This window comes from Acanthopagrus latus, chromosome 15 (assembly GCF_904848185.1).
Source record: "Acanthopagrus latus isolate v.2019 chromosome 15, fAcaLat1.1, whole genome shotgun sequence".
NCBI lineage: Eukaryota > Metazoa > Chordata > Actinopteri > Spariformes > Sparidae > Acanthopagrus > Acanthopagrus latus.
The window spans coordinates 994,477-1,057,829 of record NC_051053.1 but is presented as its reverse complement, the minus strand read 5'-3'; the positions used below and the strand labels follow the sequence as shown (position 1 = coordinate 1,057,829).

The 63,353-nt window shown below is 42.0% G+C and overlaps 1 protein-coding gene across 1 annotated transcript; it reads left to right on the top strand.

The window, feature by feature from the left end:
- The first annotated feature begins 5,101 nt into the window (after window positions 1–5,101).
- Window positions 5,102–29,488, top strand: pitx3 (paired-like homeodomain 3). Its single transcript, XM_037124861.1, has 4 exons — window positions 5,102–5,341; window positions 13,125–13,242; window positions 17,173–17,378; window positions 27,226–29,488. Exons 2-4 carry the CDS (start codon window positions 13,134–13,136, stop codon window positions 27,793–27,795), a joined length of 885 nt encoding a protein of 294 aa, XP_036980756.1. The 5' UTR covers window positions 5,102–5,341; window positions 13,125–13,133; the 3' UTR covers window positions 27,796–29,488.
- Window positions 29,489–63,353: the final 33,865 nt, after the last annotated feature.

Sequence of the window (63,353 nt, the reverse complement as noted above, 5' to 3'; positions counted from 1 at the left end):
AAACACTCTGGAAACTATTCTGGAAACAGTTTGGAGGTGAAAAATGTTTGCGTGGATGGAAGCAGAGTCCTGCAAGGGGTCGGGTACCTGCAGATATCCGACGGATGACCCACATACTTTGGATGAAATGGGTGAAAAATAATGGACTGTATCAACACGGGTGCAGGTCGGATGTTGATATTGCCATTTTCAAGGTGTCACGTGCAAAAAAATTTGATGTCATTATTTGTGAAACATCTACAAAAATATGCCCGCATTTCTAAATGATAAGCATTTATATTTCATATGAGCTTATTCATGGCTGCTGGCGCCCTCCCAGAACTCCCACTCCCCGCCCACCCATGTTGGTTACTTTCACTTCACTTGCATTCCGAGATGACAACAGTCACAAAATGGAGCCTGAAGATGTCAAAAAAAGGCTAGTGAGTGGAGATTTTAAAATACAAAACTCGAGTCTGATGTGTGGAAGAAGTTTGTTATGTCAGATAATGAAAACAACATTGTTAAAGTAGGACAGAACTGAAGGTACCGCATAAAGACGGTAAGTGCACCATAACCAGGCTGTGTGTGAATTTTGTGTGCAACAATATTCGACCTTTTGAGGCAGTACACGGTAAAGGATTTTTTGCATTAGCGCAGGGGCTGTTAGATGTTGGTGCTTGGGCTGGCCGTGTGGATGCTAAGCAACTACTGTCTGATCCTACCACTCTCATGGAGTGAACACATATGCTGCGAAGGTTCATCAACAAACAATCCCAAACTTAAAACACAGCTGGTTAACAGTAATGGTGCAGTTACCTTGGACATTTGGACGGATGACTATTGGAAAAACTGGCTATTTCTGTGTCACTCTACACTACAACAAGAACTGGGAGCCACCAGTCACTGGTGACATACAGAGCAACCTCCAGACTCGCCTGAAAAAGACTCTCAAAACCTCTGTAGAGACACGTTGGAATTCACTGCATACGATGCTAGAGTCCATCAGCAGTCAATATGAAGACATCCGCACACTTCTGGAAGAGCGAGGGGAAGTTGACCGCCTGACAGACTTGGATAAAGAGGCCCTGTCTGACACTGTCACATTCCTGGAGTGATTTAAAGAAGCCACTAAAGCTTTGGAGGCATCAAAAACCTTGACCCTCCATCTGACCATTGTTTGGTATGAGCACCTCAGATGCCACTTGCAAGCCTCATCAACTGATTGCTCGACCATTACCTCACTGAAGGAGAAGTGCCTCAGTATTCTGCAAGATAAATTCGACATCCACCTTTTACACAGACTCGCAATGTTCCTGTACCCCAAACTGAAAAGTATGAAGCTACTCACTGGTAGTGGTGAAGTGGCAAACGTGCACAGTGAGATGCGGCACCTTGTGAAAAGTCAGTGTTAATGCAGACAGTCCATGTTCCATCACCAACACCATAGCCAACTAAAACATTATAGGCCTATACCCTAAATATACTTAGGGTCTGTAATGTTGTAAGGTTTGCCAACTTGGCTACCTTTGTAGCTTGTATTAGCCCAATGCTAACATTAGCTTCTTTGTGTGTTGTTTTTAGCCATGAGAATGAGTTGGCCCAGTTTCCACTGGATACGGTTCGCTGCGTTGCGGCTCTGATCCAGTTTTGCTCCGCTGTCCGGCAGTCCCCACCGGCTCAGTATGGTAGACAGCTGGCCTCACGACGTGTACTGGTGTCAACACTGAGTGTTTTATTTTGAAAAGTAAGCGGATGTTGTTTGCTATTTCAGCGCTTTATTTCCTGTCTGTTCTGTGCTGAATTCAGCTGAACTGCTGCGTCATGCTCCGGCATCTCCTTCTCCCTGCTGAGCCCCACTGCCAGATGCAAGTTCAAGTTTGTGGGGGCGTGGCTTTGGACGGAGCACTGACAGGATGTGGGGGGGGGGACTTAGAGGAGGTGCCACATTCAAATCTTGCTAGCTCGCTTGCTAACTCTCCAGGATTGTAGACCCTAGCTTTAATATATACAGTATAATGTTGTTCTCAAATGTTTGAATTTTATTTTATTTTATATGCATCACGGAACTCAAGGATAAGCGTGGAAATCCTGAGCAGTGCCCCCGGCCCCACCCGAGAGGCGAGTTTGAATGTCAGTGGACACACTGTCAGACGTCGAGGGTTCCAGTGAGGGGGCCCTGCAGTACCAGGACGAAGTTGCTGCTTACATTGATTACAAAACACCTATGGAGGACTCTTTTGATGTTTTGTCGTGGTGGGGAGAGCACAGTTACTCCTTTCCCATTATTGCTCAGACTGCAAGATTTATCCTCGCCATCCCTGCACCAAGTGCAGCAAGCGAGCGAGACTTCTGTGCTGGATATGTTATTCAGGTGCGGAGGAGCCAACTAAAACCATCAACAGTGGATGGTGTGCTTTTTTTTCCACAGCAATCTAAAACACCACGCCAAACACCAGATATTGTAATTCCCCGGCGTAAGGTAAGCCAAAATTGCCCTCATTTAATCGAAGACGACTAAACCGTGCTACGTCAGGCTCATAATCTGATTGTATAAAATTGAATAGCCTGTGTAGTCTGGTAATGCAGGCTATATTGTTTGTGCACTTTATTAGGAATTGAAAAGGCCTAAACTTTTGGTTCATTTTCATAAGACCGGGCCATGGGCTAAGGTGACTTGGACATTGTCTATTTTAGTCAACACTGTTGATGGTATGTTATTTTATTGTTTTTCATGGCGGTGATAGAAGACTAAATTGTTTGATAGTAGGCAACCATGGAGGCTATTTTGTGTTGATAGCTTATCATTTGCCTTACAGCCATGTCTGGATTATTGTCTGTGTTTGTTGACTGTATTAGTGAGTGAAAAACAATAAGATTTTCATCATGCTTTTCAACTTCAACCTAAGTTTAAGTTGTCTATGGCGTGGCAATCAATGAACATTTCTTAAATGTAGGCCATCTAATGAGTTTTCCTTCGGGTGCAGGTCGGGTGTCGGTATCAATTTATAGCAGGTCGGCTCGGATGCGGAATGTCATTTGTGTTACTGTCGGAAAACAGATCGGATACAAATTTAAGTCTGGCGGGTACGGGTGGATGCGGGTTTTAAAAATAAGACCCGTGCAGGACTCTGGATGGAGGGCTGAAACTGAGAGGGAAAAATTAATTTCACTCCATGGGATCTTCTCATTCATTGTCGATTGTGAATGCAATTCATTCTAGTAGCATAGCATTATATTTTGAAAGATGGGATGTTATGTTACCTGCTCCACATTTGCATAAAGTTATCTCTAGGTTACTTAATGCAAATCAGGGCCATTTGGGACGACGTGGCACCTCCTTAAACTCCTGAAAAAACATAAAAAATAACAACTGCTCTCAAGTCAAAATACAGACAGACTCAGCAACAACATGGTTCATTTCTTGTCTAAAATGTCTTTCAAAACAAAACATAATAATAGAGAAAGTTTCCAAGCCATTTTGGCCCAGTTTGAAATCCCAAAGCAGACGGACCAGTGTTTCTGAAATCACTGCTCCCTACTCACTATAAAGCACTTCTCTGTAGTGAGTTCATCAGTCAAATGAGAAAACACTGTGGGACATTGCTCTGGTCATTTATTTGTTCCTGGTGATGGTATAGTATGTATGTATATAGTATATAGTATATAGTATGTAATGCGGGGTTAGTGACCAGTTGACCGGTTGTACACTACTTTTCACATGGCATTGTGGGATACTTAAATAGGGTAAAATAAAGTACTATACATTCAGACAGCACCACAACTATTATAGTGAACTCACTATAAAGTCCACTTGGTAGTGGGTAGTAAGTGATGTAGGATACAGCCCATGAGTACCGATTGAGTGTTTGTGTAGTTGTCGGTGGTTGCAGCCTGTGTTGGTCAAGTGCACAAAGATGGGAAGTAGTGTGATCCCTCAAGTTCAAAAATGCTCTTGTGGACATGTGCCATTACTCTTAAATGGACGTTTCAACGGCTTACAGCGCCAACACATCATAGACATTTCCACTGCTTTCACTTTTAAAAATGTATTCTCTTTTACAGTTTTTAACTGATGGCTGATCTGCTTAGAGTCACTGACACTTGAATTTGAATTCTTATATTTATGAAGCCTCAGTAGTATTTCAACCTCTTTATTGTGTGCTTGTCAAAGTGAACATTGCTTCCAATGTATTTTAGTTTTCTTTAAAAATGGATTGCTGGATTTCAACTCTCCAGCAGCAGCTCCAGTCCTCTGTCTGTGAACACAGGATGCGTTCAGGCACATCACTGAGTGTAGGTCAGCCATGTTTAGGCAGCGTTTACAGCCCACACAGTCCACAGAGTCACTGTTGTTACATGTGAAAAATGGAAGAGGATCAATGTTAATTACTGCTCACCTGACAGGTACACTGCTCTCATCTCTTCCTTAACTGAGCTCATCTGCTCATTACATTTCAACTGACACCTCCAGCCCAGTAACAGACTAACTTGTACTGGGGTTAGTGCCTGAACTCCAGCTGATAGCACAACTTCATTCGGTGCTCACTCTGCAACTCAAACTTCCTCAGTGCCTCCATTTTTAATGCCATTTCATGTCATCATATCTAGAAACTGCAAATCAGCAGCAACACATATATGTTGAACATTTTCTAGTTCTCTCTGCCTCTCGTACCAATGAACATGTAAGTATCACCACTGGTAATAAAGACGTAACCATATGTTATACCTCAGTGTTTGTCAAAAAGTGTTATATGGAGCTTTGTGTCTGATTGCTCCTCAGGTACTTTCATTTTGCATGCATCAAAACAATTAAATTATGACCTACCATCTGAAAAAAACCATATAGAGCTGCTCTCTGGAGGCTGGAAGGAGAAAGAGATGAAGAGACTGCTTGTAGAGAGAGCCAATGGCAGAGGGAAGCCAGTGTGTGTTTGCACTGAGTAAATTGATGCGTAACGTACATGTGCGCAGAGAAAGAAAGAAAGAAAGAAAGAAAGAAAGAAAGAAAGAAAGAACGCGTGAGTGAGGGAGGGAGGAGGGGAGGGAGGGGGCCGTCCTTTCTATGCTGGACACACATTATTTAGCATGAAGTCACCCCTCTCCTCACCCCCACCCCCTCTATACTCGGTGTGGGGATCAAACCTCAGTCCTCCACAGCCTTCATGTCTGACAGCACAGAGAGGAAGAAGAGGGAGACGGGAACTGACGGACTGACTGACTGACGCCTTTTCTGACTTTTTGACGTACCGAGGAACTTTTTGTCCATGTCACCAGCAAACCTGAGGCCAGGACACCCATCAGCCTGCAGTAAAGCTCTTTGCCTATTCCACGGATTAATTTAATCACACCGGGATTCGATGTAAGTGCAAATGACCGCACTTCACCCCCTCTCTCTTCTCTCGTCTTTTCTTTCTCTTCCTCACACTTTTTGTCTTTGTGAATCTGGAATCCATCCAACGCCTTTTGATTTGTCCCTAAAAAGTTGACAACTCTCTGGCACGGAACAAGTTGCAGCGTCCCATGATACCAGCACAGCCTGATTCTTCATTTATTTAAAGGTTAAAGTACCAAGAATGGGCTTTAAGAGATGTGTGTGTGGCTTGAAACACGCAGAAAAAGGACCATGTGAACAGCAGGAGTTGCGTCTGCTGTGCGTCCACGGAGCAGATCAGGATGCTGATGAGAGGCAACAGCTCAGACAGCGAGACGTATTTAAAAGCACGGGTTACATCTTCCGTTCAGACTAAATGTTCACCGAGATTACGAAATGCAAAAAAAGATCGAAGTCTACAGCCTTGAATTCTCCGTGTGTTCGTGTCGGAGGCCTTCGGGAGGTTCAGGCGTGTTCGCTGTCCTCTGCGGCTCTGGGTTTGTTCTGACACAAGTCCCGCAGCTCGCACAGGCGGCCGCAGGAAACATTTGACCCGTCCGAATGATTTGGAAATGTGGACAAAGTGATTGGCGGCAGGGGGCTGACCGAGCCGCACACCCGACCTCCCGACGCGCGACGCGCACAGACACAAACCCCACAACGCCACGTCAAATATCAAACATGGATATAGAAATATTGTGACGATCATTTTAGTTATTATCGTTTTTATATAAACATTGTAGGTTGATCCTGGACGGCAGAAACACCAGTTTATGTTCCGCTTTGACTACTACAACTAATTATATCAGCCATGACAATACAAACAGTAATACTACCGACTGTACACACAACAACAACAACAACATATATAATAATAATACTAATGATAATTAAATGGAGGCTTTTTTCTGACTCGTATAATTAATAATATTGTAAAGGTGCTGAGGTTGCTGGCGGCCTGTCTGTCTGTCTGTCTGTCTGTCTGTCTGTCTGTCTGTCGGACAGCTGCTTGTTCAGAGGTTCGTTACTCCTGCAAAAATAAATGCAGCAAGAAAAATAGATGGCAGGTTAACTGAAGAGCCACAATGTAGCTTCTTTATCCGTAAGGGTTATTTTAATCTTCATTATTTTAAATAGAAGTATTTTAGAATAGCTAAAGGTCTATTCCGCAGTTGAGAGTGAACCTTTATTTTACTAATGAATTTAGGCTCGTCTCTGAAGCTCGCGCTGCGCGCTTGGCTCTCTGGTTCTCCATCACAGACTGGAGAGGTTTCCTCTGAGAGGCCTTCAGTTAGCCTCCTCTTTTGCATCAGATCTCAGGTCAGGACATATGAAAATAAGATTTGTTTAATCGAAGTTCACGTTTGGCCTCAGGGTACGATGTAAATATTTCTTCTAGCTCCGATCAGCCGACCATGTGGCACAGAGGCGAGAGTGAAGGCCCCGGCCTGCTGGAGGCCAGCGCTGCCCCGCACACACACACACACACACACACACACACACACACACACACACACACACACACACACACACACATTTCATTTTAAAATTAAACAAAAGTCTGTTATTTTTCCCTTTTAGCCAGGAAATTTACTGCAAGTCACCCAACAGGAGCAGATTATTGTTTATGAACGAAGTCGCGTAATTCCATGAAATCGTTGTTAAGCAGCAGACAGCGCGCTGATTTACGATCCGAGCGGAAGCCGCGTCTTTACTTTTCGATGTGTTCAACTCATCTAGTTCCCCTGACTGGAGAGAGACGCTCACCTGACCACACGGCCTCAGCAGAACAATGTGACGGCCTCGTTAAACGGACCATCATCATGAGTTCTGCCTGAGCTCGGAACAGACGATGAATATAAAATGATCATTTCCTTTATTTGGACACTGTGACTGGGCCTGGGTCAGCTCAGACACAGAACCGCAGGTTTACTGTATTAAAGGTTCGCTGTTGATCCGTGGTGGACTTGCTCTCCCCGGCTGTGTGCTGCTGCTCAGGACTGCTCGGCCTCACTCAATCATATGCAAATGGCTGTTATAGGAGGGCAGAAATTAACATCTACAAACATTGGACTGAAATTCCATCTGCCGCTTCTTCGAGGAGGCCCTTAATAAGTTCTCAGACAGCAAAGTGACACACATCTTAATCAACTCTTAATCCCGGGAATTAATTCTCGACGCGTTTATGAATAATTCCCGGGCTAATGCGTGCGGGCCGTGGAAATGTAAGCAGTCTGCGGCGCGCAGCGCCAGATGGACCCGGCAATCTCCCGAAAAATGAGAGGATTTTTCCTTCCATTATTGTATTTTCTATTATTATCAGCAGATATATATTTTAATGAGATCGGTGTCACCGGGCGGGTGCTCATGCAAAGCGCTCCATCTTATGCAAACAGAGACTCTCATCTTGCTGTTGATTTGCGTCCTTTTCTAAACAGGAGGCCCCCAGCGGTGAGAGTAAACACAGTCCCAGCGAGCAATGTTCAGGCTTTATGGAGGCGGCTGAACAGCATGTCAGGTGGAGGTAGTGGTAGAGTGCACCAGGAAATAGCCTTGACCCTCTGATATCCTCTGTGGTGGATGAAGAGCAGGGTTCAAGTGAGATCAGCTCATGTTCACTTTTCATTTTCATAAAGCGGCTGTAGGCTGTAGGGGTTAGCTCACACTCACATACATCAGCATCAACACAGGCTGTGTGATCAATCCAGCTGTCAGCTACTGAGCACTTCAGTCTGCTTGTTAGCTCAGTGATAGCTTGTTGGCCATATTGAGCTGACAGGGAGGGGGCAGAGGGGCTCTTGATTTTGGAAATATAATCATGTGGCACCCCTGATGTGCGTGTAGCTGGGAGGGGAGGGAGGGAGGGAGGAGAGGGGGAGGGGAGGCGTACTGACACCTTGTTCTGGACAAAATGACTGGCTTGAATCACCCACAAGCCCCTCGTTGCCAAGCCAGCCAGCCTCTCAGCACCACACTGACACCAGGCCGTCCGTCCATCCATCACTGCCTCTGCGGATATATCCCCCCGGACTGGTGCACGTTCATATTTCTGACCAAAATACTGGACCTTGCTGATAGTGGGCCGGGGCTCTGCACTCACAAAGGGACAGCTGTTGCTCTGTCAGGCAAGTACCCAGACCGAAGTGTTCCAGCAGCCACTGGGACCAGTTTGTGGAGTGTCTTTGATTTTAAAACCCAGATAAACGACCCAGCACACAGCAAGGTAACGCTGTTTGAATCCAAATTAGATGGACTCATTTTTAACTTTAAAGAGTTAAATATCACTTTTATGTCACTTGTGTGTTGAATTTGTCCCTTGTTGCCTTCTTTTCTTGTACATTAGTGCTGAGTTGTGCTACTTTCAACAATGGGAAATCTCAGTTGTGCCTCTTGGAAAAGGACATGAAACAGTTTTACCTTTGTTGAAAAAAGTCATAATAGTAAGTGATGGCTTGTGTTGTTTCTGGTGGTTATGAACAAAATGCTTCATCTCGAGGCTGCTGGAACATCAGATAATAAAAGAAATAGAAATAAAACAGAATAGATGTTTATTGTCATTGTCCCAAAAACAATGAAACACAGATAGCAGCTCTTAGTTTGACAAATAAATATCAAATACAAACAAGTATAAAAAATAGATAGAAATATGTAGCAAAAGTGAAATATATAGAACAAGATAAACAGACACAAGATTCAGGAATCAGGCAGGTAGGAATATGTTCAGTGAGTGTGTAAATGAGGTGTGTGAGGGGAAGTAGTGGGGGGTTATATGCACTTTAGTTCTAGGGTGGGGGTTAAAAAAAAAGAAAAAAAAAGAGAGAGACATGTAAAATCAAGCTTATTCAACCAGGCAGAATGTACTGCTAACAGGAAAGATGAAAACAGAAACATCGTTTGCTGTCATCCAACGAAACAAAAGACAAAAACAATATAGAATATGTGTGCCGTTAAGAACAAGGGAATTACTGATCTTTCTAACCCACGAGTCAAATCTAACCTCCAAATCCATATCAGAGGCTCATTAATCCAAAGCCACAACACACAGGGAGTGTGCTTACCGAGGGAATCTCTCTTCTGGGAGATTCAACCTCATCCTCCGTCTTGCATCTACTTTCCCAGGGACGCAGCGATGGCCTCTGGCCGACACCAGAATACCCATTTTCCTGTCTGCTAATCTTTTGTGAAATTCTCTGATCATTCTCATGGATGCTAAACAAAAAACAGATGCAAGTCCTTCTGTATAGTCTCTGGTGAATGTTACTTGTGTAAGCAGTGCCAAATATTAAACATGCATTAGGCAGCGCTGAGGCATTGTTTGTCTGTCAAAAAGAAGACGGCAGATGTGTCTGATGGAATAAAACGTTGACTCACCTATCAGATGTCATAGATATTCAGTGGTAATAAGGTGCTAAACCTTTAATCAGAACATGCAGGTTGGCTTTAGTGCAGCATTATGATGCTTTGTCAGAATGACTGACACCATTTTAAGCAAGGGTCAGTCAGAGTTTAAGGGAAAACTCTTGATAACTTACAATGGTGATGTGATATGTGACAGGCGCTGTGGTGAAAAGAACAGCCGCTATCCCATCAGTTTTAAAACCCAGTGTAGACAGTGTGAGACAGTACATTTAGAACCATCACAGCCAATTTGAACATTTTTTCTGGTCTTAATTTCCTGTAAACCGCAGATTTTCCACGTTTACTGATTCAAATTGATTATTTATAAGATTGCTCTGAGTCGAGTTTCATAATTGTCCTGTGTCTGTACTGATTATAGCTGTAGTGCAAGTCAGGTATTTTTATGAGATGTTTTTTTAGACAAGGCACAATCTATGTCAGACATTTTCAGTCTGACATTTTCTGTGCCAATTCAAATTCAAATTCAGAATTTGAATTGGCACAGAACTGAGTTTAGATATGCTGTATTCCTGCCGCACAGACGTTTGGTCTGAGCCTTGCACTTTAGACTGGCGGGTACATTGTGTTTTCATGCCGGGACATGCGTGCTGCACATCTAAACAGAGTGAGCAGTTAGAATAGCTCTCTGTTCCAGATTTCTTCAAATGTAAATGAAAACTGGAGGTGCTGGTCTGTGTAGCAGGGGTTTACAAGGAATATTTTCAACGAGCAGCAAAAGAAGAACAGATGTAAAAACCATTAAGTACATCAAGGTCATGCAGGCAGAACTGAGTCTGATTATTCTGGTGTTTTAATGACCTGAAGAAGAGTTTTTACACAAATACACACAGTGGGTTTCAGAGGGTGATTCTGAGACCATCTGGACTAAATATCCTGCATATGCATTTTGACCAAAAACTTACATGAGACTCAAACTGAACAACAAATACACAATCAAGTGAGCATGTATAACACCAGAATCGTCAATGAGCAAAATTACGCTTAGTCAATTTTCCTTTCTGTCCTGATGTTATACTGAGTTCCACTTGAGGATTCGGCCTTGTCAGCTCTAAGAATAGTGTGACTGAGAGAGTGTATTAAACTTATGCTGATGTTCAAAGAGTGCCCAGGGAAATAATGCCATTTCAACTTCAGACGTTTCAGAGTCTGGTTCAAGAGTTCAACCAAGGTGTACAATGTGTTGCTGTGACTTTTTGATGCCATGCCATGCTTTGAGTGTGAACCTCGGCTGCCCTGCAAGGCTTCACATTTAACCCAGCAGAAGTCACATGTGACTGGCACAGAAAGGACTGGCATGGTGGCATAAAGATGGCAAGGAAACACAGGAAAATCAAAATGTGCTGCTTCTAAGTACAAAGTTTGCCACCATGACGCTGACTGGCAACATCCAGACAGTCAGCAGGGATGGATAAACCCCGCTCAGACTCATGGTTTGATTTTCAGAGATGAGATTTATCACCTTTTTAAATCTTTGATGACATGGATTCATTGTAGTCTGTAGCAGCCTTAAAGCTGTCCTCAAGACCTGTAAAATATAATCTTGTACTCATCAATGTCCTGGGAAACTGAGGGTAAATAGAAAGGGGAGCTAACTGTAAGAGCATGCTGAGCTCAGGTGGACTGAGTCTTCACTTTACACCTGCTTTATCTCTTCTGTTCTTCTATGTAAATACCTGTTCCCACATTGGATATAGTGGTTTGACATGTGTAGGTCTTTGCTTTTATTGTCTCTTATTTCTAATACCACAGCTGAACACAACTCTTTATAATAACCAACATTAACCACCAACTGTTAACTAAACATCAGTTAATAGTTATAATGATTTATAAACGATTTATGAAGCAAGTGTTTATTGTAACGATGTTTTTTTAAATTTTTTTTTTTTACTGAATACATGTTTATTAGATACTGTGTAGTTCATCTTTAAATGTTATCTGGATGGCCATTATAAAGCTGTTTAATAAATGTTTTAGAAAACAGTGAAATCACTATTGAAACGTTTGTTACACCCTCTTGATAACAGTGCATGATCTGGACTGTGCATCGAGGGTAATGACTGAGGTTTACTTTTTAGGTGAACTGTTCCTTCAAATTCCCATGAGGACATTATGAGGACTTGACATTTCAGAGTAAAACTTTGGCCACATCCCTGACCATGGACATTGATTAGGATGTATTTTTCATCATGATGCTTTTCTTGATTTTAGCAGCATTGTAGTCAGCAACATTTTCAAGGTGTTAACTGCTGTCAGATAAATAAGTGACCAGCTATTTCTGGGCTCCACTGAGCAACAGTTCTACCTCACCACCTATAATTTGGCTTGGAAATGTCATTGTGTATTTTACAGAAATAGCTCCATCGCTCTCCCCTTGTACCCAGAAATAGAGTCAATTCAGGCCCGGTCTCATTGTAGCTGCTTATGACAGGCTCATAGAAAGGGATCGGGATTACAACCACAACCAGGGGTGAACGGAAAGATCGAAGAGAAAATAGAAACATATTGCATCAACAAATTAAACAAAGAACAATAAGCCCACATCAAATGGAGTCGATATTGACAGAAAGAAATTCATACTATCCCCAAAAAGATCTACAGAGTCTCTGGAGGAAAAGCACTCCGACACATTACCATGAAAGTAATTGTGCTTTTAATCCAACAAAAGAATAAGAAATGCTATGTACACATGTAATTAATACACTTAAAATCACTTTTTCTAAATAAAAACAACTTTGTGGTAAATGATGTTCTAATTGTAACTTCACTAGAAGATGTACTCTGCCATTTGTTTGTTTTGAAGGGTTAATTATGAACTGAAAATGAAACTATTTTAGTATTTAATTTTTATTTGAATACTCTGTACTCTGTATGTGCAGGTGGTTGCAGAGCGTGTTAATACCTGAGCAGTGTCTACAGTCTTAAATGAGTGTGTTCATATTTTACATATAGGATTCTGTCCATGCACATACTGGTCATAACATCAAGTGAAAAATATAAAAATATTGTTGAAACAACGTTATTTTGTTTTATAAACATAAACTCGGGTTAATGTACGAAAAGCAGACTGACTTTTTCCCTCATTAAATGTGAGGTATATTAAGCAGGTATATCCAAATTAATCAGCAAATGTCATGTAAAAATATATAGATACATATGGACATATACAGATATAGAATTATACAGGCTAAATATATATGGATACACGCACACATTAATGTAATGGTGACAGGAAAACGTTGAGGTGTCGTAACACAACGATATAATTATGATTGTGTGTGTGTGTGTGTGTGTGTGTGTGTGTGTGTGTGTGTGTGTGTGTGTGTGTGTGTGTGTGTGTGTGTGTCTCTTACAGAGCCTGGTTATGGATTTTAACCTGCTGACGGACAGTGAACCCCGCAGCCCGGCGCTGTCGCTCTCCGACTCCGGGACCCCGCAGCACGACCAGGGATGTAAAGGCCAGGACACCAGCGGTCAGTGAACACAACACCGTGTGAATATAATAATAATAATAATAATAATAATAATAATAATAATAATAATAATAATAATAATAATAACAATAATAATAATAATAATAATAATAATAATAATAATAATAATAATAGCAATAATAATAATAGCAATAATAATAATGATAATAACAGTTATTGTTATTATTATTGTCATTATTATCGTTATTATTATTATTATTATTATTATTATTATTGTTGTTATTGTTATTGTTATTATTATTATTAGTATTATTATTATTATTATTATTATTATTATTATTATTATTATTATTATTATTATTATTTAAATTTCCCACTTTGTTAATCATGCTGAAATGAGGAGGACGCGCTGTCTGTGTGTTCAGCTGTGACCGGCCCGCTGCTCCTTGTTATATCACATCGCTAACACTACATATCCATAGTGTCATGATCTGCTCTGACCGCGGCCAGTCTCCCGTCATATTCACATCACATGTCATATTCCAACACAGTTCAAAATGTTTCGTTTTATAGGAGCTATACAATAATTTATAAAAATAATTATTACTAGGACAATAAATAAATAAATACTCGCGAGAGGCGTGCGAAGGCTACTAATGTATTGTCTTTAATAAGTGATAGATGCACATTGTCTGCAGCGCCGCCGCGGTGCGCTCCCGCTCGGCTCCAGCCTGCAGTGGGTGGATCACACCGAGCCAACACAGAGAAGCGGGGCCGCGGTGCGATCACTCGCTCCGGCCGCTCATCTTCCGCTCGAGCACCTTCAAATCTGAGCCAATACATGAAGCGACAAACTGCGGACGGCTGACAGGGATCAGCTCAGTCACAGTTGATCATAAAGAACCGGAGCCGTCTGTCGGACTCCGTCTTTCTTTGTAAAGCTTGTCCTCCGGCTCAGGCGCGGCTGATGATTGGGAGTCATTTGACTGAGAATATGAAAATGAACAGCACGGGAGCCGGAGCCGTTTTTCCTGCGAGCGGACTCGGAGCGCGGCGACTTACTTTGATCGAGCACCAGGTGAAATCAAGACAGCTGCTCTTATTATGATCGATTCAATGTATCGGTTGCTTTATGAAAAACACATGGCTCACTACAGATGTTGGAACACAGATGATCAAGAGTTATCATTATGCTGACACCAGACTGATACCAGACAGACAGTCAGACAGGACCCTGCACCTGCTGTGAGATGTCTGGGAGTTTCTCAAACACTAACTCAAAGGCAGCTCACTTTTCTGGAGTTTCAGCCACATGGCATCTGGGGTAGATTTTGCTGGTTGTCTTGGAGGTCACACAAGGTGAATGATCAGGTGAATGCTGACCATTGACTGGCTGATTGTTACTGATCAGATCGAGGTCATTTTGTCCCTCAGAGATGGAACTTTATGTAAAAGGATTGAGCTGATACCTTTGGCCTTTTCTAACCATCTTTAACTTTTGCGTGTACATTGTTAAATCTTAACCCATCCCGTCTGTCTAGATCGAGTGGTGTGTGCTGATGTGTGTGTAACACATAATAATCTAAATGCTAAATTGTGTGATGTTAGAAAACCACTCCTAACAAACTGTCAAACACAAACTATTCTGGAGAGAAACGTAGTGTAAAAATGCTTTCATGCGTCTCCTGCTGTGGCTCGTCCTCATGACCACCCATGAAAACTAAAACTCATCCAGCGTCTGTGAAACCTTTCTCTGATGGCAGAGGCTGCTTCTATCAGGCCGGGTGTCACACTGACCATGTTCAGAAGGGTGGAAGTCAGCACAGGAAAAGGAAACTCTCAGTTACATGTCTTTATTTGTAAACCTAACCCAAGGAATACAGGGGGTAGGAGGGTTACTGTACTAGGAACATGTGGCAAATATTTGAAGTCATACAATTATTATTTCAGGGAAATTTAAATATAACTGACATTCAATCAAATGTATAGCGTCAAACATTTATCTTTAGTTGAATCTGTGTACTGTTCTACAAAAAATACATACATAACATGGGTTAAAGAAGAAAAATGATGCATTTCATCATTCTGCATTTAAAGACCTGCACATGATGGGCATTTATAAGCTAGATAGCTTCAATATTTTGAGTTTTACATTAGACTTAGAAATATTTAAATGACTCAGAATTTCACTTCCCAGATGTCAGTGCTGGCAGCGTAGGACATGTACAAATGTAACTGCATTTGTTCAGTTAAAGAGACCCACTTTTTGTGTGAGGGTGCTGCAGGGTGCACTGTGGGTCTCCTGACCTCTCCTGACCACACAATCCAGGCTGCTGTCATTATTGATGTGCTCTTTCACACCCAGAAGATTCCAGCAAATAGACACGTCCTGGAATCACTTTAAGAAAATGACGGTAAAACCAGCTCCCTGATGAGAGACACCATCCATGATGGGATTTATTTTGGTTGGCATCACAAACACATTTCTTCCAGTTTATTGTTATTGCTTTTATCCCCCTTTATATAACAAAGATAAAACACAAGCTTGAATCTGGACTAGTTTTTACAGAAGGATAAGAAGACTGCCACGCCTTACCACACCGAGCTGCCGCCCAGGTCACAGGCACAGACAAGTTAACATATCTCACACCCATTACTGAATAACATGAGTGTCTCTTCATTATATACTTTTATCTTACACTGGGGAATGAGACTGCTTTTAAAGCTCCCAAATGGACAATATATTGATGGCTTAAATGTCTCATTATTGCTCTTTGATTAAATGTAGAACCTGACAGCCTTTTAATACTGTGAATCTGACTGTCTCTGCTTTTCCAAATGCTGAAAAGTGATTTAGTTAAAAGCCTCTTGTAGTTGTTTTCCAGATGAAAGCCTTCTGAGAGGCTGACCTGGAACGACTCTGTCATGTCGGCACATTATCAGTCAGATTGCTCCTATTGTTGGTCAGCGCGTCACTCTGGAAAAGGGCTGCCCTTTCCTCTGTATTGTATTGTAGACTTTGGCCTTAAGTGACAGCTTACCCAGTGTCAGTTTACTGCCAGATAACAGCCTCGGCCTGGCCCTTATTGGTTTTGATGGTGGCCCTGCAGAGCCTCTTTTTAAACCCTGCTGATCATTTCGCACTGCTCCAAGAGCTAATCCCTTGCCAAACAGAGCCCAACTTGCCCCAGTCACAAAAGCCTGATCCACCGGATTAGCTGGCCAGCTAATTTCACTTCTTTCTGTGAGGTCCTCAAATTGTGGGAGTAGGATCTGGTGGAGAGGAGCCCTAGCAGACATAACATGGATGTGTGGTCCTTTAAACTCACTGCACTGGGGGCCAAAAGCAATCACTCAGTGCTCCTGGCTAATGCAGTGTTTAGAACCATTCTCTCCTGGTAACGTCACACCCATGATGCTTGTCAATTTCCAGCCTGTGGGATGGAGTGATTTCACTTGATGTTTGATTGACAATACATCCACACACAGACGGGGTAGTGATGATGTCAGAATAATTTAGCTGCTTCCTGTTTAACTTTAGAAATTCTCTGAACGAGTGGAGATGATTTTTTTTTTTGATGCTGTTTGATATTCGATGCACTCATTGTTTCCCTCATGTACTACTAGTAACACTTTATTTTATATATCCTGTATTACCCTTTTAATGCCTTAGAAATAAACTTATGTGTCTGTAATTTCTTACAGTGAAATCTGGTACCAGTTACAGGAACATTTCTATTAACACCAAGTCATTTCATTTGAATACATGTTTTAGTCTTCATCAGTGGACAGAGTTGTGAGATGGTCAGTTGTCACGCAAGCATGGAACATTTTGATAAAACTATTTCTTCATATCATAACTATCTTGTGGGTCCCGCTCATGTCATGTCCTGTTGACATGGTGCGTCATGTCATGCTGTTCACTCCCAGTGTTCTTTTGAAATCACCCACCATTCTGTGTGTCTGTAGACACCGAGAAATCCCACCAGAACCAGCTGGACGAGTCCAGTGCTGAGGACGGCTCTCTGAAGAAGAAGCAACGACGACAGAGGACTCACTTCACCAGCCAGCAGCTCCAGGAGCTGGAGGCCACCTTCCAGAGAAACCGCTACCCTGACATGAGCACCAGAGAGGAGATTGCAGTGTGGACCAACCTCACTGAGGCACGGGTCAGGGTGGGTATGCATAACTCTGCCATGATGACCCTGGAATCGAGAACCCTGGTCATGTTGTCACTACAGCAGCTTATTTTAGAGATGAGGTTCTCCCATCTGATTGAAATTAGCCAAGCATAGTTATTGGTTAGAATGAAAACCTGCAGAATAATGTAGCATTTTAACATGCAAACAATCTGAAAAAGATGGAAAGCCCTTCTGTTGTTTACCAGTTTATGAGCCCTGACACATCAGGCCAATGGTCAGCCATCAGCCAACATGGGGGTAGTTTTTGAGGTCTGTCCTGCACAATGGGCTGTAGTCAGTGCGTACTGACAGGTCTTTAGCCAACTGAACCCCTTGTGCCTGTCACTTGTAAATTTATGCCACGCAAATTACAGAACCTATACAGTCATTGATAGGGATGTCCCAATCAGATTTTTTTTACCCTGATCCTGATCCAAATCCTTTAATATTTAGTAAATGCTGATCCTGATCAGATGCGTGGCCTTAACTAATATTTTCCTGGATAATACAGCTGCATTAAGAACAAAAGTACCTGCATCCAAGATGTTCCTAATAGTTTTTTCTTCTTTCTTTTGTTGAAACAAAGTATATACTTTCATATGTCTCTTTCTTATTCTGCATATTTGCAACATTGGCCTCCACCTTCCTTGTGTTAGCAGGTGAGTGTGTGACGCTGCACTGTGACAGCAGACCCTAGAGTACAGCAGCTGAAGTGTGTGAGATGCAGCACAGACTTGGTGCCTCCACATCATCCACTGCTTTTTATATTCCTTATGTTATCACGTAAAATGACGTGGACATGTTGCTTGTCTATTTCACTGGTGTTCAGCATCTCCTCGATAGCCTGTTTTACATGCTCTGCTGTCTGAGACCCAGGAAACTAGTGCGCATACCGACACGGTGTAACTTGAAAGTGGAGTCAGTGTAATGTAATGCTGAAATAGCCGTGGATTCAAAAACTCTGGGTGATGCAGGAAACCCTGATCCTCTATCACGGAGATGAGCTGGTTATCCAGAGTGATTAATTCAGTTACCTTCTCTGTAATATTTTTGGCCATGTCGCTGTCTTGAGGTTATTTCCTTTTGAAAGTATCTGCAAGTTTTTGCTGCTGGTTAGGGTTAGGGTTAGGGTGCCTTTGCCTGTATTGCCTGAGTGAACTCATTGTTTAACTTTGAGAGTTTTTATATTTTACATGCCATATCAAATATGTAGTATCAAATGGAGCTCCTTTGTTACCCCTCCACACAGCAGTTGTATTGCAGATGTTACGTGTTGCAGTTGGACTGCTTTTGCTTTCTAAATCAACCAATTTCCACACTGCAGACACTTTATTCACAGAGTGATGTTACGGGTGCCTCTTTGTTCTGGCACAAATTCTGCTCTGACGTAAAAGAAAAAAAATAATGATAATAATAATCAGGCTTTGGTCCACGTTCACTTGGGTCCAAAATTGCCAATCCTGATGAGTGAAAAAATCAGCCCTGATCGTGATCCTGCAGGTTGGATAGGGACATCCCTAGTTATTGATATACAAATATACATAAACATGTAGTTCCTCTTTTGATTCTGCATCAGGGTGAATGTAAGCTACAGCGACAAGATTGTGATGATAACATCTTCATAAATAAACTTTGACATCTGGGAAACGAGCACCAAACATTGAAGTTATAACACGGAGTCCTCCTCTCCATGTCCAGCTGTAGTCCTATGCTCTGTCAGCTCAGGTCATGGTCCTGATGTTGTAGTGGAGACAGATCTCTCTGGGCTCAGCAGTCTGTGATTTCACATTGTTTGGCCATCTCTTAACCATTTTGTCCACCAGATATTAGCCAGGACCAGCCTTAAACCAAGATGGATTAGCATGGCTTTTAGTCCGGCTGGCTTGTCCCTCTTCCTCCAAATGGTCAGGTTGGATGGTTTCAAAGTCTGCTGCTCCTAATCCAAAACACCCACTTTCTTTTTCAGTCACAATAAGAGAATTTTTGCCACAGGCAGTATGCAATAAAGCTGAAAAAATGACAAACACAAAATCTAAAATATAGCATAATTTGCAACTTTTCGTTAGAAATATTCTTGATTAGGGCAGTGCGATGGCACAGTGATTAGTGCTGTTTCCTTACGGTCCTGGGTTTGAGACCGGGCTTGGGACCTTTGTGTGTGAAGTTAACACGTGTGTGGGTTCTCTCTGGATACTCTGGCTCCCTGCCCCGGACAAGTGAGGTTAATTGGTCACTCTCTATTTCCCGCAGGTGGGAATGTGAGCTTGTATGGTTGCATGTCAACCCTGTGATGAACTGGAAACTAGTAGAGGGTGTACCCCGCTGTTCGACCACTGTCAGCAAGAACAAACACATTCTCCAATAGTACCCAATGGATGTAGGCAAGAAATGTGTATAAGGTCAGTGTGAAGATAGGGGATACATTACGGAGATGATTTACTGCGGCTCTAACCAGGATTATGACTCCTGGAAGGAGAAGACACTGCAGGCTGGAAGAGGAGAGGAGCGAGAGAGTAGGACATCAGCAGCAGGTGAAAACAGCGTGTAGACCCACAATACTTTTACATTTCCCAGCTGAGTCCACTGGTACTATCAGCCTACCCTCAGATACTAAGTGGTATTAAGAGTCAGGACGGGCCGGGGCTAGCTTTTTAGCGTGACATCTTCAGTAGGTCTCTCTGCAACACAGTACAAAGACGTCACAGAGAGTAAGCACTGATGTTTTCTCAAACTCTGTTCATCATGTTAGTTCAGCTATTATGTTAAAACTTAAATGGTATCTCCCATATTGCCCCTTTAAAGCTGTTACTTACCCAAACTTTTAGCAGTTTAAAAAATCTTTAAATCTGGCTATAACCTAACACAACCAGGGAGACAATAGAGTATAGATAGAAAAGCTTAGGTTGAAAACCAGTATGATATTATTGTGAAAAATATTCCAGTGCCCATGTACTGAGCTTTGAAATATTCCATTATCACTGTTAAAGCAAAAGACTGACTGGCAACTCCTAAAAAGAATGTGTTGGAATGAGATAAGATAATCCTTTATTAGTCCGACAATGGGGAGATTTGCAGAAAATAAATGGCTCCTTAATAGTTACAAAATCTATTATTTCATGTCCTATGGAAAATGTTTTATTCCCTTCTACCAAAGCTTCAGCTCACACACTGTGAGCACTTGAATGTCAAAAGTGCAGCAGTATGTGCCCATGCCCAGTGGTTTGGTCACTGTAGCTATATAGAGTAGGAGGACACACATTCTGATAGATGACGATACAATTGCTGGCCTGCCTGACAAGTAATGGCTCAAATTAATGTTGGCTGGATGAAAGGTCACATAGCATGCACTCTTGGTTGTTATTTTGAAAGGACAACAGACTACACATTGTTCCATCCTAATGTCTATCAGTGGTCTTTCTAAACCTTGCATGCAGGCAGATTCCTGCATGCCAAAAATACTTCACCTGTCAGCTTGATTCATCAAAGTTGGAGTCTGACAGAACATATTGATAAGACTCAGACATATGCTTCACAGACTGTAAAGAACTTTGACGCCAATGTGAGATTTGTGAGTTCTGGCTATTTCAAGCCCTGCTACTTCGAGCTATGAGCAAAAGGTGCTATAGTAGTATAGTTCAATATGAACACAAAGTACAGCTGAGGATGGTAGGAACGTCATGATACCAGTAATATATGGACCTAATGCTAGGTGAAAAGAGAGATATTACAGTCAAGACATTTCAGTTTGATCTAGAGGATTGAAATGTCATGGTGACAGCAGAAGGAAAGTCAGAGGATCACAAGTCTTTAAAGCTCATCATCTGGAAATATAAAATATTTGCACCAAATTTCAAGATTCGACCTTCTGGTGGTGCTAGCTCAAAGGCCAAGGGGTGACCAAAGTCAGTGAGATTTCAACAGTATTTTTAAATTTGTAAGTAAAATTGAAAATGTTGTCAACATTTGGGTCTGAAAAACTTGAGTATACATACAGATATAGGGGAAAAATGTTTCACAAGCTCTCTCAGCTTTTAGTTGAATAAGTAAAGAAGGAAGTAAGTAAGAAGGAAATATGTGTACACCTGTTTAAACCTTCGGAATTCAATATTCCAATAACACATGAGCTTAATCGACTCATTAACTCATCACAAACGGCGCCAAATTCAAATATTCAGTTATCAAATAACAGAAATAAAATAAGAAATCAAACTCATGTGTCTTGTCAAAATGAATGAATTTGTGCTTTAGAACATAACTGCAATAACACAGCTCCTTGTCTTCATTAGCTTTTGCTGCTTGCTTGACCACAGCTGCTTTCATCGACTCATAGAATTCACTCCTTTTAATTAGCAGCATCACAATCTAACACTTAAGAACAATACAACGAAAAAGGAAGATCAACTTTGATCAACAGGTCACACAGGTCTCTACATTGTCACCTGCTGATGGACTCTCAATGACAGGACTTGTGCTTTCAGAGGTGGTGGTTCTCTGCTGTGTATCTGTCCCCAACCTGCTGGTTGAGGGTGGTTGATCAGGGCTTGGTACTGTTGTGGAGTCTACAGACCTGCTGGCCAGCTGGGGTTGATGTGTGCCTGAACTGCTTGTAGATGGTTTCTCATCATCTGTATCCTCCACTTGGCCACGTGCTCCTCCTTGTACGTATTTCAGCATTGACCCTGCATTAATTTAGAAATATGAAGAAAAAGGATCAGTATAGAAAGAGACAAAATATTCAAACATAGAGTCTTATACCGAAAAGAATTATAAACATTTAAAACTGAATGCATGCAGCCAAAGCATTATTATGTTCACTCTTGCCTGCTGTAAAAGGCCATGGAGGTGTTGAAATACACTGTAATGTGCAGTGACTCTCTCGATTGTCTGCTGAATGGAGGAGAAATGTATCTAACTTAACTTTAGCTACTGTACAGCGAAGAGATGGGGAAAGTAAAAGACACTAACAGAAAGAGAGTGTGCCTGGTGTTGCTCGCTATCTTGCCGCTAATGTAGAGTTAAGTATTTGTTCAGATAAACAATAAACAAACCACAAGTAAATGTAAAGTATTAACCTTTGTGCGTGAACACAGGTATTTCGTTAGCCTTAGCTAGCCAGATAGCTTCCAGACAGGTGGGCTTGTTAATCTAATTAGGCTGGCTTCAGCTCCAACCACACTCCACCTGTTTGCCCATTTTGGGTTAGCTGGGAGTTAGGCAGACTCAGGTATTGCCAAGATGGTGATGGCCAGTACCACCCACTGTAGGCTTCATTCTCTCTGTAGGCGGCATCACAGTGGCATTTTTCACTGTTTAACTGTTTAGTCAATGATCACAACCAACAAGGGCTGCATTTTATCTGTCTTTAATTAATTTTGTATCTTTTTACACTATTCTCCAATTGTTATTAAAATTCCTCAGAAAACAAAAAAAAACTGATCTCATCTGCAAATCAAATTTTTGAACCATCTGGACACTTTACAGAGACTGTTTAAATACAGAGTAAATTAGTGAAGACAGTGCAACATTATAGTTTACGTTCAAAGACTGACACAGAAACATATTGCCACCTGTAATGAGTAATAAAGCCATAAATGTTCTTATCATATCTTTATACATTTTATGGTAAATAGTATCAGTAATACCAAGTGAGCTGGGATTTAAAACCATGTTGATTTCTGGATCAAAATGTTACACCCCAATAAAATTGTAGTCTACCAATAAATGTTTATTCCAGTACCTGAGAAAATAGAGTAAGCAGTGAAAATATTCTGTAAAAGCAACAGAGTCATCACTCAGTCATTCTCCATACGGTATCCATAATAATCTTTGCTTACAAATGCAGAAATTTGACTTCAACTTCCTTAAAACACATGACATCATAATACACACAATACCAAATAACACATTCAGAGTACAGGCAACAATAATGAATATGGTTCCAGGGTGAATGATTTTTAGAATTTGAGCAAAGTTATTACATTTGTAAATGTTCTTTGATGCTGCAGCAGCTCTATAGCTTCTGTAAGAGCTCTGATGAACCAGATCAGGTACATTTATTATGGCTTTTTGTTTTACTTGTGTTTTATATACATCCCAGTTGTTGGCCATATTTGTTATTCTAGGCAGTCTGTTGGTGTCCTTAGTGCCCAGGTGCCCATACCATGTACATAAATTAAAAGTCAAAACACTTTCAAGAAGACTTCTGTCAACTGTCTATGAAATGTTCTTTCATATATGATTCCAGTTTCTGGATTAGTTACAAATGCTGCATTGCTTTTTACATCTGCCAAGAGGTTAAGTTCCTCAGCTGTTGGTTGGTTGGTTTGTCAGCAGGATTTTACGACAGCTACTACACAGACTCCCACAAAACTTCAAACTGTTCTTTTTACATTCAAATTTTTCAGGGACTAATACATTGATCTTCGGGTGTATTTAGGTGGCTGGATCTGGCAGATTAAATTGTGTTTCATTTGATATTGGATAAGGCTTGAACAAATTAAAGACCATGGCAGAGGTATGCACTACTAAGCACCACTCTAGTTTAAAAATGTGTTTTGTATTGACTGTGACCCTAAAGTGCTATCAAAAAAGTTCCCGTTGTATTTCACCTGCTGTTCATCGGGCTGATCATTACTCTGGACATTTGAAATTAGTGACAGGTATTGTGATGACTCACAAGAACATTTAACCACTTTATTCTGTTATTTCCATTCTCCTCCGCTCATTTATTCAAACACCTTTTTACTGGTTCTACAGCATCACCTTAAGGTGATCCTGACATCTGTCAGACAAATGCCTGAGTTACATCTTTGTCTCCACTGGGAAATTGGAGCTTCAAATGTTTAGACATGTTCTCAATAATTCAGAATAGTCAGCAATAGACAGACAACAAACTCTAGACCCCCTATCATCAGAAGTCTCAGAATGCTTGATCTGAATTCATATCAAGTGCATATCAGTGCTTTTCAGGGAATCATGTGACTGTTTCCCAGAAGACGCGTAAACATGACTGCAGATGAGTCACTGAATGACCTTGACATTCAACCTTTTCCACAAACCTTCAAACAACATTGCCTCTGAGTCACAGTAAAGATTGGGTAGCTTCTGTCCTCTGGCATGGGGTTTCCACTGCTGTCACTGTGTGGGATGGAAAAGTCAGAGTCATGCACTTTATACTCAACATATTAATGGTTAACAGCATACTGTCACTATAATAACAGAGGATTGGATGATACACAGCATGCATGCCAAGGCAGCAGGGAGGCGGCAGAGTATCAGCATAGGATAGGCCTGTAAAGGTTTTACAAGGATTTAAAAGATAAAACATTTGATACTAAATTATTTTAATGTAAAACAAATACATGAGTGTCAACAAATGACAAGCAGACCTCTATAACATGCTGTTGTTACATCTTTCTAGATCTGAAAATGAAAGGTTTCTGAGTGATTCTGAGTCAAAGTTTGTTTGAAACTTCTTGAGAAAAACTTGGTACAGTTTTCATTTCGGAAAACCCACAATTTTTTCACCAAAGCTTTAATCCACTTCATATCCTCCAAATATAGGATCATCAAATGACAAATGTGAAGATTGCTCTCCTCTGACATTTCTTTCATTGGAATTTACTATTCAAATAAGTCAATGATTAGTTTTAATAAGCCTCGCTTAATATGACTGTTTGATGATACACTTCAAGTTACTTTTTGGGATCATTATGTCTTTCAAAAACTCAGGATGAATAGGCACACAATATGACTGGAAATGTTTGAGAGGGGTTAGCATACTCTGACTGGATGTGTTTTAGAATGAGACTTTATTGACTCCTGAAACTTTCTAATAGTTAAAGGTAAAGTCATTTGAAAATCCATTATTCTATTTTTTCCTTGTGTGCAAAAATAACGCTAATTGTGAATTATAAGAGAGGTTTTTTAAACATCTCTTGCCTAATGATTGGCGAGTGAGTTAAATGGTTCACTCCACACATGTCAACATCACAGACAGCTCGCTGATGTCGGCTGGAATTTGTCAAATTATACTTCACAATTCCCCTCACCTGTCACTGCCATTTTTCATTTTCAAACTGATCTTACTTTTCTATCAATAATGATAATAAATAATTCTATCAAGCTGTTGTGGCTGAGTGGATTAAGTACAGGACTGTCACTCAGGAGAATGGGATTTAAACACACATAATTATACTCAGTGTTGGGGAGACTTAAACTACATGTAGTTGAACTACATAGCTTAACTACTAACAATTTGCTGTAACTTGCTGGTAGTTAAACTACATTCATATTTTGTGCTGCATCAAGTACTTCAACCACTTATTGGGTCATTTTTTATAGTTTAACTACTCAATTGACAAACTATCATTTTGACCAATAACATGAAATATTTTTAATTTAAAAAGACCTATATAATATAAATACATATATGATTTTTTTTAAATTTTTTTTTGCAAAAAGACATGAAACATGTCGTGACATGCCAAGCCAGCACTCAAAGTGCCAAGTAAGGCAGTGCTCATATGGCACAAACATGTCATGGACAACCCTCAGCTACCCCTGATGCACCCCAAACACACCATCCCAACCACAGCCATATTTGAGCATGTACATGTTGGATATAGATGCATCTACAGACACGACCTACGTGTTCACATGTGAGCCCTGCAAGCTGAAAACAACAATAATTTTGACTTTTTTTGGCTTTTTCCTCTCGAGTTGAGAGGCATTTTTCTTCTTGCATGTGAATTTTTTTATAGATTATTATATTTTGTTTCACACACACCATATGTTGATTTATTTAACACTGAGTTAAATGAGTATAATGATTATAAGTAGTTGCTAAAGCAACTTTTGCTTAGCAGTAATTTTACAAACTACATTTCTCCAGGGGTAGAAATGTAGTTTGTTCAAACTACTGTAAGGCTGAACTACAAGTAGTGTTACAAGTTACGCTTGCCAAGTAGTTTTCCCCAACACTGATTATACTGTTCAAGATCACCTGTTGTTCTCTGTTTCTTTTCAGTTTTCTTTTCAGTCTTTTCTGTTTCTTATCATCAGCTTTACAGTTAGGTTAGCGTTAGGAAGACATGGTTTGGGTTAAAATAGACCCTTTCACAACATTAGGCATGTATTTGAAAGGAAATGTTCTCCCATGTATGTATTTTCAGAAATAACTGTACATGATCTGATACTGCTGTGTCATCATTTATGTTGTTCCAGGGCCACCACTGAAAGCAACCAATCACATTTTCTGTAATGTCACAACTCGACCACTCAGGGACACAGACTGGAGTAATACAAAGAATGTATTCTTTGACACACATGTTTAATTATTTTCCTAAACCCAACCAAGTACTTTTGTTGCCTAAACCTGACTGAACAGAAAACAGGATACAATTAAAACAATAAGATAACTTAGTGTAATTGAACAGTGCAATATGTTCCAAACAGCATATGAGGCCCAGTCTCTTGAATGAAAGTCCAGTACTTAACCGATTCAGCCACAAGAGCTTTCTACAGGTGTGGTTTTTGTCAGTCTTTAGAACAGATGGCCCTTGAGTGTACAAAACCAACACAGTGATATCAGTATCTTTTGCATTTGCTCTGTGTTCCCCTTGCTGGTCTGAGGTAGGTGGGTTGGAAAAAGGTGATGTCATATACTTTTGATCAATTTTTAATTTTTTTTAAAGAACAATGTAACTGCCTGTTTATTGAGTCAAGTGCATTTCATGTTTTCAAGAAAAAAACAAGTTTTGAAGGCCCTTCAGGAAACCGCAGAGGGTTTGACATGTAGACTGTACACGAAAAATTATTTTTCTTCTTTGGGCTTCCCTAGGTATGGTTCAAGAACCGGCGTGCAAAGTGGAGAAAGCGGGAGAGGAACCAGCAAGCAGAGTTGTGCAAAAATGGCTTTGGTGCCCAGTTCAATGGACTCATGCAGCCCTATGATGACATGTACACGGGCTACTCCTACAACAACTGGGCCACTAAGAGCCTAGCAAGCAGCCCGCTATCTGCCAAGAGTTTCCCATTCTTTAACTCAATGAATGTAAGCCCCCTTTCATCCCAGCCTATGTTCTCCCCACCTAGTTCCATCCCCTCCATGAACATGGCCTCGAGCATGGTGCCCTCAGCAGTGGCCGGGGTTCCCACTACGGGGCTCAACAACCTGGGTAACCTTAACAACCTCAACAGCCCCTCAGCACTCAACTCGGTAGCGGTGACTGCTACCACATGCCCCTACGCCACCACAGCTAGCCCCTACATGTACAGAGACACCTGCAACTCCAGCCTGGCCAGCCTGCGGCTCAAGGCCAAGCAACACGCCAACTTTGCTTATCCGGCAGTGCAGAACCCTGTATCCAACTTGAGCCCTTGCCAATATGCTGTGGATCGGCCGGTATGAAGAAAAAGCTCCAACAATGACCCCTGACCCCATCGACCAGTAAGTCCACAATTCCCCCACTTCTCATCTCTTCAGTTCCACAAGCTGCCAGATGTGCTGAAGACTGGCACATCATGTGTTGATGGTTCTCAATGAGAATCATCTTCAAGACTGACAACAAGTAGACATGCCCAGATGGACCACAGCGCTTCAAAGGAATTCTCTTCAGTTTGTGAGACTTTGTTGCTAAACTGACCAGCTGCTTCAAAGGATTTCTAAAGATTATTATCCATTATCATGTTTTCCTTCTTTTGAACTGCATGATTAGAGTAAATGTAGAAACTAAGGCATAATAAAACATGGATGCTTCAACTGGACTGGCGGTCAACATTTTGGCCCAAAATCATCAAATGTGATCTTTGCTACTATCACAGGAGAGGGACCTGTGGTTGCCGTACAGGAGAAAAAGAAGATGTATATAATGGACTTTTTTCTGTTTTGTATGTGACATAAGATATATAAAAATGTACTTTAAGGATGAGAAAAGCATGTTCTTCAAAAGCAAAGGACCTAGACTGATGTAGCCCACTGTAAGCACATGCTTTAGGAACTTTACACTTTGTTGTTGAATTCTCCTCATGGACGGTCAAAGGTCAAAGGTCAGTTTTGGCGGGCAAGAGGAGGCGGTCCTGTGAAGGGTGCACAACCTCAAGCAGTTAAATACAAATACATCAGTTTACTCACACCCATAACTGAATATCAGCTATCAAGATTCTTCAATTAAAACTCTAAAAAGCCATTGAATATATAGATTTGTGTGGTGTTATACAAAGGGAGTCCATGCCTGTAAAAAATGTATGTAAGAGTGCAGTTGTCATAACAAACAAGCTTTTTTTCCTGGTGTAGCCTGCTTTGTCTCATTAAAGAACCAATTAAAGGATCTGTTTTTATGTACTACAAATGGACTTTGACATTGAGTGAACAGTACATGTCCTCTCATATCTCTGATCTATAGCCCAGGCATTAGTTGTGTGACACCGGCCAAAACACTATGTTCTCACAACAATCACAGGGATGCGATGGAAACCCTGACTCACTTCCATGGCAACAATTAGGCGAAGATGAAACAATTAGTAGGATGGAGGGAGATATACAGTAGATGTTCACGATGGCTGCTCTGCGATATGTTTGACCCCAACTCCGAGTGGTAACTGCAGGCTATCCAGTAACACAGCAGGAATTCACAGAGGCCGAGGCTGAAGCAGCGCCAGAATTACAAACAGGCCTCAAGGAGCGAGGTGTCCCAATGGAGCCACAAGTGAGGGATTAGCAGCCCATCAATCCCCATCAGTCCCTGCAACTGTTTATTGCTCTGACATCCCCTGTTGTTTTTTCTTTACGCTGATTTCTAGATTCATTCTACAAAGTCACGGTTTCAGGTACAGAGCTTCAATAAAATATCTTGTCATAGCAGCTGTCTGAACAGTTAGACCACTCAGCATTGAAACTGTGTTGCCACTAGAGGTCGGTACAATTTATAATACACATAATTTATAAAGGGGACATGTTATCTAATTAATAATTGTTTGACTGTGAATATAGATGCTTTATAAAACATTCACTCAACCTCAAATACCAGGGACAGATTTGTGAGTTTGTGACTCTCCTATATTTATTTTTTATCATTTGTTTTCCCTCCCCTGTTCTAGCAGCCAGCATCAAGTGCTGTATATCATTATGCTGGAGAACCTGAATTTTCAGTTTGTAATCCTATAGTTCATTAACTGACCATATAGATGTCTCCAATAAAGTTCAGATAGTAAATGTAGAGGTAATAAAATCAGAGGACACCAAAGCAGAAGTATCTTTTTTCAGAGAAATATCTGATCCATTGTCTACGATCACTGCCCATTGGCTCAGGTGTGATGCCACTGAAAAGCTGAGAACCTCCACTTTACATGAGATTGTAATGTTGCAGTTCAAAAGTCATAAAACATTTAGAACAAAAGCTATTTTTCAGTCTAGGTTTTTGAGGGTTTAACTTTTGAAAAAAGATTTAGGAATTTATCTGAACTAACTTATTCTCTGTGTTCCTTGTTATTCACATGTATAATACTTTTTCTTGCTGTTTTTGAAGTTAGAACACAAGAAATCATCATATTTTACTTGTTCTGTGCTAACAAGAACCGGCTCACTACTCTTTTCATCACACCTTTATCAAAATAGACTTTTCAGTAACACTGTAAAACAACTATCGTTAATACATTTTTAATTTAGAGCTAATTAAATGATTAAAAATCAAATCTGGTAAAAACAAAGCTGTCATCAAATTTTTTTGTAATGATTCCTAAAATATAGCTATCAAACACAAAGATATGTCACACTGAAAGCAGAATATTTGACAGCTAACAATAAGCTTCACTGTTCATATTGACATCAGTGTAATGGATGATTATAAATGACCCAAAGCATCTAAAAAAAAGGTTCTACACTGATACTGATCCATGATATGTCAATATCAGCTGATCATATCAATCCACCAATCCACTGGGTGGGCTCTAGTTTTTGTTTAAAGGAACTTGGTGCAGAATCAAGAAATAAGACTCAATCGTGACACGATAGCCATTAGGGTAACTGCAGCCATCAGCCAAGCCAGCGCAGGAGCTCGCATGAACTCTTCACTGCACTGCAGCTGATACTGTGACACGGTTTTTTACTGTTCATGTGACTGTGTACTGCAAGACCTCCATGCATGCCTCTGTGGAATGATGTTGGTATTGGGGGAAAAAAAATATTGTCTCTGATACGGGATTGCTGTGTGTAAGTAGCTAATGTTACTACACAGACACAAACAAACCAATAGCCTGTTGCTACAGCCAGATGCTAATGTTACCTCCCTGATAACAGATTGACTAAAGGACCATAGAAAAATGCACAGTCTGTAACCATTCAGTGTTTCACAGTGGTGGACTTGTGGTGACGTTACACAATTGCAGATAACTACTACTTTACATGTTACACTGTAAAGAAAACAAAAAGTAATTTTACAGGAGGAAAAACGCACCACACCAATCAATCACAAAATGATATGGCAAACCACGTGATTTGGTTGCTGGGGAACAGGGGGAAGTTGTGGGAGAGACAGTGGCAGAGCGACAGTGACAGTGATAGAGATAGTGAGTTTTGAGAGTTGAGAGATTTGTGACATTTAGTGTGTTTGGAGTGTATAGTTAGTGTGTTATATAGTGTTTGCTGTGGTGAGTTTAGTGTGCAGTGGAGTCGTTTTTTTGTTTAATGCTGGGGTCCCCAAACTATATCAAACTATCAAACTATAAACTATATAACTACATCCTCCTGCCTAACAACCGGAGTGGCCTGCTTAACGATCCCAAACAATCCCTCTAAATGTGCCTATGTTTTTAAAACTGCATTTCCTATAGAGCTTGGTAATGTGCCGCGAGAGAGAGAGAGAGAGAGAGAGAGAGAGAGAGAGAGAGAGAGAGAGAGAGAGAGAAGGGAAAGAATGAATGTATGTCTTCATTCCACAGCAGGGATCGAAATTAGCACCCGCCACCCACCAAATGCAGGTGAATTCGTGTGCTGGCGGGTGAATTGAATCAGTTTACCAGCAACCATGGGATTCATTCCAGTCAGATCTGATCCAATTAATCTTGATCTGTATGTTGATTAAGGAATAACAGTGCACTTCACACGACCCTAGAGATGTGGACAAATTAAATGTTTCTGATTCTAAGTGTCAGCTGGACTTCAGAAGAGCCGGTCATTGTGACTCATAAACTCTGTAATCTCTCATGTGCATACCCCATTGACTGATGAATGCATTCATTATGTCATGATATATATTTTTAAACAAAATCACACCAAAATGTAGATTTTAACAAGTTTAATTATACATTTATTAATATTCATTGCACATAGTAAACCGTTATTATTGCATATTTACACAAGAACTTAATAGAGAAAACTTAGAACGGTTGAAAGTAACTTATTTGATTCTGAAACATTCTATTATAATATATAATACAAAAATAATAATAAATCGAAAAAGCTGTAAACGAGCTGATCTAAAACAAAAACAAAGAGCTGTTGTGATCCCTGGTCACAGTCTACAGATTACCTCTGCTCTCCTCACAGTTACCACACTCGGGCTTGTGGCATTTCAAGTGCCCGACGTTTGGTTCTGTTTGCAGCTCTTTCGGACCGGCACCGCCTCCGTGTCTGCTGCTGTTGCGGTGGTTGCTTCCGCAGCTGCCCACCTTGTGCCGCCTGCTGCGGCTCCTTTCCCCTCCATGTATTCTGACCTCAGCTCCTCTGTCAGCTGCTGCAGGACTTTCCTCCAGGCTCTCCTGCTGCTGCTGCTCCTTGATCCCAGCCAGGTCGAGGATGTTATAGAAGACACTGGCCATCTTCCGGTACAGCCTTTGACGGACTCGCCCTTGAATCTGGTCCGGGACATCTTCGCTGTACTTGTTGTTGTTATAGTAAATCACAGACTCTGGTTTTGCCTTCGCTCCACTAAAGGTGTTCACACCTGTGTACATGGTGCTCAGGATGCAGACATTCTTCCTCGGCTTTCCCTGGTACACAGTCAGAGTCGCGTCACTTCACACCTTGAACAGCTCCGCTTGCTGTTTCACGGAGGAGGAACTCCAGTTTGTGTTTGTCCATGGTGCCAACCAAGCGATATAATGCAACTATATAATAATTCACTTACCAGTAAATTCACAAAGAAGGACAGCTAGAGAGAGTGAAAGCAGCAAACCGCAAAAAAAATGGAACAATGAACTCCTGTGGTGATGTGCGGTCATAATGAGGGAGGTAAAACATATCATATTTTGTGTAATTTTTATATGTAAGGGATCTCTCTCTCTCTCAGATTGACCTGAGAGTTTCAACATGGCTGCTGCTTGGTTCAAAGGTGTGCCACGTTGCATTTGTTTGGACTGCAATGATAAGCTATGATAAATAATTTATTGCATAAATGATTTACCAATTCTTGCATTGTTCACTGGAGCCACCACAGTCACATGTGCACCAGAGCCAACCACTACAGAGCTCAATTCTGTCAGGTCGGTGTAAAAAGGGAAGACTAAGGAAGGGGAGTTGGACCCAAATGCAGTTACCGAAGGCAAGATCAGGAAAACAAAAGGCGAGCTTTATTTAAAAGCTGTTTACAAAAACCAAAAGCGGACAAACGGGGATGGAAAAACAAAGTAGCAACCAAGAACGAGACAAAGCAGCAAAGCAAAAATACAAAGTTCAAATCAATGTCAAAGTACAAATCAAACATGAAAAAATACAAAATAAATCCAAAACCTACCAAACAGAACAGGAGCATGAACAGGAGCAGGAACAGGAACAGGAGCAAGGAACAGGAGCAAACAGAAAACAGAAAACAATGACCAGACAAGGAGTGAGGGGAACACAGAGACTAAGTACACAGACACTAATGACATGACGAGGAACAGGTGAGGAGAGAGGGGAGGAAGAAAGCCAGGTGTGATAATGAGGGGGAGGAGCACAGAAGAACAGACCAGGGGGGAACAAGACAACAGACAGAGGGAGCCAGAGGGGAGAACATAGGAGAACTTAAAGGACACATGAGGGCATGGAAAATCAAAACATGAGACACAAGACATGGAAAAACAAAAACACAACACAAGACATAATACAATGACGTAAATCAAATACAAGAAACCAAAAAGCAGATACAAAGACAAACACAAACAGGAGTCATGACAGAACCCCCCCCTTAAGGGACAGCTCCCAGATGTCCCTCAATACTTCGGTTCAAAGTCCAAATGAAGCCGGGAGGGTGGAGGGGGTCTGGAGGAGGGCCAGAGTCCAAACAAACAGGAGGGTGGAGGCGAGGACTGGAGCCCACTGGAGACCAGGGACGTGGACTGGAGCCCACTAGAGGCCGACAATGAACATGAAGGCGTTCTAGAGGCCGGTCACGAAGACGAAGACGTAGGCGTTCTGGGGGCCGAAGACGAAGGCGCTCTGGAGGTCTGTGGCGAGGACGAAGGCGAAGGGGCTCTGGATACTGGCAGAAGCGGCATGGGGTGAAACGCACTGAATACCAGGGACGTGGGCTTAGGCGCACTGGAGACTGGCGACGAAGGCGTTGTCACAGGCTGGAACCCACGGAAGGCCGACGACAAAGGCAAAGGTGCAGGCTGGAGCCTGCTGGAGACCGGTGACCAAGGCGTAGACGCGGCCTTGAACTTGCTGGAGGTTGGCGACGAAGGCATAGGCGCGGCCTCGAACTCGCTGGAGGCTGGTGTCGAAGGCGTGGGCTGAGACCCACTGGCGACCAGACCACTGGCTGGGAAACCCTCAGGGGTCTTGGCTGGACCACCGACGGAGTTTTGCCGGGAGCTGGTGGCCTGGAAGCCGATGAAGGGTCTCTGGCAACAAACAACCTCTGCCGGGCCCCCGACCGCAGAGCAGGCACTGGACCTGGCATGGGACTCGGCCGGTCCTCCGGGCGAGGAGCAGGAACTGGACTTGGCCGGGCCTCCGACCGAGGACCAGACACTGGACTTGGCGTGGGACTCGGCCGGGCCTCCGACCGAGGAGCAGGCAGTGGACTTGGCGTGGGACTCGGCCGGGCCTCCGACCGAGGTGCAGGCACTGGACTTGGCGTGGGACTCGGCCGGGCCTCCGACCGAGGTGCAGGCACTGGACTTGGCGTGGGACTCGGCCGGGCCGTCGACCGAGGTGCAGGCACTGGACTTGGCGTGGGACTCGGCCGGGCCTCCGACCGAGGTGCAGGTACGGGCCTCGGCCGGTCCTCCGACAGAGATGCAGGTACGGGCCTCGGCCGGTCCTCCGACCGAGGTGCAGGTAAGGGCCTCAGCCGGTCCTCCGACCGAGGTGCAGGAACTAGACTTGGCGTGAGCCTCGGCCGAACCTCCGACTGAGGAGAAGAAACAGGCCTCGGCCAGACCACTGACCGAGGTGCAGGCACTGGCGCCATCTGGACCGCCGACTGTAGACCACTGGCAGGTGTCGACCGGACCGCCGACTGGGGGCCGCTGGCAGGTGTCGACCGGAACGCCGACTGGGGGCCACTGGCAGGTGTCGACGGGGTTGAGACTGAGGCCTGGGCTGGAAGCTCGGCTGGTATGATAAAGGTATCCAAGAATTTTGTCATCTGTTTGATAATGGGACATTTCTTTCATTTGCTCAGCTGCAACAGAGATATGGATTACCTCCTTCCCATTTATTTACATTTTTGCAAATAAGACGTGCATTAACTATTGAAAATGGTTCTCCTCAAGAACCCACACCATCAGAAATTGATGCTATATTAAACAATAAGAAGCAGGACAAGCAGAAAGTTATTTCAAAATTATATCATGCCTTAATTGATTGTTCTGTGGTAAATACTGATAATGTAAGACAAAAGTTGAAACAAGATCTTCATATGGAAATTCAGAAAGTCAAAGTCAAAGTCAAAGTCAACTTTATTGTCAATTCTGCAGCATGTACAGGACAAGCAGAGAATCGAAATTTCGTTACTCTCAACCTCTAGTGACTTAACATAACATATAGAAAAGAATAAACATGTATAAATATATAGAAAAATAGAAAAGTAAATAGACAACTGTACAATTTGACATTATAAATGACATAAATTATAAATGACATAAATAGACAAGGCAAGTAACAGTAGTGCAATGTAAACGTGAATGTAAACAGTAGTGCAAAAAGAGAGAATAGGTTTTTTTTTTTTTTTTATATATATATATAAGGAGAGCTTATTTATCTGGTAGTGATAAAGTGTCTGAAGGTCTGATTGTTGTTTTCCAGGGGCGGGGTGTGTGTGTGTGTGTGTGTGTGCACAGCAGGGGGGGGGGCATTCAGAGTCCGTGTGTGTGTGTGTGTGTGTGTGTGTGTGTGGATTGGGGGGAGGGGGGCAGCAGGTGGAGAGTCAGAGTCCAGGGAGGGTGTGGCAGCAGGGTGAAGAGACTGTGTGATGGGTGGGTGGGGTCTCTCGCAATGCAGAGAGCTTTGCGGGTGAGGCGAGAGGTGTAGAGGTCTTGGATGGAGGGGAGAGAGGCACCGATGATCCTCTCTGCTGCTTTCACGGTGCGCTGGAGGGTCCTTCTACAGGAGGCGGAGCAGGCGCCGTACCACACGGTGATGCCGCTGGTCAGCACACTCTCGATCGTTCCCCTGTAGAAGGTGCGCAGGATGGGGGCCGGGGCTCTCGCTTTCCTCAGTTTCCGGAGGAAGTAGAGGCGCTGGTCTGCCTTCTTGGCCAGTGATGTGGTGTTGGTGGTCCAGGAGAGGTCCTCAGTGATGTGCACACCCAGGAACTTGGTGCTGCTCACCCTCTCCACCGTAGCACCGTTGATGGTCAGGGGTGCATGCTGGGGGCGTGTCCTCCTGAAGTCCACAACAATCTCCTTTGTCTTCTCCACGTTCAGGGAGAGATTGTTGTGGTCACACCACAGGGCCAGGCGGCTCACCTCGCTCCTATAGGCCGTCTCGTTGTTGTTGCTGATGAGACCCGCCACAGTCGTGTCGTCAGCGGATTGGTCTCACATTTGTAGGTAAGTTCATAAGTGTTCTTACAATTTAAGGCATAAAGTGGCTTTATTTAAGATTATACATAAGATTTATTGCACTCCAGGCAAACTACGTAAAATGAACAGTGAAATGTCATTTCTCTGCTGGCGTTGTAAGAAACACAAGGGAACATTTCAAATGTTTTGATCACGTGACTCAATCTTCATTTTTGGATTTTTGTTATCCAGTTGATATGTCAGTGTTTATATGTATCCATTCCATTGTCACCTTGTGTCTTTTGGGAACTAGTATGTTTGACAAGTGGAATAAACATCAAAGCAGCCAGGAAATGTAGAACTTTAAAATTGAAAGAATCCGAACCCCCAGTAATAGTGCACTGGTGGAATGAACTTTCAAGCTACCTCACACTGGACAGCATATATTACAGGAGTAAAGGCAGATTCTGAGACTTTTTAAAAATCTGGCAATCTCATATAGAATTTGCCTTTTATGGGTGTTCTGGGTCAGAATAAGGCATAGCAAAAAATTGTATGATCCGAATGTAATAATTGACGTTGTTTTATTGTGGTAGTTTTTTCTTTATTGAGTGAGTTGGTTATTTCCCACTTTTTTTGGTTTGTTTTATTTCTTATTTTTTATTGTCAGTGTCTGTTGTGTTTTGAGGACATATGTTTGGGTATTATTTGGGTTATTTGGTTGTTGTATATAAAATCTATAACGAAAAAAAAGAAAAAAAAAAAAGAAATCTGGCTAATGATCTTTTGACACCCCCATAAAATGACACTAAGCATTTGTCTGATAATAAGACATTTGTGCTGTAATTTCAATGAGGCAAGCAATATCAAATGTCAGTATTCTCCTCCACCATTGTCTGAATTGCTAAAAATTGTGAATTTAGTTTTGTTGGGTTTAGTATAATGCTACCTTTAGACTCAAAAACATCTCTAGAGGATGCATTACATATGTATTACCTTATTTAAATTGAAAAGAGTTACCATTTTAGAGGGCTCACACACAGGCCTCTGTTCAGATTAATTCAGAGTTGTTTATGATGTAACTTATACAACTCCTTTTGGGTGCAGTAACTTTTACATTGATCAGTTACTCATGAGGGAAACATTGTTAAAAAACACACGACGACTCTTTCCTACCGTAGTAAGGTAGACAACGTGCTACAACTGTATTTTTATCAAAAGAAGCGGTCCTCCAGGCTGGACATTAACTTTGGTTTTTATGGTCAGTCGTCTGTGAGATGAGGGTGCAGGGACCGTCCACAAAGTGTAACACCGAAAAGAGAAACTTCACTATTATTCAGTGTATTGTCACCCAAATCACCCCACACATCAGTGGTCTCCTGCTGATTTTCTACATTTTTTTGGGTTGAAAAAATGTGCTTTGCCAAAATTTTGGGAAATGTCTATTGGGAGAAATATTCAGTAACACTAATATTCAGTGTAGTATCACAAAAATCACCTGAACCTAACCCTACTTAAAAAAACTGTTTTCTAATGTAATATTAACTTGATATTAGTATTAAAAAATATTTAAATACATAATCCATGTCTTATTATGAATTTGGATGTTATGGGATCAGTATGAAAGGTAGATCATCAAACTTTACTCAATGGCCTTCGTGCCCTGTCATGTGGCCTTGGTGCCCCTGGGAAAAAAAAAGAAAAAGTGAAGGCCAAATGGCCTTGCCCCTAAAATGACGAAATTCCCACCCTGCTGGGCAGTACTGACTACATTTCCCATGAACACTGTTGTGACGCTACGTGATGATGTATAAAACGCCCATTGGCTGCATGCAGGCAGTGCAACCAACCAGTGCGAGAAACCATGGAAACAGAAAACACAAAGGAGAAGAAAAAGAATGAATGAATGGAGCAGAAACTATCAAAAGAAGGGAGAGAGCTAGCTAAAATAAATTAAAAAGTAGCCTAAACTTAAACTAAATGCAGCAGTGGTTGGTTGGACAGATGTCTGGGGGTGAGAAGAGGAAGGAGGCAAAGGATGAGATTGAGAATATCAACAACAATGCGTGCGAAACAAAAAAAAGGAAGTTCAATGTCAAATGGCTGACGAGTCATGAATGGCTTGTGTTTGATCATGAAAATGTCATCATATGTTGGGTTAGGGTTAGGGTTAGTTGAGGCTGTAAAAGACCATGAGAAAAAATTCCACTAGTGGAAATTCTGATTGGCTGGTAACTTTAGAAAGTTGGCTGGTAATCAAAACAGTGAATTTAGAACCCTGGAGAGAATGGAAGAAAGCCAGACAACAAAATGTCGAAACCGTTAGGGAAACAGGAAATAGATTCTGAATGCAGAGTTTTTAAACAGCACTGGACAGATGACTATTTTTTTGTCCAGTGCAAGGAGAAGGCAATTTGTATAATCTGCAAAGAGACAGTGGCGGTATTCAAGGAATTTAACATCCGGCGACACTATGAAACCTGTCGTGGAGGGCAGTATGCCAGCTTGCTGGGCGAAGTGAGGAGAGAAAAGGTGGCCCAGCCAAAATGTGGAGTTGATGCCCAACAGAGTACAATGCCACATCAAACACAGATGAACCTGTCATCCATTCGGGCCAGCTTCAAGGTAGCTAAACTGATTGCAAGCTGTGGAAATTTGTTCAGTGATGGGGAATTTGTTAAGAAATGTTTGAACGAGGTGTGTCCGGACAAGAAAGATGCCCTGAACACGGTGAGTCTGTCTGCATCTACAGTAACCAGGCAAATTGAAGAAATGGGGCATAATGTACATGTCCAGCTGAAAGGAAAAGCTAAAGATTTTGAGTGTTTTGCATTGGCAATGGATGAGAGCAATGATGTGTAGGACACAGCACAACTGCTGATTTTATTTGGGGAATTAATGTTTGAAGTGTCCAAGGAGCTGGCAGCTCTACAAAGTCTCACGGATACTACAACAGGAGAGGATATATTTTGTAAAGTATGTCAAACGATGGAAGAGTTGGATTTAGACTGGTCTAAGCTGGCTAGCATCACAACGGATGGTGCTCCAAGTATGATTGGTGCGTCGCAGGGGCTAGCGGGGTGCATAAAAAAGAAATGGAGGAAAGATTTCTCACCGCCCCCACTACAAGTACAAGTCCTGCCTGACTCACCAGCAAGCACTGTGCTGAAAAATAGTGGGAATCTGTCACGAAGGTGGTTGTGTCTTGCAAAAACCTCATCAGAGCAAACAGACTAAAACACAGGCAGTTCCAAGCTTTTCTATCCAAGCTGGAGTCTGCCAATGGAGACGTGCTTTACCACACTGAAGTCAGATGGTTCGGCCAGGGCAGAGTTTTGAAGCACTTTTCTGAGCTGCTCCCCAAAATCAATGCCTTTCTCCTGACAAAGGAAAAACTGTCCCAGAGCTGATCGACACAGAATGGAAATGGGATCTCGCCTTTCTAACAGATGTGATAGAAATTTTAAACAGCCTCAATTTACAGCTCCAAGGCAAGGGAAAATTAATCTGTGACATGTATTCCCACGTCAAAGCATTTGAGGTTAAACTGGTGCTGCTTATTGGACAGGTGCAAAAACAAGACTTCACCCATCTCCCTGCTACTTGAAGCCTCTCAGCAGAGAAACCAGTGGTGCCGTTTCCAAGCAAGAAGTGCATGGACGCACTGGAAACGCTGAGAGCAGAGTTCAGTGTGCGGTTCCATGAGCTTCATGCCTATGTAAAAGACATTTGCATGTTCCAGAACCCTTTTGCTGCCGACATTGAGGACATCCTACCTTCTCTTCAATTTGAACTGGCTGAGTTGCAGACCTGCAATTTGTTGAAAGACACATTCAACCCCAACTGTCTTACAGAGTACTATGCTTCCCTCCCAAACGAGACCCGCCCCGACATAAGAAAGCACGCAGTGAAGATGTCCAGAGTTTTTGATAGCACATATATCTGTGAGCACACTTTTTCATGCATGAAGCTGAAAAAATGATCAAGACTCTCAGACCAACACCTGCATCAGTCTCTGAGACTGACTGTAACTTGAATGGAACCTGACATCAATCTCCTCAGCAGTCAGAAGGAGGCCCACAGCTCACACTGATATGGTAATCCTGCTGATTTCAATAACTATGAATATGAAAAAATGTCAACATAGCAATGCTCTTTTTATAGGCAACATGTTTCTTGAACAGTGATGTCACAGCCAAAATGAGACTGCAGCATGTCATCTGCTGACGGGCTGCTTATGTTTTTTATCTGCCATTCCTGAAGGTCCTGCATGCTTCCTGGACCAGCCTGAAGTCAGGAGGAGAGACTGTGGTTGAGCGCTCCCACCCTGTAGCCAGGATCCTCATCATCAAAGCACAAAAACCTCATTCAAGAGTCATATAGATACAAAACCAGATCACCTTATATACCTGTGCATTACAATTATCAATAATACAATCTGTATTAATGCTATTTCACTGTAGCCTTAGTAAACATACCTGTTAGACAAAATACTTGACTATTGTCAACTAATTGTTAATTGTTAACCTTTATCTGTGAATACAAAATCAGCTCAACAAGATACGACTTCCTGATTTTTACCTTATTTATTCTGATTTAATATTATTTCACTGTGTGGCCTTAAGAGACAAACAAACCCATAAATACAAAATATTTACCTGTTGTTAACTCACCTTTATTTTACTCTGTACATACAAAGTCAGCTCACCTAGATAAGACTGCCTCACTTGATTTTTACTATTATTCTGTATTAAAATTATTTCACTACTTGTAAAGACAAAATACCTATCAATTGCTACCTCACCTGTACCTGTTACAAAATCACATCGCCTCATTGTTACCTGGATCAACTTGTGTTTTTATTTTCTGCAGTACTTCAAATAAACATGTGAACACTTTCTATCACTTTTTTTGCAAACTAAAAGGTGGTGCCAAGGCCAAGCAAAGGGCAGCTGCAAAAAAATATCATTGTAATCTCCACAAGCTTGTCACTTTGGCCCATATAATATCCTGTTATAGACTGACCCTGGCCCCCCACCACAGAAGGTAGGTAGGTAAATCATATATAGACAAAAACAGCCAATTATACCCTGGAACAGGGGTTCCCAACCTTTTGTAAGCTGAGCCCCACCAAAGCTGTTTCATTGCAGTTGGAGCCCCTCCCCGTGAAGGGGCCCGCCGTCAGGGGAAAAGGAGGGGGGGGGGACAGCTGTCCAGAATTGCCACAGGGCCCTGTTTTTGTGAATGAAATAGCTGGGGGCGGGTCGGTAAGGTAACGCTGAGTGGCCTTGATGGCTGTCAGTCATGATAAGTGGCATCTTGTCACCTCTCCGCTGTGTCTGCAGCTGAGCACTGTGATGCGTCTCTCTCCCCGGGCCAGGAGAGTTATCATACTGTAACATACCAAATAAAAACCGGGGCATTAATTTTTTTCAATCACTTAACAGACCAGGTGTTTAATTCCTTCCTCACAAAGATCCAGGATTAAAATGTCACAAACTTCTCCAGCTTCTCTGTGAATTCTCTGGCATCCTGCTGGGCAACAGTTGTCTTCTGCAAGTGAAGTTGTTGCGGCGAAGGAAACGATTTATCCAACCAGCACTCTCCTCATCTCTGCTGTCACTCACGGTGGCAGACATTTGTTTCTCAATCGCCCTGATCATTTTGCGGGACACTCTCTCGTGGCGTGCCCAGTTGCTGATAACTCATCCCTGCCTGTTTATCTCAGGCTCCATGCTAGCCTTCTTCCTCCCTCCACCAGGCAGCCTGGCCCTGTTGCTGTCCTCCTTGGACGCTGAAGCTCAGTTTTTCATCAATGTCTCACTCTCTTCTGGTTGACATGAAACGTCTAGCGGCTGCTTCTCCACAGTTTTCCTCTGCATATCTTACGACAGAAAGTTTGAATTTCAAGTCGTACATTTTTTTGCTGCAGCGGAGCCATGGCGATCATCAATGTGACACTGACTGTTAAGTCAAACTCAAATCAGTTCAAGTCAAAGAAACCATGACCCCTGTAGGACAAGTGGAGCAGTGCATTGCCTCCCTTATCAATATAATTTTGGTTCATCCATACCAGTAGCTCCTTCATGGTTTGACCCAAGCTGAAAAGTCCTCAACTCCTCTGTTGTCTGAATCCACACTGGAGTGCAGAGTGATCCTGCTGAAAGACTGCAGGCAGGTGCTCTCAGTCAGCTAATCAGCTGGTGTTAGTTTGAGGATTTTCCTCTCCTCAACAGGGAGGCAATGCATTGCTCCACTTGTCTTACAGGAGCCATGGTTTCTTTGACTTTAACTGATTTGACTTTTGACTCAACACTGACTGACAGAAAGCAAGAACAATACGGGAAAAAGGCGAAGAAGGAAAACGTGCAGTGTCAGTGGTCACATCTTCTTCCTTGATTCAAAAAAATAAATAAATTGGACTCAGCATTTATCTGGAACCGACGGTTATTTATCAAATTATACACCTGCACTGGCGTTTAACGGGACCCTGCGGTTAATTGAAACCCGGCTATTATTTGGTAATATACGGTACATTTACACCCCGCTCTGTAAGCCAGGGCGGGAACAGCGGCTGCCATGCACATCTGCGATTCATTTGCAGCCTGGACGCGGAGTGGTGTGTGTCTCCTCTCTGCTCTGACTGCAGGCTGGACTGCTGCGAGAGGCTACTGACAGACTGACCGCCTGTGAGTGCTTTTGGACGGGGAGAGACTCACGGCAGCACCCGCTGCTCGTTGAGCACAGTGACTGCAGAGTGATACGTGCTTTCAAGTCAGAGTCTCCAAACACCACAAAAGTCTCCAATAACACCAGTAAAAGTCACTAGATTTGTCGCTAGTCGCTTTTGACAAATAAAGTTGCCAGGAGGATGATTTGTTTGTGTGTTATAATAGTCCAACCACTTGCATTTCGACATGGGGGGAATTTTCGTGCTTTTTTTTTTTTTCTTTCAGATTTTTTTTTTCTCCCATCCTGTGGCCTACTCACGGCCCCCGGAGAGTGTCTGCACCCCCCCCCAGAGGGGCGGGCCCCACCGGTTGAGAATCACTGCCCTGGAATATCAAATTTCACAACAAACCTTAATATCCCTGACATCCCACCTTCAAACACAGCCTCCTTTAGCCATCTATGAAAAAGCCACTTAACCTCCCACTTTTCTATAGGAATACATACTTCCTACAGGCAATGCACTAGTTACAAGTAATTAACCATAATATGATATTACATTATTATTATGTTTTTTAAAGGTAATTTAACATATTTCTTTGATTTTTCAAATGTAATTTTACATAAAATGTGATGTAATTTTACAGCTCTTTCCTAATAATGATAATGAAGAAATGTACGTAAAATTCCAGAAATCTTTAGTGTTTCCATAAATGCATGGTTAAGGTGATTTCATGATTTTTTAGAGGTAATAAGTAGTATTTGTACAGACACAAAGTAATTTACTGTACATTACTTTATAAAGACAATTCAAAATATGTCATTTTACAAAAAGTGCACAATAATGTAAATTTACAGAAAGAATTCTATATTCTTACAGTTTTTTCCTTTCTTTAACAATAAACAATAAAATGCCTGTAGATTTGGACATATTGGGAGTAATCTAAATTTGTACCATTTATATGGTACTGTATTAGGACACATTCAACTGTAATTTTGTATAAAATGTTTTTTTTTTGTTTTTTTTTACAGGTTCATCATCATTTTCAATAAGACAATAACTTTAGATAAACAGATATTAGCAGCAGTTTAAAGATTTACCCTTAAAATTACAAATAATAACCACAATATAAGATTACATTAGTATTATATTTTTAAAGGTAATTTAACATGTTTTTTTCCTATTCTATGTACATTGCAGAAATCAGCAGTCATTCAAAGTTTTCCTTGAAATTGCATGTAACTAATCACAATTGTTTTTTTTGAAAAGGGTAATTAATGGTATCATACATAATACATACATTCATAATACATTAAAATAATTCATTGAAAACTGCCTTTCAAGGGCCCTCACTGTAGCTTATTTCAGGAAGACGCCACATTATTACACTCATCACAATTTGTGCTCTTTTTCTTAACCCTTCGATGCATAACATATGCACACCCCTTCTAATGCACAACATGGGTCAAAAATGACCCGCATTAATTTCCCAGGTTATTTCATGCTGACTTAGTTTTTCTTTTTCTTTTTTCTTTTTTAAATATCATGTTTTTAATTATCACTGATCATTTATTCAATTTTTCCTTTCATACTTTATGCACAAAAATTGTTTTTGTATTACTACATCAAATTTACACACATGGGTCAAAAATGACCCATTCATCCAAGTGTGATTTATAATTAAACAAATATATTCATAAACAATTTTATTGAAGTAATGTACAATACAGATTATGTTTACAAATAACAACATCCCATTGTTTCTTCATCCCCCCATTCACCAGCCCACCCCAAACCCACCTTGACAGCTCATTTGTTGACATCTTGACTGCTCATAGCTCATATGTTAATACAAATGCATATATCCACAGCCATTCCTGCATCTACATGGATCTACTGGATAGTTCGAAGTACACTTATTTTATCAACCATCCTGTCAGGTATTTGATGTAAATATATACATGTACATAAAGGCTATACATCTCTTTCACCTACATACATACAAAAGGATCACTCTGGATAAGCTCCAGTGATCCTGTATATATGTGAAACAAAATGTGACAAAATGTGAAAAAAGTGAAGGAGTCTGAATACTTTCTAAACCCACTGTTTGTGTGTGTGTAAATAAATAGATACATGATGAAATAGATCATATATATATAAATATATATATATATATATATATGTATATATATATATATCTTTTGATTCATTTCATTATTTATTTCATTATTTATTTATTATTTACTTCATTCACTTCTGCAATCAGACCTGGCAGATTCAAATTTCAAAGTTTGCACCTATTTCCAGTTTTCTTTGTCCCGCCTATAATGACCAACCTGCAGGCTGAATAAACCAATAATTGGCCAGATGTTAGACAAATTTGAAGAATGACAAAAGGTTGTGATTAGAGTCCCTCAAATCAGGTTTGTAGTGGGCATGTCATGAGTCATGAATGTGAAGACATCACCTCATGGATGCATGAGCTCCAAGGATGTATAATACTGCAGCTGGCCTTATCTTGGTTCTCAGTCACAGCGGACATTGAGGTAAGTGTCTCAGATATTGCATGAGAGTGATATTTTTAATATGTCATAGCTCGTGTGGACAGCCTTGAAGCTAACGTTAGCATCCCTCTGATAAATTGCTACCATCACATAAGCTATTCTTAGCAGATAGCTATGGGTTTGTATGGTTTTGTGAAAAAAGTGACGGATTGCAGCCGGGTCATTTTATTTTACAAGCAAACTATTAATTGTTAATGCGCGCTTTCGGTCAAAGTATTTTGTTACATGGCCAGAGATTAGTCCAATTGTGTTGCTCACTGCAATACATGTTCATAATCGTTGTTAATCGTGATGTCCCACTCATCCTGCTTGAGTCCCGCAGAGACTTGAGAACATTAATTTAAGTTTTTTAAATCAGTTTCATTCTAGCATTAGCATGCTAAGTTAGCCTGCTTACTGCTGTCTTCCCTCGCTAAAGTCTGCTCTAATTTTCACAATAAGAGCCAAGCCACACACAACCCATGGTGTCTGTGATTAATAACCGTTAACGGTTAGGATTAAAATGCTCTGAGTGTCTGTGACTGGGCTTGTACTGATCAGCAACCCGATCCTCCATCCTGAGAGGATGATCTATGATGTATTTTTTGCCATTCTAAAACACACCAGTTGCTACAGCTGTACAGCGCCACACACACTGTGCTCTGGCTCAGCTGATCGGTGCTCAGATGGAGGTAAGATCTTCATATTTTGCTAACCACTTCTTGAGGAGATTCTCCTCGAGATCACCTATAATAGGAGCTTTCTGTGTTAGCCCTCTTTTATGTAGCCTTAGTATCCTTGCTGTTGTTGTTTGTTTGGTTTTGTCAAGAGAGTGAAAGTCTGCAGGTGTTGACAAACCCCCAAGACATAAGGAGCTTATGTAGGGATGCCAGGGATGCCAGTATTTTACTGTTATTTTACAATGCAAATACTGTTATTTATTTTAACAGTATATTACGTTTTTTTGGATTACAGTATATGATTGTAGAATAATGGTGGGTGTTGTGGTTATTTTACAGCGCATCTACCATAATTTATCTAACAGTATAATACCGTTTTTTGGCTTACATTGCAGTACAGTAGGAGAACTGTGGGCTATGGTAATTTTACAGTATATGCTAGTGTGTTATAAAATGTGGTATTTTTGCATGTAATCCTCACCAATTTAAAAACAAAACTAAAAAATGCAGGGCTTCCAGCCCTAGGCATGGGTACATCCCGACAGCCAGTCAACATCAAAAAGTCCAAAACAAGCCCTGCAAGACGCAAGGGCTGGGTGTGGTGAAGAGGCAACTTAGATGGCCAGCACCCTGCTAGACCACTGACAAAAACTCGGGACATCACTCTGGCTGGTCCAACCAGCACAGGGGCATTATGAGTCTAAAATCTATTTTGAAGTGGCCCTTAGCACACGTTCACCAAAGGAGGTGCTGGCAGCCACATTCAAACAATAAAACAGTGTAAACGTGGTTGGAGTCGACCACATAGCGGCTGGCCATATCTCTGAGAGGGTGGCGCCATGCCACAAGGCCCAGGAGGTCGACACGCCCCACGTGGAGTGCGCTTTTACCCCCACTGGCACCGGTTTGTCCGTTTCTCTGTATGCCTGTTGGATTGCCTCCACAACCCAATGAGACAGCCTAGCCTTAGACACTGGTTCACCCAGGCACTGGGGCCTGAAGCAAATGAACAGCTGATCTGTTCTCCTGAGTGTCGCTGTGCGTTGAATATAGATCTTCAGTGCCCTGACTGGACATAGCGCTGACTCCTCCTGGGAGGGCCTAAGGGAGCGCAGCTTTACTGAGTGATTCAGGTGAAAGTTGGTGAGCACTTTTGGTAGGAACACCGGATTCGGACGCAGGACGACTCCCGTATTGCCTAGCAGAAACCGACAGCAACTTTCATGTACAGAGGGAGCCTGCAGTTCCCCCACCATCTTGGCTGATGCTATTGCCAAGAGGAATGCCACTTTGTGTAACATCCACTGAAGGCTAACAGATTCCAGAGGCTGAAAGGGCCCCTGCTCCAAGACAGACAGAACCTGACTCAGGTCCCATGTCGGGCTGGCTAGCTTCCTGCTGTGTGGCACAAGCCTCTCATCGATGGGGCTCGAGTACTCTGCAGGGTCTGAACCACCTAGCTTGTGAGGCCCATGTCTAATAGACCAGCCCTCTCAGGGGTCAGGCCCAGAGATTGAGCTGTTGAGGGAAGGGATGAAACAGGGTCCTCTGTGCCTGGCTCAGCAGGTCTCAGCGAACTGGAAGTTTCCATGGTGTCCTGTCCAGGAGTGGTGTCACCCATGAGAACCATGTCATGTGAGCCCAGTCTGGCACCACCAGGATCACATGGACCTCCTCCTGACTGATCCTCTGCTGCAGGTTGGGCAGAGGGCTGAATGGGGGAAAAGCATAGAGCAGCCCCTGAGGCTACTGGTGTGCCATGGCTTCGGTGCCAGGGGGAGAGTCCCTCCCCACATAGTAGAACAGCGGGCAGTGAGTCTCTCGAGGCAAACAGATCTGCCACTGCTCTGCTGAAGCGGTGCCAGATTGGTGCAACCTCCAGTTCCCTGGATGTGGCCGCCACATTCACCACTCCCAGCACATGCATGGCCCTTAGTGACAGAAACCGCGTGTATGCCCATGTCCACAGTTTGTGCGCAATCCTGCACAGACGTGGGGAGCCCATGCTTGCTTGTCTGTTGACATATGCTGCCGCCATGGTACTGTTGGTCCTTACAAGGGCATCCCTGGGTGGCCCTGCAGCCTTGGCAGAAAATGCCAAGGGGCCAGATAGATTGCCCTTAGCTCTAAGACATTGATATGCTGGCCCTGCCTGAGGACACCCCAGCGTCTGCTGGTGCCCCTTCCTTCGTGGAGAGCGCCCCAACCCTTGAGGAATGCGTCCACAGATATCACTTGCTGATGCAGGACTGGACCCAGCCTGTTGCCTCTTGAGATGTTCCCCGGCACCTTCCACCATCTGAGGGGCATACACAATCTCCTGGTGACCAGCACCATAGCCCGTAGGTCTCTCTGTTGGCACAGGCCCAGACTGAAGAGACACCTCTGCACTGGCCGCATGTGCAGAAGAGTTAGCAGAACCACCTTCACAGCAGCAACCATGAGGCCCAAGAGGCAGAGACACAGCCTCCAAGTGAATCTGGTCCCTAGACAAAAGTGCGCGAGGCAGTCACTGAGGGAGTCCTGTTGGGCCTCCCATGAAGCCTGAGACCCCTGAGGGCGGAGGCAGGCTGGGAGAGATGTAGCGTCAGGATAGGGATTTTAGGCCCAAGGGTGCTTTACCACATGGCCCTTGATCCTCTTTCCACCACGCCATGCAGCATCCAGCCTTACCCTCAGGTCAGGAAGGGGCTGATTGAACTGCTGCTGCTGCTGCTGTGGTGGCTGTCGCAGCCAACGCCATTCCTGCCACCCAGTGTTCTGCCTCAAAGCGGTTGACATCTCTTGGGCTGCGCGACAAGTCTCCTGTGCCCTTTCCCGAGAACTGATTTGGTGGGAGCCACCAGAGCTGCCAAATCCTTGTCCACAGAGGGTGGTAGCCCGCAGCAAATCATCTCTGGAGCATGCACTGCAGTCATGGCCTGACAGAGCCCAGACCAATGTCCCACTGCAGGTGGTGTCTTAAACTGCTTCCTGACCACATCCTCAAAATCTGAGAGGAGGGGCACCAGGAACTGCGGCGGTGGTTGAAAACCTTCCATCTTGTCATCAAATCGCATTGGGGCAGGTCCTTGGTAAGGTGGCATGTCCACCCTCAAGGCAGCCGTGGCCCTGCTGAGAAGTCCTCCTCCCCTTCCCGTTGATCTACGGTAAGGACATCGATCTCCTTATGCAGGGAGAGGCCGTCATCCTCGTCCCCCTCCACATCTATCAGGGGGCGGGGGGGTGGAGACCCATGACAGCTGCTTCATGTGAGGGCCCAGCTCTGATCAGGTGGGGTTCAGTCACCCCCCCGCTGAGCAAACAGTAATGGGGGTTGTGCAGCATCTGTGCCAGCCTATGCCCCCACTGTTGTGGCCACTGGCCTAGACCACTTGGCAGACTGCGGACCTACAGTAGGTTTGCCTGTTTTAAACAACCTGTAACGTGCCTTTCTTTGCCTTGCTGTCATGCAGAAACAACTCATACATGCAGCAGGCTCTTCCCTTGCTGCCTGTGCATGGTCCTCCCCAAAACAGAAAACACAAACATCATGTGAGTCCTCTATAGGGATTTTCCTCCCACAGCCCAAGCACATCGGGCCCTCCTGGCTTGCCATAGCCATGACTTCGCCGTCAAGTGACCCGGAAGTGCGCCTTGCCTTGCCGATATCTGAATGAATGGAGGGGGAGAGACAGCAGAGAGCAATTGTGCGTTGCTCTCTTATTCTCTTCTCTTATTATCATTTTTTTCTTTTTACGTGCTTAGTGTAATGCAAAAGCAACCCAGGGGGGAGGATGCTGGCTGTGCACGCGACTCGTCGCTTTTCGGGACCAGCTGTACCTAACACAGTACCCTCTGATCGTCGTCTGATCCGCCGTAGTGAAAATCAGAAGATCAACCATACTCTGCACAGCTGGGTCTATTTATAGACAGCGCAAGGGAAGCCATGATAGATATGGTGTGTCTTAAATGATGACTCACGTCAGCTGCCAGGATGTCAGCAATCCCATAACATATATTCTATATGTAATGGAGAGATATTCCCAAAAGAAAGAGAACATTGTTAAACTTATACACTGATAACTAATTTCACTTAATAACTTATTCAACTTAATAACTTATATCAAACTGTCTGAGCTGTGTCTGCCTCAGTTTCTATCGTCAAAATAGGGTTTCTATGCATGCCGGCTCAATGAAGCAACACCTATGGCTAATTGAGCTCAAGCTAGCTACAGAACTTGCTTCACTTAACCCTATTTAGCAACCTGAACAAATGGAACAGACCTAATGAAACATCTGAAATGTCAACAGTTCAATAATCATACAAACAAATCAACACTGGACAAAATTTTGAGAGATAAGCATCTGCTCTGTTAAACTCCACATGGACTTCTCTGGCAGTAATGATATCATGGAGCTGTGCTCTCCAAAGTCAAGTTCAGGAATAGCCAGTAAGTTTACATATTGTCACTCAAAAATGAGTAGTTTGAGGAATGTGATCAGTAAAGAAGTGCTATGATCAAAATAGAAACATAAGCCTGCAATCATCATTAAGTTGCTGATGGATAATGACTGGACTTGAGAAGGAATGATAGCACATGTCTCCACTGCTTGACAGAAAATACTGTTTTATGCTGTTAAATTACCGTTTCTTATTGGTAACTGAGCATTAACTGTTAATTTACATATAAGCATAAATATATAACAGTATTTTACAATTATTTTAAAATACAGTAGGATACTGTTGTAATCCACCGTAAATTTACAGCAATTCATTACAAATACTGTTTAATACTGTTAAGTTACAGTTATCTATTGTAATTTTTAAATGACTGATTTAATTGTTAATTTACATGTGAGGGATGAATATTTAACAGTATTTTACAATTATTATAAAATACTTTAGGATACTGTTGTAAAGCCACCATAAATATACAGCAATTTGTTTTTGAGTGTTAATCTCTGTATATATTTGCTCTGTACAAGTTGTTGCTGCTCAATGATACAGATGCCTGCTGAGTGTGAATTAGTCCATTTGGATTTAAATGTTAAAATGAGGTAGTGAAATGTGGGTTTTCTGGTTACCAAATTATGTTTGGTTGCCTAATTGTTTAATCTGTTTTTTAACACAGCAGAATTACTGATGTCATAAATACTGAACCATTGAAATCAGAAACTAACCTGTTAAAAGGACCAATTTGTGTTATTTTTCTGTAATTTAATTTGACTGTGCAAAATGTATTATTTTATTGGAACATTTCACAAGTTAAAAAGCCCTTTCTAGCTCACGATTTCTGTGTGTTTCTGTCTGTTGCCACAGTTGCCGAGTCCAGAGATCCAATCCTGACTCCTGCGTCTCCTTTCCATCTCAACACAACAGAGACATAAACATAACATATTTATGATGACTCCCAGTGATAATGACTACTTGACCCAATGAGACACAACAAAGACTGTGGTTCAGAAGAGTGGAATTACTGCCCTATTTCTATGGCAATAGTAAGGACAAACAACATTTTTCCAATCTATAAAACAAGAATGGAGCTTGGCCTGCACAATATGAGGAAAATCTGCGATGTGCGATAACACTGTTCAGTATTGCGATGACGATATAACTTGCGATAAATAAACAAATATTGAAGTTTGCAAATTATTGAATATACACTTAATGATGGCTAACGTTAGTTTTGAATAGTTTGTGCCTTCATGGTTTTATTGCAGGTGGTACCTGTGTTTGTAACATGTACTAAATCCAAAATAAGTCCTTATAGCAGCTCTGTCATTGTGGGCAGCGCATACACATGGCATATTTCTCCGTGGTGTCACTGGCTGCAAGCAGCACACACGTGTGCATACACACACACACACCCGCCCGACACACAGCTCTCTCTCACACACACACACACACACACACACACGCCCGACACACAGCTCTCTCTCTCTCTCACACACACACACACACACACACACACACACACGCCCGACACAGCTCTCTGACCCGTTCACGTCGGAGTTAAAAACATCCTGTAATTCATTCCCTTAGCTGTTTAGTAGCATGATTAAGGGTTCACACTTCTTCATCCTACTATTTCCTGGATACATACAGGCTCACACAATCAATAAACACTCAGAGCTGTTTCTTTTTGCCACAAGGTCTTCGTTGACTACAGTTTCATCACTTTTCTGTCCTCGCTCAGCCATCATAACCTGGCAATCATCACCACCAAACTGATGCTGGGGTAGGTAATGGCTAGCTGGGGCTTCATCTGATTGGCCCTTGTATCTAAGGCTCCATCTAATAGGCTAAATGTTGGCATGTTCAAGGTGCATGCATGGCGCATGTAAACAAAATGATTTTTCTTATTCATCGTGTGTCAAGCAGTCCTTTGCGATGTGTTTATTGCACATGTTCAGATCGCGATGACGATGAAAATCGATATGAAAATTTTGAAAAAGGTCATTGAGGGGATTTCAGAACTGCAAACTTTCAGTAGTAATTTATCATTCCAAACTGGCAAATTTCCAAGCAAAATGGAAATAGCTAAAGTTGTACCACTGTATAAATCTGGAGATAGACACCAATTCACAAATTACAGACCCATCTCATTACTGCCACAATTTTCAAAAATTCTAGAAAAGTATTCAATAATCGATTAGACAAATTCATAGTCAAACATAAATTACTTACAGACAATCAGTACAGATTCAGACCAAACAGTTCAACATCACTGGCATTAATGGAATCAATAGAAGTAATCACTAACGCTATAGAAAATAAACAATATGCAATTGGAATACTAAGTGATCTTACAAAAGCCTTTGACACAATCAATCATGACATGTTAATCAATAAATTCGAACGGTATGGAATCAGGGGGATAGTTTTGCACTGGGTTGAGAGTTATTTAAAGGGCCGGAGTCAATTTGTGAAGTTGGGAGACTATAGCTCATAGTGCTTGGACATTGCTTGTGGCGTCCCCCAGGGGTCAGTGCTGGGTCCCAAACTGTTTATTCTCTATATAAATTATATATGTAACATCTCTAATATATTGAAGTTGGTGCTATTTGCAGACCACACAAACATGTTTTGCTCAGGGAAGAATTTACAGGAGTTTCTGGGGTGTAACACTGAAGAAATGTGTAAATTAAAGAGTTGGTTTGATGGGAATAAATTATCTTTAAATTTAAACAAAACCAAAACACACAAAGAAAACGAATCTACACCTTGATTAGGTAAATTCAATTGATTTGACATGATTTGGAAAGGCCCACACCTGTCTATGTAATGTCTCACGGCTGACAATGCAGATCAGAGCAAAAACCAAGTCATGAGGTGGAAAGAACTGCCTGGAGAGCCCAGAAACAGGATTGCATCAAGTCACAGATCTAAGGAATAGTATGGGCATAGAATACTGCCATTTTCCGCATTTTTCCCCCGAGCACTTTTCCATGCACTCACACGTTATTTTTTATCCTGCATCTCTGCCCCCTGGTGCAGTATTGTGGCCTGCGAGGAGAAAAACCACTGTATCACCGAATATAATTGGTTAGCGTATTCGCCAATCAGACAGCAGGGTACGGCAACACCAGTAGGACAAACGAGACAAACCACACAGGCCTGAATGACATGTATTGTGATTTGGTGTCTTGACTTGAATGTTTGCAAAATGTCACACCGAGCAATGAACTTCAGTATGTTTGTCTGAGTGCTGTCTTTTCTTTCCTCCATCGTTGACATTAATCTGATAAAATGCTGATCATTTTTTGTAACTTGGACCCTGTTGCAAGAAGACTTTTTTTATTTTGGTAAAACTGTTTTGTTCATATTCTCGAACTGGGCTACTTCTTTCTCCCTGAAAATTGTAAACGTAATATTAAAAAAAATAATAAACGTAATAATCAGGCGCGTCATTACACCTGTGCATCCGGGGCTATGGAACCCCAGGCCGTAAGCGTCACTTGGACCGCTGGATTTTAAACTCTACAATCTCTCATGTAAATACCAAATTGAGTGATGAATGCATTCATTGTGTCTATATATATATATATATATATATATATATATATATATATATATATATATATATATGTATATTAAAAAAATTAAAAAGTTTTCTCTCATTCACCAGGTCTGTTGTTGCTATCGCTGTTAATTCACTCTAGTCAGTCTCTCCTCCGTTTGCTGTCGTGTGTCTGTTTGACTAACACACATGCAGAGCACAGCAGATTGCATTAAAACAAATTTAAGGAGTTCCCAGTTTATTCCAAAAATTCCTTCCTTTTGAGCTTTATTCCAGTAATGTTAAATAAGCTTATCTACCTCTGCTTTTACACAATTGGGATTTAAAAGGGAGCTGTTCATTATCCAATAAGATATATATTTTTTTAAATCCAGATTTATCAGGAAAAAGACTAACTCTGTTAAGTCAGTTCATTGCATTTAGAAAAAAAAAGCCTCAAAATTACTCTTATTACACATAACAGGCAATAAGTAGATTCTGCTAGTATATGTTACAAAACCCATGTAATCATGCCAGTGTCACGCTCAGACAAGGAGAGAGGACTCAGATGCAGAATGATTGGAGTAATGACAGGTTTTATTGAACTGATCTGTAACTCTTTTAGTATGGATGACAAAACAATGGCTATGAAAAATGCTATGGTGACTGACAAGACATACAAGACATAGAACACATAAAACGGAAAACGCTCCCGAAGGAGGAATCTACACTATTCTTAATTTCTAGATTATGAAACTTAAGTGGAAAACAAAAAACTCTCCGAAGAGGTCAGCTCACAGGCTATCAAAAATATCTACACTGAATAATGAAAAGATACAACAAAAGGCGCTCCACATGGAGGAAAACAAACGGCTATCAAAATCCTGAACTGAAAATCAAAGCACTAACCAAAAACTTAAGAACACAAGAGTCAAACAACCAAAGAGAACAAATACAGAGAATAAAACTTGACGATACTTATCTTTGGAAAATACAAGGCAAGGCTGAGAATAAGGCTTCTGTATACGACATAAGACGAAATACTTCTGCGACGCAGACAGGGGAAGACAAAGACTTTATACACATGAGGAAGGGGAACACAGGTGAAAACAATCAAGGATCAGGGATGACGTCAGACCGGGGACACAAGAGGAAGGGCAAGTGACCTGAAACGAGAGGAGAGTTACTTTTCAAAATAAAACATGAAAATCACAGGACAAAAAAAACCAAGACAGGACATCCCTCACCGTGTTGTGACAGCCAGATTTAATTGCCATCCCATGAGGATATGTTGCTTTTTCACTGCGCTGAAAAAAGAATTCATACCATACATACACAAGGTTGACTTACCTTATAACACATGTAGACATCCACGTTTATCTTCTTTATGTTGAGTTGACTGTGGTCAACCACACCAGAGAAACGGAATGTCAGGGATGAAATATACCCCATCGCCTAGCCTCTCAGGACACCTCGTATCAGAGCTGTATCACCCCTGCTCATCCCTTTTGATGGCTTTTGGAGAAAACCAGGTCCATCCGTGTCCAAAAGTCGTGTATAGCCTTTTGAGAAATTGCTTTGACACTGAGCTGCTTTGTTAACTTCTGCTATGGGAGCACGGTCAGACTGGATAATGCAGCGAAACAAATTTGCAATTCTGTCTGAGTATCAGGCTAGCAATACATTGAGTTGAGTATGTGCAGTCAGCTCACACTGCATACCCAAAAATTCTTGATCATTTAGTAGACGTGTTTCTTGCATAAATAATCCACATACTATGCAGCTGAAACACTACATACTCAAACTGACATACTTAGTATGAATAGTACATTAGTAACACAGTATGATTGACAGCATGACAGCTTCTCAAGTGAAGCCAAAACATCTCAGTCGCCCCCTGGTGGCTGTAGTCTGGTTGAAGATGGGCCAAAGTAGGAAAAAATCCAAGTATGCATAAAATCTTTTATTTATTTTTTTCTAAAGATTGTTTCAATAATTATAGGTAGTTCTTATGGTGATGTTACTTATAGATGAAAATAGTTTGCAGTGGGATACTTTTAACAGAATCTACTGAGTTTGTGTTTCCAGTTTTTCCCTGCAATTAATGTATATGGAGGTCTAGTCAATGTAACTTAATTGTAGAGCACAGGAGCAACTGCTGAAGAAGCTGCTCAATATTTTGGACTTGCAGTATGGACAGTACAACACAAAAGTTATGAAAGGATAAAACTGGTGTAGTGTTTACTTACTGTAAACATGGCCTGTGAAAAGAGCAAAATATGCAGTGCTTTTCTGTTTTAACAACTATGGTCCATCTATCCACCGCCAGAAATATATATATATATATATATATATAATATATACCATATCAAGTCCATGGTAAAAAGTTTATCATAGATTGTTGCTCATATCCATGCCATAGAATAGGAGGGGAATTTCCATTGTTATTGGATGGGCATAGCAGGGAGTATCTTTTTTCCTCTATCAGGGATCGTGACTGAAAACATGTTATTGGGCCCAGGGTTAAAAATATTGAATTGTTCCTATTTCTTTCTTTCTTTTTTTTCTTTCATTTTTTTTTTTTTTTTAATTTTCATAAAAACAGTCAGCCTCAGCTGTTTTGATGTGTAATAACTTAATATCCTTGTTTTTCTGTCAAATGAAAAATTTTAACAACATTTGTTTAGTTAACTAAAATGACTGGTTAATACCCTAAATTTACAGATATTATCTTTAAATATACCTGTTAATGTATTTTGATTTACAGTGTTCCATCATCCATTCTCTAAAAGAACTAATACTGTAAATGTGCAGAAATTCCTATTTGATTAAAGGAACATATTTTCTTTATACATTGTGTCATTGTTGTTTTACTTGGGGAAACCACAATTATACAGTAAAATAGTGTAGATGGACAAGGCAGTTTCATGAAATGACTACTAAATGCCCTTAATTTACAGAGAATGGCCTTAAATGTAGCTATTATTGATGTATTTGTAATGTATTTAGCTTGTTTTTCCACTGTCCAATGGTTGTTTTTAATCTACTAATTCTCTAAAATAACAGATTAATACTGTAAATTTGCAGATATTTATCTTTAGTTTTGTGAACGTAGTTTGCTTTTATATGTTATAAATGTTATTTATATATGTGCTGTTATTGTACATGGGAAAACTAGCATTTTAACATGAAATTACTGTAGGTAGACTTGGCTGTTTTATAAAATAAATAAATTATATTGTGAAATTACAGAGATTATCCTGAAAGGTTGAATGTAGTTCTGTGATAGTTATTTACTGTATTTTTTATTTATTTATTTTTTTTTACAGTTTTATGGATACTGTAAAATAACAGAGATTAACTTGAAAGGAATCATCCATCCATCCATCCATCCATCTTCTTCCGCTTATCCAGAACCGGGTCGCGGTGGCAGCTGTCTGAGCAGGGACACCCAGACTTCCCTCACCCCGGACACTTCCTCCAGCTCTTCTGGGAGGATCTCAAGGCGTTCCCAGGCCAGCTGGGCGACATAGTCGCTCCAGCGTGTCCTGGGTCTTCCCCGGGGTCTCCTCCCAGCGGGACATGTCAGGAACTCCTCCCGAGGAAGGCGTCCCGGGAGCATCCAAAACAGATGCCCGAGCCACCCCAACTGGCTCCTCTCGATGTGGAGGAGCAGCGGCTCTACTCCGAGCTCCTCCCGGGTGACAGAGCTCCTCACCCTATCTCTAAGGGAGCGCCCCGCCACCCTGTGGAGGAAACTCATTTCAGCCACTTGTATCCGGGATCTTATTCTTTCGGTCATGACCCAAAGTTCATGATCATAGGTGAGGGTAGGAACGTAGATTGACTGGTAAATCGAGAGCTTCGCCTTTCGACTCAGCTCTCTCTTCACCACGACAGACCGGTATAACGACCACATTACTGCGGCCGCCGCACCAATCCGCCTGTCAATCCCACGCTCCATCCTTCCCTCACTCGTGAACAAGACCCCAAGATACTTAAACTCCTCCACCTGAGGCAGTAGCTCTCCCCCAACCTGGAGGGGACAAGCCACCTTTTTCCGGTCGAGAACCATGGCCTCGGATTTGGAGGTGCTAATTCTCATCCCAGCCGCTTCACACTCGGCTGCAAACCGTCCCAGGACATGCTTGAGGTCCCGGCTCGAAGGAGCCAACAAGACCACATCATCCGCGAAAAGCAGAGATGAAATCCTCCTGAACCCAGCTCCCGAACCAGACCCCCTCCGGCCCGTGGCTGCGCCTAGAAATTCTGTCCATAAAAATAATGAACAGAACCGGTGACAAAGGGCAGCCCTGCCGGAGTCCAACATGCTCCGGGAACAGGTCTGACTTACTGCCGGCAATGCGAACCAAGCTCCTGCTCCGCTCATACAGGGACCGTACGGCCCTTAACAGAGGGCCTCCGACCCCGTACTCTCGGAGCACCTCCCACAGAATGCAACGAGGGACACGGTCGAATGCTTTCTCCAAGTCCACAAAACACATGTGGACTGGTTGGGCAAACTCCCATGAACCCTTGAGCACCCTGCGGAGGGTATGGAGCTGGTCCAGTGTTCCCGGACGAAAACCGCATTGTTCCTCCTGGATCCGAGGTTCGACTATCGGCTGAATTCTCCTCTCCAGTACCCTGGAATAGACTTTCCCAGGGAGGCTGAGGAGTGTGATCCCCCGATAGTTGGAACACACCCTCCGGCCCCCCTTTTTAAATAGGGGGACCACCACCCCGGTCTGCCAGTCCAGAGGCACTGTCCCCGACTGCCATGCAATGTTGCAGAGACAGGTCAACCAAGACAGCCCTACAACATCGAGAGACTTGAGGTACTCAGGGCGGATCTCATCCACCCCCGGTGCTTTGCCACTGAGGAGCTTCCTGACTACCTCGGTGATTTCGGCTTGGGTGATGAATGAGTCAACCTCTGAGTCCCCAGCCTCTGCTTCCTCTATGGAAGACATGTCAGTGGGATTGAGGAGATCCTCGAAGTATTCCTTCCACCGCCTGACAATGTCCCCAGTCGAGGTCAACAGCTCCCCACCCCCACTGTAAACAGTGTTGGTGGAGAACTGCTTCCCCCTCCTGAGGCGCCGGATGGTTTGCCAGAATTTCCTCGAGGCTGACCGATAGTCCTCCTCCATGGCCTCTCCAAACTTTTCCCAGACCCGTTTTTGCTTCCATGACTGCCCGTGCTGCCGCTCGCCTGGCCTGCTGTTACCCGTCAGCTGCTTCAGGAGTCCCCCGGGCCAACCAGCCTTGGTAGGACTCCTTCTTCAGCTTGACAGCATCCCTTACTTCCGGAGTCCACCACCGGGTTCGGGGATTGCCGCCACGACAGGCACCGGAGACCTTACGGCCACAGCTCCGGACAGCCGCGTCAACAATAGAAGTGGCGAACATGGTCCATTCAGACTCAATGTCCCAGCCTCCCTCGGGATCAGGTCCAAGCTCTCCCGGAGGTGGGAGTTAAAGACCTCTTTGACAGAGGGTTCTGCCAGACGTTCCCAGCAGACCCTCACAATATGTTTGGGTCTGCCAGGTCTGTCCAGCTTCCTCCCCTGCCAACGGATCCGACTGACCACCAGGTGGTGATCAGTTGACAGCTCAGCCCCTCTCTTCACCCGAGTGTCCAATACTATCCAATCAGATTTTCTTAATGTTTTTTGACATAATATGTATGTTATTATACAGTATAATTGTTATTTATAAACTACAATATACTGTATTTTAATTAATTTTGACTGTAAAATCTACTCTAGTATTTTTACAGTTATTGTATGTAGTTCTGTGATGTGGTTATTTACTGTAAATTTATGGTATCCATTTGAAAATTTGCTGCCAGTGCTTTTACCGCTTTTTATTTATTTTTACTTTTTATTTACAGTTCTTGTCACCCCGAGTCAGCGGCACCGGATTCATCTTAGAGGTGGGGGGGCCGTGGGGGTTCGTGTGCGGCCCTAAACTTGAATGACTGTCGGTGCATATTTTTAATGACAATCATCAGATCAAGTGGAAGAGTAGCCCTTGTCTTTTGTAAATGGAAAAAAACAATTTATATAACTGCAGCGCTCATAATTATGAAGGTGCTCTTTTTGCACACAGAGGGGTGGACAGGTATTTCTCTTTTGTTTATCAGTGGCAAAGTGTGTTATTGGTGAAATGTGTGGACAGCGGCGATGAGAGAGTGACATATCAGTGGTGCTGAAATTGCACAGACTGCAGCAGCTTTTTGCCTTATTCTTGTTATTCATGTTATTTAAAATAGGAATGATGATCATTGGTAAAACCAAGTGCTTTGTACATGCTGCTGTTTCTAACCACAAAAAAGTGAACTCAATTGAATTCCCAGAAAGCCATAATATAGTTCACAGTGTCAGTGTATTAGGACAGTCATATATTCCGATGAAATCTTCAAGGATGACATAATCAGCTGATACCCATCTGATGCACATAGTCAGCTGCTCATGTGATCAGCACAATCACATGTTTCATCCACGATGATGGCATGGTGCCGTGCTTTACTTTTTATCTCAGCGAGGAGAGTGGCGAGAGACTCCCTATACATCTCGTGTATAAGTTCATTCAATTTTTCGTGAGAAGCATATTTTCCAGTGAGCATGACATTTTTCAGAGCGGGTTTTTCTCGGCCACAAGTTCAACCAGCCTTTGAAAATTGCTCTCTTTATCTGTATGGCTCCTGACAGCAAGCCCTTGTCTGGCCAGGAACTGTAGACAGTGCAGCTGCTCCATCAGCCCATCTCTCCTTTTCATCTGCTCAGTGCGCTCTTGTTTGTCTAGGTGTATATTGATTGGTGTATGACTTAAGTAACCACATTTTTTTTTGGACAAAAGTGAATTTTCGTGGCTGTCCAGAGGGCCACTTTTTCCAGTTTCACCCCGTCTTTATAAAGCTGTCGTCTCCACATTTTGAAAATTTAACAAGATGTTTGACAGCAGCAAATCTGCATATTTCACAAAAAGCTTGCTTTTTGCTGGTGCACAAAATCAACCACGCCTAAGTACCACTCAGCATTAAAATAACGCTCTCTCTGGCCAAATGTTCTGGCATTCTACTTTTATCAATTATTAACTGTTGTGCTTTTCCCGTCTCTATGTCCTGGTAACAAGCTTCCACACAGCTGGAGCTGGAACTAGCTATGGAACCAGCATTTGTGGCTCTCTCACTGGTCCCAGAGCTGCTGCTTGAGGGTTCTGGCTGTTCTGGATGTTGAAGTTCAATCTTGTTTGATTGTATCTTATTTTCTTTTTCTCTGGTTCTTTGGACATGTTTGCTTTTTTATTTTTTTTTAGCTAGCGTGGTTGTGCTAGGCTAACTGCTCAAAAGAATGTCAACAGCAATAATGAAAACATGTAATTGGGTGTATACTACAAAATGCATGCATTTGATTGGTGTGCTGTTTGATTTGATTTAGAATAAAAGAATTGTCAATTTTTATTGGTTTATGTCATTTATTGTCAAACTGGGCGGGGGGTGGTTATTATTATATGCATAGGCTGTGTCACAGGCTATTATTATATCATAAATACTCCCAACAACAATCTTATTAAGAACAATTATTAGGCCTACATGTAGCCTACCTATAAAATAATGATAATCAGGGGTGTTTTCATTGCCTATGTGAATCTGATTTGTCAGATTTTGCCTTTATATTCGACCAATCTTGTGTGGAGCCTGACAAAAATGGCTCATTTGAGTCATGTCATATAACAACTATCAAAGAAGGTCAGGGAATGAGCTATGTCATGTGCAAGACTGATGTTATTGACTTAATCAGTTCCATACACAATTTTTTAAAATTAAAATCCACTAAATCCTGACTCAAATTCAGGCTTCACATAGGCACACTTCATTAGACACAGTGCAACAGTGCTGTATCAAAAACTCCCTCAGGAAGAGAGAAGCAAACTCTAACACAGGCACTGAGGAGCTTTCCAAATCAACTTGCTGATCTGACAGCAGCTATTCTCCTGGTGACAACACACAAACCTATTTTGTTGAGTGAGGTGAAGCGGTCACAGTTTGTGCTCTTCACTGCCACACCAAGCTAAAGAATCAATATTTCACTGGAGGGAGATGTGTGATGGTCCCTGATGTTTACTCACAGAGCAAAACTACAGCAAGCAGAAGGAGAGCACAAGCGCGTGGTCTGGAAAAAAATACAGGAGCAGAGGAAGTTCTAACGATCACCCCAGAGAGCAGACAAGACCCAGTAAGAGATGGAAGAATTAGAGGCAGAGATATTTGAAGGCACATGCACAACTGTACAGGACACAAGGTCTGTTGGAAGTGCCTGATTCTGTTCAGTTCAGTTCAGTTTTTTCTTCAAAAGAACAAATGCAAAGACTCCCCCAGGAAGAGCTTAAATATTGGTTAATCGTCAGCATATTTATTACATACGACCTTTAGATTATTAAGATCTATCTATCATGTCAAAAATAATGAAAAAATAAATCAATAATGCATGCAAGATATAGATGACTATAATAAAAATGTATGACATGATGTGATGACTTATACCAGTTTGTTTCTTTTACCCTAAGGTAAAAATACATGCAAATAAGACAATTTACACATACAAAGGGACAAACCAGTGTCATATAGACATACTAAGCTAAAAAAAAAATCCTGAGATGCAATTGTTTCATTGTTAACAGTATTAACTGTATGATTTTAAGTTAATTTACATACAGTATGGAATTGTTCCTACATTTTGTAAATGCTCTTATTACAAATGTTTTTTTTTTGTTTTATACACAACTCATAAAACTTAATGTTTGAGAAGGAAATATGCAATGGCCAGTAAGAACAAACAAACTGATACTTAACAAAACATATACAAATAGACAAAAATGTCTTGAGCAGCATTTAGGAAACATGCCTAAAATACACAACACAAGTAGTACATGTGTAAATGTGCTGTAATTTGTTGTGCTGTATGCATTTGCAGCACATTTCCAAAGTGATGTGTGTGTATTGTCAAATTGTTGATTGAGATGTTTCTGTAATATGTTTTTTTTTTTTTTAAATTTATTTGCATGTTTTGTCAAAGGGGGGTTAGGGTTAGGCTTAGGAGTCAAAAATGAAAATGTAGTCATCATCTCCTCCCTCCATTCTGATATAAAGTCTAAAG

Coding starts and splice junctions, on each gene's coding strand:
- pitx3 (XM_037124861.1), top strand. CDS start 13,134: ATGGATTTTAACCTGCTGACGGACAGTGAACCCCGCAGCCCGGCGCTG. Junction 13,243..17,172: donor TAAAGGCCAGGACACCAGCG/GTCAGTGAACAC, acceptor GTGTGTCTGTAG/ACACCGAGAAATCCCACCAG. Junction 17,379..27,225: donor TCACTGAGGCACGGGTCAGG/GTGGGTATGCAT, acceptor GGGCTTCCCTAG/GTATGGTTCAAGAACCGGCG.